This window comes from Punica granatum, chromosome 5, assembly GCF_007655135.1.
Source record: "Punica granatum isolate Tunisia-2019 chromosome 5, ASM765513v2, whole genome shotgun sequence".
Taxonomy (NCBI): domain Eukaryota; kingdom Viridiplantae; phylum Streptophyta; class Magnoliopsida; order Myrtales; family Lythraceae; genus Punica; species Punica granatum.
Genome location: NC_045131.1, coordinates 13834734 through 13906822, shown reverse-complemented (window position 1 = coordinate 13906822; position 72089 = coordinate 13834734). Strand labels below are relative to the sequence as shown.

Genomic DNA, 72089 nt, shown 5'->3' with positions numbered 1-72089 from the left:
ACGCATCACGTTGAGATGGATGGAGCCGCCTCTGCTGCAGTAGGTTTCCGGCTGTCGGCGTTCTGGAATCATATAGCAGCAGCCTTTGCAGTAGGTTCAGATTTGCCCATCTCCTACGTGCGGGGACCGTATCTGGGAAAAACAGCCATGGCAGAGCAAGGAAAGTGTCCCCGTGTATGGCAGACCAAATATAAGAAGGTAGGACTTCCAAATCCTAAGTTAGGAAAGATTTGTTCCTAAGTGGGTCAATTCCGCTTAAATTGAATTAGTTGGGAATTGTACCTTACAATTCCCGAAAAAAAAAATTCTATTTACATTCTTATAGTCTCATAAAAAGAAAATGCAATCTCTATTTTTAATAAATATACATGTTACCTTAATATTGCTAATGTGACAAATTATTTGACACCGTGTATGTACCCGGACATGGGCTTTTTTAAATATTTTTTACGTTAGAAAAAAGATAAAATAATCTTTAAACTAGGATAAATACACTCAACACCGTTGAAATTTTGCCCAATGATGTTCTACTTCGATCTTGACTAAAATAGACATCTCATTCCATTCTTAATAGATAAATTGATATTCCATCCCATTGACCATATTAACCTAACCTAATTGAAAAAAATAAATCTTTTGATCCTTAATATTTAGCTTATTTTTCAATTTTATCCTAATTTACCTTTTTGTTCAATATTGTCTTCAAGATTAACATAATTAATGCACGCTTGGTCTTAATGTAAACATCGTTCAATCTATTGACATGCAAATCTTTAATGAATAAAATATTTTATTAAAATTTAAAAAAATTAAAAGAAAAGAATAAAAGAAAAAAAAAACTCTAGTAGATACTCTGTTCAAGATCATCGATGACCATTAATATTTTCGATTACCCATGGTGGGAGTATTTACAATCGGCAAAGCTCCACCTGTAACATCGATATCTTAAATTAGGACATCTAAAATCTCAGTATTGATGATGGAGGCTTTGTCGGCGACCACACCACCACTCAAGGTTATAAATAGTGGAAATGGTCGTTCGTAACTTGGTGGGAGTGTTGGCAACATTCACTATGAAACATGAGTGTTTGGTAGTGGGTATGATCTCTCAATATCAAATGTAGCAGATCATGATATTGATATTGAGGAGTGAATGTCTTGCCATCAGACACCCTTGCTTTATAAGGTTCAGAGATTCAATGGTTGTTGACGAGTTGCTCTCTTTTCTTTTTTATTACAAAATATTTTTATTTATTCTTAAAAATATTGCACATTAATAAGTTTATTGAAAATCCAAATAGTAAGACCAAGTGACTACACTGTTTAATGTTAAAGGTAATAATAATTCAAAAGAAAAAAGAAAATGAATGAAAGTGAAAAGTAAATAAAGGTTGGTGGTCAAAAAATTTTATCTTATCAAGCCAACAAGGTCAATATCGTAATTGACAAAAAAAAATAGGGTAGAGTGTTTATTTTGATTATGAATTGGATGGAGTGTCATTATGCAAAATTTTAAGAGATGAAAGTGTATTTCACTCTTTAAATTAAGGAAAAAAAACTATCGGCGGAGGCCCTCTTGGGTTTTTTAGGACTTAGATATATGTTTAACATAATAATGTAACTGTAAATTATATGAAAAAGCCAAGTTTGATCAAAATTTTCAGTTTTGACTTCTTTTTTATAACAAAACATTATCAATTTCTATTTTGTTTCAGAAATGACATGTGGTCTAGCTCCATTAGAAGTTTTAACGCGGACTTAATGGATAACTCCTTGCGTTGCCCACCTCAAAAATTTCAGAAAAAAATAATATCAAGAAATATTCAAAAGATTACAAAATAAAAAATTTTAAAAACTAAAGAAAAATTCTAAAAAAATTTACAAAATTAAAGAAAAAATTCAGAAACAAAAAGAGAAAATTTTCTACAATGATTTAAAATTCGAAAAAAATGTAAAAATGATTTAAATAAATGTTTAAGCATATAGTTAATGCCGATCTCCCCTGAGCCGAGGTGGACCTGTTGCAGGATGCGGAGCTCGTGGGGGTGGCCGCTTCCAAAGCGTCGATATCAATCTATCCCAACTGAGGAATTGCAGGTCTGCCGGTCGAGTAGTCAAAGCAACTGTTCGCTCCTCCCTCAAGAGATCATATATGAGATATTACTGAGGCTCCCGGTGCAGTCGTTATGCCGATTCAGGTGCGTCTCCCCTCTGGGGCGTTCCATCATCTCTGATCCTCACTTCATCTCCTCCCACTTTGCTGGCTCCACTACTAGCCTGAAAATGCTGATATCTGTGAGAGCTCGACAAGGCCGGGGAGAGAGTTTTCTTCTCCGCTGACTATCCAAAAAACTAGGAGGACCTGTGCCAGGTTGCGCGATATTATGGCCGAATTACTACCACGGGTTCGGCGTACTATATATATTTCACGGTCTGTAGGTGGCTTGATCTGCATTGGAGGGAATCAGAATTGGTAACCCTAGCACTGGAGAGTGTATTACACTTCCAGCACCTCCGGACTATTTTAGCTTCTCTTTTTTAGGGTACAATCCCGTTGATAAGAAGCACAAGATTCTGAAATATAACTGTATGGAAAGCAGGCTAGACATTATAACTCTCAGCGAGGAGAAGGATAATTCTCAGTCTTGACGTTGATCAATTTCAAGGTGATAGTTTGTGTATTGAGGGGGGTCCTGTATTTTGTTCATGATTATGATGAGGAGGACTATTTTGTGGCATCCGATGTTAGGTCGGAGAATTTCCAGGCACCCTTGCCTGCAGAATGCAGATATGATAGTTATGTGGATTTGATGGAAGTCGGTGGCCGTGTTGCTTTAGTCGACTACAACACGACCGTGGAGGAGGGTTTTGATGGGGAAATTAGAGTTTGGATATTGAAGGATCTCTATGAGCAAGTTTGGAGCAGCAAAGTGGACATCCCGTCTCTTCTCTTGGATCATGAGACTCTTCTGTAAAGCCACGTTCTATTGGCGTCACTCACACAGGTGAATTGGTGTTTGCACAGTCGCTATAAACGGAACTGTTCCACTGTTATTTATACCACGTGGAAGATGCTACTTTGAGGAATATGAGGATTATATGAAAGTGTTATTGCACTGACTCGTAAATATGAAGGTCGTGTGACGGTTTGTTCTCATGTGGAAAGTCTACGATCTCTTGGAGACCTTCGTATCGTGTAGGTCAGTTTAGAAGCTTGGAGGTCTGGAGCAGATGAAAAAGAAGGGGAACGGACGACAACCTTCTTTGAATATGAAAAGTGAAGGCAGGAGCTCATGGGAATAATTGAGAGTGGTGCAGACGCTCTTCTGGGGACTGGGATATGAAATGGTTTGTTCTCAAGTATGCTTGTTCTTTCAGCTTCTTGATTTGTTCCTTTATTGATCTCCACTCTTTGTTGCAAGACAGATTTCTGTAAACGGATATTATCGAATGGCTTGACATTCCAAAGACAAATGAATGTTTTTTGGTGCATATTTTGATTTTATATTACGTATATGTATGTATGTATGTTAATCAAAACTAAAAGGAAATTACATCAAGCAAAAGCAGGGTAAGGTAGCTCCAACGGTGTTGTTGAAGAGCAGCGAAGCTAGGTTTATTAATTTGCTTGATGTTATGTTCTTAGTAGTAACGTTCCAAGATATCCAGAGCTAGGTCAGTTATTTAATTCGACAGGTCCAGTTCTTCTAATTACACATTAGCCTTGTTTGGATTGCAAGGTATGGAGGGTTATGTTGTTATCGTAATCTGCAATCCAAACATGCTATTAATGTCTATGTTTAATATTTTAATTTTTATTAGATTTCTAGATTTAAATGAGAAATAGAATATTAAGCAAAGGAATGATGAATTTTATCAGGACTTGAAAAATTATTGTAGAAAGTTGCTTCAATGGAAGAATTAGCTGCTGCAGGACTTTTTAGGAGGAACATCAAGGAAAAAAGTCCCCCAGAAGGGGGGGGGGGGGGGGGGGGGGGGGGGGGGGGGTGGGGTAGATGAACAATTTATAACTCTTTCTAATTATATTATAATAAATATACACAAGTTAAATACATTGCGGGACGTGGTGATCTGATGTTGGTGACCACTACCCTCAGCAATTTGCGGTAGGCCTTTCCTCTCTCTTCGACAATCTTCTTTTTCTTTTTCTCTCTTTTATTTTTCATTTCTAAAATTAAAGAACCCATTTTAAAAATAGGAAAAGATTTATACAATCATTCTAAGTGTAATATAGTGGCCTTATTAAGTGAAAAATAATTGTATGGTTCTGAAAAAAAAAAAAACTAAAGTTATGTCCTACTTGGTATTTTTTCTATAAAAATAATGAGTTAGTCAAAGTAAGTCAAATGGGGCTAAATATATATTAGGGTGACTATTATATTTCCAAATCTCAAGGGAATCATCTCATTTTATCCTAAAAAAATATAATTAGAGTTGTGGTGCGCAGGAACGAGAATCAAGAAAAGACAAATACGCATTTTATCCTACAAATATATAATTAGAGTTGCTGTGCGCAGGAACGAGAATTAAGAAAAGACAAATAAAAGGATGATAAATTATGAGTGAGCAAGCGCACCCAGTATGATTTGATTTTTCTTAAGAGAATTATTTGGAAATGAAAAAAGTTAAATAATGAGAGAATGTGTAATTTTGCTACATGACAATTTATATGAACTAACTTTTCAGAAGTTTGAATTAACATGCTCAGTAGGGGTGGCAATTTTTGATACGACACGGAGTTAAACGGGTATGGGTTGGGATTTTTTGATAATCGGGTTCAACGGGTTCAACCCGTTTAGACACGATTATTAAACGTGTCTAAACGGGTTGAACCCGTTCAACCCGATTATACACGATTAAACCTGTTTATTTAGACGTGTTCAATCGTGTTTTGTAATCGTGTAACCCATTTACCCATTTATCTAACTGAATTTACTAAACTATCCTTTGAGTCTAAGTCTAACCCTAATTTCGAAAGTCTAACCCTAATTTCGAAACTATCCTTCCTCCAGTGTCCAGAAGACTGCAGTCCTCCTCTTCCTCGGTTCCTCCCATCGGCCTCCATTGTAAACCCTAACTCCATTATTCTCTCAGATTTCTCGGAATCCCGTCGAGGCTTCGACGATGATCTGCTCAAGCTCAAGCTGTCAAAGAAACGGACCTCTTTTGAATCTCCCTCTCCGCCTTTCTCTTTTGTTTCTGGTAAGAATCCTACCCATTTTACGCTTCCTTGCCGATCTGCTCTGAAATGGACTCGTCTGCTCTGTTTTGCAATCGTTTTTGCCCGTTTAATCGATCTGTCTGCTCTGTTTTGCAACCGTTTCTGTCGTTTGATTGATCTGTCTGCTCTGTTTTGCAACTGTTTATGCTCGTTTCATCGATCTGTTGCCGACCCGATTGATCTCTATCTCTCTCGAGGCAGGGATCGATCTCTATGTGTGTACTCTGTTTTGGGCTGTTTCTATCACCCCCTTTCTCTTTCTGTTATCTTTAAGTGGAAGTTGCTGGAAAGACAATTTTTTTCCAGATGAAAACGTAATGGAATGATATGTAATGGAAAAAAGGAATTCAATGAAAACGTAATGCATTTATAGAATTGATTCAATAAGCAATGGAATGATTAATTCGTTGTAATTCAGGAAAAAAATGAAGACTAATAATGCATCTCACTCGGTTTTTTTAATCCTATTCTGATAGTTCGAAAAACAAGTCTCGACCTCTTCATGCTTTGAGGTTGCTGTGCTTGGGCTTCCATCATCGAGAGTAATTCCAGCTGCTCTGCTTGTTTGCTGAGGAATTTGGGGAGTAATTACAGAAGGAAAACTTTTGTTTTACAGAAGGAAAAGTTTTTGTTTGCTGAGTAATTCCAACTGCTCTTCTGTTCCACTTTTGTGATACTGTTTGTCCATGAAGAACCTACACCATGTTTCGCCAAGTGTTTGGCCTCTCTTCACTTTCTTTCTCTGTTATTATGCTAAGTCACACCTTCCTTTGCAATACTTGTGTGAATATTTTGAATTTTATTGCTGCAATGTGAAGAATGAATCTTCTATTTTTATAATCAGTGCAAGCATATGCGTTTTACCTGTTCTGACTATATGAATTCAGGTTGTCCGGTATGGAAGGTATCACCAATCTGTGTTTAAGTCTGAATGATTAAAGCACATTTCCAGTATGAGTTATTGGATAATTTTAGTCTGAGTTTCTCAGTTATTGGATAATTTTAGTCTGAGTTTCCCACTACCCAGCATGCTACGACTTGTTTGACTGCTTTGACTGCCTTTTAATTTATAAGTTCTTTTTTCCATTCGTGTTAATCAGTTTCTCATTGTCTGTTTTTTTAGGAATAATGACATCAGAAAATAATTTGGAGGTGAACTTGGAATCTTCTGAGAGGGAAAAACACATGGCCACGATAAACCAAGATGATGATGTTTTGGAGCTTGATGTAGACGACATCCAAGACACTGCTGTAAATGTGTTTTTGGGCATTGAACTAGAATGTTATTGACTGTTTTAGCATTGAACATGAATGTTAAAGATGTGTTTTTCATTTTTGGGCTTTCACTTTCGGCAATGACCAATGAGGTCGCCTCTGTTTTTCCTTCTCAGATAAACGTGTCCCGTGTCACGTTAACAGGTCGTGTAAACGGGTTGAACGGATAAACGGGTTGAACAGATAAACGGGTCGTGTTAACGTGTACGAGTAAACGGGTTGACGGATAAACGGGTCGTGTTAACGTGTACGAGTACACGGGTTCAACGGATACATGGGTAGGGCTGGCGTGTACTGGTAAACGGGTTGAACGGATAAACGGGTCGTGTTATCCGGTATCGGTTATAATCGTGTCGTGTATACGTATACCTATTATGACACGTTACGATAAACAGGTTTAATCGTGTCGTGTACGGGTTGACACGATATAAACGTGTCGTGTACGGGTTTGCAAAATCTGACCCGTTTAATAATCGTGTCGTGTGTGAGTTATGACTTTGATGACACAAACCCATTTAGATACGACACGTATAAACACGACACGACACGAATTGCCAGTTCTAATGTTCAGTGGGAAAAGATAATATTATTACTTAGCAGAAAGGCAACCGGATTCATTGTTCCAATTATCTTGATGATGAAGAAAGCTGACTGTATAAATTTATGGATGTCGTATTCTAATTTGCCTTTCCACAACATCCAATTGAATTGCACCACAATTTAGTCCATAAAAGTTTTCTCGTCCCAATTTCCAAGAAATCAATATACATGAATAGTCGTTCAATAGAGAATTATCCGATAATATTTCATTTCCTTTCGTAATGAGGATGTGGATGCAATCATTAGGATTATTAACGAATAAAAATAAGGAGGGAATGAAACAAAAATGATTTTATTTTGTGAGAATTAAGAATATCCTGCACTATTAAGTATAAATGATTTAGTTTATATGAGATGATCTTGTGAGTGGAGTGTATCTATACTATACTAGTGCGCCAGTCTTCTGAATCCTTTTGTTCTTTGCCATTTCCACATTTGAAAATTTTCGCTTTTCATCTTAAGGATATCTTTTATCTCACTTTCCGTTTCTAATATTGATTGTTTTATCAAAAAATATTAATAAAGATGATTACGCTGAGACTTTGACAGTCAATTTTCCATATAAACTACCAATTAATATTTACGCTCACTCGCGCTCCTGTATTCTTTTTTGGATAAATTGTACTGATAGTCCAAAAAGTTTTACAAATATTTCAATATGGTACAAAAATTTTTTTTTGCTACTTGATAGTACAAAATGTTTCAAAGTTATTTCAGTATAGTACAAACCGTCATCTCGCTATTGACGCTGTCAAGCCGTCCTTTACAAGACCTGTAAATTTTGCACCATCGTATAACTTACGTAAAACACTTTGTATTATTAAGTTACAACTTCAAAACATTTTGTACCATCATGTAACGTCTCACAAAAACCGGTTTTGCACAATTAGTGTCGGCTTGACGGCGTCAATGGTGAGATGACGGTTTGTACTATATTGAAACAACTTTGAAACATTTTGTATTATCAAGTAACAAAAAAACTTTTTGTACTATATTGAAACATTTGTAAAACTTTTTGGACCAACGATGTAATTTACCCTTTTTTTTCCCTTCACTCTCTTAGCCGCTCTCCCCTCTCCCCTTTTTCGTTGACATCTTCTTTATCACCGCCTCAATAGAGCCCGCTGGCAACCTGAAGGTGGAGGCCACCGGTGAAGCCCACGGCCGGTCACCCCTCTAATATAGGGTTTCATTATCTTTTTAACTTTTAGTTTTAAATTTTTTTTATTAAAATTATGTTGGGGTTCCTTGTCCAGCTTTTGTGTGCCGCGTGGCACTATTAAATACGACTTTAGCTTTAGTGGGCCGACCCCGCTCGACTGGATTAGTCAGGACCCAATTGGACTTTGCTTAAGTGGAACGAGCGTCGAACTGTTTAAACGAATCCCCGTTGGTAGTATGTACATAATTTTGATACTTAAACTTGCACAATATGTAAATTCACAAAAATAAAATTAAGGACAGTCCTACAAATCTACACAAACTCTTGAATTTGATTAACTTCATATCAATAACTTTTTTCTTATATTTCAGCAATGAGTTACCATGATTATCTTATCATCATCATCATCGTTACCACCTTGATATCTAGAATCCTAATGGACCTTGACCAATCCAATAGGTTCTACTTATGTTTGCCCATTAAAAGTAAAAATCTCACAATCGTGAATTTTTTTTTCATTCACGATACGTAATCCCAAAATCTTATTTAAATGAAACGAGTGGTAGATCATTTGAATCGACCCATATTGATGGATTGATTATCTATTTTGAGATAACAATAAAAGTTGACAAGTACTTTTCTTTCTCCAAAACTCCTGAACATTTTCGCCTTTAGAATCTTCCACATATGACCACATAATTGGGTAACTATCCCGATCAAATTATCTAATCCCATAGAGTTCTATTCATTAGGAACCAAATAAACGTTTACATTCCTGTATATCTCACAGAAATAATCTAAAGAGTCTAGATTAATCTCAAAATTTATTAAATATTCAACTTATCAACTAAATTGAATTTCTAATTTGCCGATCAGCAGAAACTTCATCTATTAATAACATTTTTTCCCAAAATATTGTATCAGATTGAATGGTCGTTCGATCCTTTCACTTATCAAGTAACACTCTCATGTCTACCAAAAAAAAAAAAAGTCTCATGTATGTGGTCATAAAGAAGGAATAATATAATGTAACCCCACTAGGGGAAATAAAAGAAGTGTTCATAGATTGTCACAAATTCACAATATTTCTGCATGCTGATAGGACAAAGATGAGTATTACAGTGAAATAATCAATAATGTGTAGGATGCACGTTTGATATTCTTTCAGCATGCCGCGTCGGCAAAGACGAGGTTCGAAATTGTTACATATGTTCAGTCAGCGTGACGAATCTATGGCCTGTAAATGAGTCACCGCTCGTCAATTGATTGGAATGGCAATGATAGCATGTTGGGATTTAGAATGGCAATGATCGCGTGTGGAAGTTAATTAATTCAAGCTCAACCATTACTACGTCAAAGAGAGAGTCACAGATCCAAGATAATAAAAATTGACAAAAGATCACCTAAAAAAACTCAAAAAAAATACTAGTCTAAATAATAAAAAATTTAATTATTAATATTTTTCTTTCATTGTACTAGATCGATCAGCCTCCATCATAACTGAAAAAAATAATAAAAAATTGACAAAATGCAAATAACCTAAAATGAGACTAAGAATTGTGGAAATTAATATAAACTCAAATTTTTAAATCTCAATTGAGTCCATGAAAAGTGTCTTGATAGCTCTACGATACAACAACCATGTTTGATGAGTTATTTATTAATTTTTTTGGCGTGCACCTTAGTATCCGTGAGGTCCAATATGTTCCGACTAATCTTGCTCGGATCGGATTTGGCCAAATAAGGAATAAAACTCTATAAATAATGGATTTTCTCTATTCACATAGCTCTAACATGAGACTTTATTTAAGGGGGAAAAGTATCGAATCGCTTGAAATCAATTCAAGTTCGTCACTCTTTGGCTTTTACGCAGGTTGAGGGTCATATGGATGGAGATTGCACAAATTTGGTTGTTAGAATGTCCATACAAATTCTCCACAAAGGATTATATCGCCAGTGTTGGGTATTCTGATAAAGCTAATTAAGATAACATACGTGTATAGCACTCTGTCTCCCATTACCATCGCCTTGCTCATCATCCACTCTCGTTTGACCAATATTAATTGGTCTCACTTAATTCTTTTTCTTTGTCCACTTAGGTCGAAGAGTCTCGAATGATCCTATCTTACACGATTAATATAAGTGGTTGAGAACTCGCCCATGATTGTAAAAACAAAGTTGTTGTGTTGGATGGCATCCTGAGTCGGAGCAATCGCGCACCACTACAACAAAATAGTTTGTTAGCAATTGAATGATCAATTTCAATTACTAAAAAGTAGTTTTTAATAACTAAAATATTTTTCCAACTGTATATATATTTAGTTGTCAAATCCGTTAGCTACTTAACTGTAGCAATTGATACATAACCAAATTATCATAGTTGTTGTAGGTTTTACAAACTACATTTTACTATTTAACAACTAATAGTTTAGTTGTTAAAGAGTTTATTAGTAGCTAAATAAACTCTTCTAACAACTAAACTTTTCATTTTATCAAAGAGTAAAATGTAGTCAGTTAAGACCTATAACAACTATAATGACTTGGTTGCATATCAGTTGCTAAGTTCAGTAGTTAAAAGACTTGACAACTAAATATATATATGGTTAAAAAATATTTTAGTTGTTAAATATTACTGTTTAGCAACTAAAATTGTTTGCTTAGTTGCTAATAAATTACTTTTTTTTGTAGTGCGCGCACATGTTGATGCACCCGATCCCGTTAATTAGCGGTGGATTGCTGGGCCAGAAAATTAAAGAAAGTGCACTAACTCATCGCATTTTTAATTAACAGGAGATGACTCAAATATAGAAGAATTCATTTATCGGTCTCAAATTTGAATTATACTACGTATAGGAAGTACTTATTTTAACGGATACGTACATTACCACTCACAGACCTTCACATTTTATCATTACAATCGATGACCACATCATCGAAGATAATTATAGATTTCATTGGTTTGACGGTCCACATATTAATGAAGTTCAGGAAGAATGGACGATTATTTGACTGAATACTAGTTGAACTTTGCAAGGACGTGGTGTGAAGTGTGCATGAGCCACCATTGTAAATCTATAAAAGTCTCAAACAATACCGTCCTACAAACATGGCTACTCACCGATATCTAGTGGAATCATACCGGAAATGCTTTTCTTTCCCATCCGGAATGCAAGCTATATACATTCTGCTGTCCTGCCAACCAGATGCAACCTCGTGGCTAAAGGAGTTGGCGATTGATTGGAGTCTATATTTAGAATGAAGAAGGTCCTACGTCAGTTATTGAGTGAAATTAAGACAGAAACCATTCCAAGAGCTGGTCCAGCTTAAGCCGGTGATGATGCATCTTTATTTTTATGTGTGAGCTCGAACTTCGATCACGGTTTCAAAAAGTTCATGCTGATGCGACATTGTACCCTGGGTTCATATATAATTTTATGAGCGTTAGCTTGGATTGTAATAGAAAATAGAAAATTTTATTATTCTTGGTCTCCTAATTTGTATCAACTAGCCATTTCCTACTCCAAAGATACTACCGCCTATACTTGAATCACCCGATCTTTCATCGTGTATCCGCCAAGGAATTCATAGGAGTCCAATCAGAGTGAAACCTTGAATTATAACCATTTTCACGAAGGTAGATGAAACTTCAACAGCTACATCAAACGCCCTAAGAAATGTTCATTTTAGTTGGTTCTAGAGGAACAATGACTTTAACTTCAGCTGAAATACATATTCTTTTGCATATGAGTTTATTTATGTTATAATATATAGTCCATTTAACTAGGAATTTCTTATATTAACAAAGAGCATAATTAAGTACAAGGACAATCGAGCATAATAATAATCAAATTAATAAGGAAAATAATATTAAAAATAAAAGAAAATTTCTCTCAAGATTATTGGTAAAAGGCTGTGGTTAATATCTCAATAAGTTGAAGAAGATGGAATTTTTTTTTACGAAAACAATAAAATTGGAAAAAAAAAATAATTCGGAGGAGGCAAAGAAACCAACGTGTTTTCCGGTCTTTTGCATTTTTACATTTTGATGACAAAAGAAATGAGGGCTTGAATACAAAAAAAAAAAAAAAGAAGGGCAGCATAACCCATTTTTCTTTCTTTTGTATGATTTTTTTTTAAAAAATAGCTTAATAAAACAAGATACGTATATGGAAAAGTATCTTTTTTAATAAAATAAATTATTAAAAACTAAAGAAAGCTGCGAGAGTATGAAAACCTCTTGTATTCTTCCTCCCAACGCTCAAAAAACTGTAAGTTAATTTATGGTATTTCAATACATATATTACTTTCTTACTTCATTGATTAGACTTTAGGTGTTCTCAATAGATATATTGAAAATAATAGGCGTCAGTTTAGGGTTCATCACGGGGTAGAATATCTACAATTTGCTTTTCATGCTTTAGATGATTGATCTTGAGCGCTGAATCTTAGCCTCCAATGCAACCCAAGTTCATAATTAGTCACTGGACAGTCTTTAGAATTCACCCCCAAACGTGGACGATATCAGGCTACATTCATGGGACAGTGTCCTTTTCCTATGGATGGATTTCCTGGACACTGGACAGTGATTGTTTCATGTTTTCTTTTGTCTATTGTCTATTTGTTGAGATATGTTGTCCCATACGAAAAATCGAGAAAAAAATCACAAACTTATATAAGACTTGAGTAAAAAATCTATCAACTTAAATTTTTGGGCCCAAGTGAAAATTTGTATATGGTATCAGTGTCGGTTACGCTTTTGCGCACATGTGCGGGCTCACACAACGCTAGATTCGGTTTCGAGGTAGCCAAGAGTGCTTCTCATGTTAGTCAGGCCCGAGAGTGGCCTGGTCCAATTTTGATGTAGTTAAAGGTGCACTTCTAGTTAGACCCGAGTATGAAGCTCGATGCTAGTTTGGTGTTTGTCCCTCTCACCCGAGCACATAAGAGGATGTCCGGATTGTGATTAGTTGTTGAGAGTGAGTGTTTAAGGGCACAACGCATGTGCTGGACCACACGCTGTTCCGTGATGACGGATGTCGAGATATGTTATTCCACACAAAAAAATTGAGAAAGAAACCACAAGCGTATATGAGACTTGGGTCCATCAATCTATCAATTTAAGTTTTTGGAATGCAGATGGGTTCAAGTTCGTATAGGCCCAGTGAAAATTTGTACACTATCTCTATTTAATATTTAAGATAAGGTTAATTACTTAAAAAAGTAAGACTTTTGCACTTTTTCCTTGGTGATTAACCCTCAGATAAACTTGAGATCTGCACGATATGTCCATTCCAGACTTAAAAGAAATGGAGTCAATAACTAAATCAAAGAGTGTTGATATGTTGGTGAAAAGGAGATGGACGAAAGAAATGTGAGATAAGAAAGAGATTGATTAAAGACATTTTGACTCTATCCACCGCAAGATAAGAAAGAGATTGATTGAAGACAATTGGACTCTATCCTCCGCAAACTAATCTTTCGGCAGTTGAACATGCAGGGGCCGAGCAAGAAATTATGTTCGGGGAGGATATTAGGAATTATAACAAAATTTTGAGGGCCAAAGTAAAAAATATTAAACTATTTATGAGGGCATTTATTTTTTTAGGTGGAAAGTTTTTATGTTTGATAAATTTATACAAACATTTATTTGAAATTGCAAATCTTAAGGACAGGCAATTGTTCCCCGGAGCTTCATCACTAGCTCCGTTCCTGCTGGCAGGGGCAATGGCTATGGCTGCGGTTGATCATGGCTGGGGCGTCCCGACAAGGATTCTTCTTCTTTATCTTATTTCCTTTTTACGTTATGATTTTGTATAAAAACAGTGACATATAATTTTTTTACATTATATTATAATTATAAGAGAGGTTTATGATATCAATAAATAAGACAAAAAAAAGAATAGTAAAGGTCAATTTTGGCCTTCACGTTTAAACATTTTTTGTAGTATATATTAGCCCCAAACTTATTTTTGGACTAATTGTAGTCCCCAATCTTCCCTAGTTCGTCTAATTTTTGTCCTATTATTATTTTTTAATAATGAATGCTGAGGTAGTATTTTAATTAAATAAAAAAATAAATTTCAAAACATTAAAAATATACTTAAAAGTTATAAAAGTGGAAAAAAAACTCAAATTGAAATGGAAAAGGGAGGGCACTGGAAGGGGGCCTCTCTGACTGCCACCCTTACCCCTCTAAGGTTGCCGATGGCATGTACATTAGTCAATTACCTCAGCAAGGGAAGTTTGGATACAAATGAGACACCCGCCTCTCTTAATCGAGAGATCCCGATTTGGTCCAAGCTGGAACTGCCCATTAGGGGAAGAAGGGACTTCACAGGCGGCAACCCCTCCCCTCTGAGGACGTTGATGGCCTATATGCTCATTGACGTCCTCAAAGGGGGAGGAAGAGCCACCAACGAGGCCCCACTCCTTCCCTAATGATCTAGAGATCCCAACTCTGACCAAATTGGATCTCCTAATTAAGGGGCTTTTACTGGCTGCAAACCTCCCCTCTGAGGTCATCATAAAGCGCACACGTCGGCGACCTCAAAGCCAGGGATGCCCACTGACAAGGCACCCTCTATCCCCCTCCATTTTCCCTTTTGGTTTGCGATTTTTTAGCTTTTAAATATTTTTAATATTTAATCAATTAACTTTTATTTAAACTTTGAATTATCACTGAAAACACTGAATTATCACTAAACTTAATATCCTTGTTAAGAGTTAATAATAAGAGTCAATCCCACATCGGAAAATGGAAAAAAAAATCCTTGGTTTTATAAGAGATTACTATCACGATTCGACAACTTAAATTTTTATGTAGAAAATGGGCCAATCGTTTATAAATTCAATAAAAATTATACATGATATCAGAGGGGATTCCGTGTCCCTGTGGTCTCACATCACACCAAGTCCAAGTTCGAAACAGGCAAATTGCATCTCATGTTAGAAAGGCCCGAGTATGGAAGTGGAGCCCGGCTCAAAGTAGTTCAAGCAGAAGTCGAGAGTTAAAGATACGATCAGTCCCCCATGGGTGAAAAGAAATCCTTGAGTTGATAAGAGATTGAGTGACACAGGTCAAGTCCAATTTCGAAACAGGCAAATTGCATCTCATGTTAGAAAGGTCCGAGTATGGAAGTGGAAGCCTGGCTCGTAGTAGTTCAAGCAGAAGTCAAGAGTTAAAGATACGATCAGTCCCCCATGGGCGAAAAGAAATCCTTGAGTTAATAAGGGATTGAGTATCATAACCCGTCAGATTAAATTTTTGGATTGAAAATGGCTCCAATTGCTTATAGGAGATTGAGTATTAAGATTTTATTTTCTCATACGATATATTGATACAATTTTATCCCAATTTACACCACCTGATATTCGAAAGTCCAATGAGCCGCCCCTGACTAATTGATGTTCAAGATGAGTTGGATCGCTACGGAGTATATTCATAATATTTGGATTCGAAATCTTATTAATCACAATATTCGGATTCGAAACCTTATTCAATGGTAAGAGGTGCCGAACCATCCATGTTTGTTATTGATACAGACAACATTTTCCTGGGTGAGAAGCGGCTACTTTCCTCTGTTCGATCATATCAAAGAAAAATGTTCTTTAAATATTAATTAGTTTAATATTCCTCCATCTAGTCATTGAGAGGAAAAGAATCAGTTGAGGACTTTCAAAGACGACGTGAAGCATCGGAACATATCCGTTTTATGCAGAAGTTCCCCATGATACACCCTTTATGAGTACGCAGTCATCGTATGGGATCAATGAATTATTCAAGATAAAATTAAATAATAATTTTTATGCCTAGAGAAGGGATAGTACGTTTCGGCACGTTAATGCTTTCGTAATAAACAATATGTTGATGATTATGAGCTAATGCCGCGTATGATGTCGATCTTGTAGTTATTTCCCGAAAATGAAAATTCCCAGGTGGATTGTATGTAAATTAAACTTGTATTATATAAATATAGATATATTCCATGCGTGTATAACGTATTGACATTTAACAAGTAGATAAATTAATATTTTAGGTGACTAATAGATAATGAATTTCAATACATACGCAAAGGAGAACAACTTATATTGTGTATTGAAATCAAGAGCAATTATAGCAAATATTCGAGAAGTTAAAGACTCCGTTTGTTGTAATTTGATTAATACTTTTTCACGTCACGTGATGAATTACGTAGAATTTCTCAACGTAAAGAAGATAGACCATATGTGCCGGGAATTGCTTATATATATATATATATATATATATATAGAAGAGAGACCATATATGTCGGGAATAATAACAAATATTTAGTTTTTGAAGCTTAGCCAATAATTACGCAAATGTTAGCTACGCGTCTGCTGAAAAACCAGACTGATGCATACTCCATACAATTCCTCAATCCTCATCTTGATTGGTGATTAAAAAATACACGTCAGATCATTATATTAGATTAATTCGTTTGCATTTATCACTTAATTGTTACTCAATAACAGATTATTAATCAGTACAAATACACCTTTTTCGATTACAAATATCTTATACTAATTAAAATCTAATAAAAGTGTACGACTAGCCGTCTGTACAAATATCTTATACTAATTAAGCTTACATATATAAATATATATGTATAGTATACAGAGCGTAATAAAATGATTGACTTTGCCATGTAAAAAACGTGACTCGGCTTATGAACTACATCTATACTATTAGTATAGATTTTTTGTGTCACATTTTATTTTTTAAAATACTCATGATACATTTTTTCTAATTAATTATAATTATTATATTTAAAAATTTTAATAATTTCATCAAATAACTTTCAAGTACACTTATTCACTTTCCTCTCTATCGCTAACTCTCTATTTTTAGTAATCTTGGGGCCAACAGCCCGATCATAGTCTATTTTTCTCGCCCAGCTCCCCTCTTATTTTCCTTTTTTTTTCCTAATAATTTCTCTCTCTTTTGTTTTTTTTTTTTTTTTGCGCTTAGCGCAGTTGAATTTGTCTAGTGTTGATATATGGGAAAGAGCTGAAAGCAACTTCGTACGCTCTACCTCTACACCCACATGCCACATCCAACTCTAGCCAATAATTACCTCGACAAACTGTTTTCTTTTCTTTGTTCTTTTTAATGATAGTTTTCGATGACTTCTAGCCTATATAGAGATAATTACAAGAGAAAAATTAGTTAATTATAAAACTACGAGAAGTTTCAGTAATGAAAATAATTTCAAAAGCGCTTAATTTTAATTATGATCGTACCAAACCCGGTCTTCTCCTCGTATCCCTTTGCCGAGGGAGGGAGTATATCGACATCTGAAATAAGCCACTTGATCCCTTTTTTATTTTTATTTATCCTTTTTCTTTGGTTGGGATATTATCTTATATGTCGTATATATATATATATATATATATTTTTTTTTTAATACTTGTCATTGTCTGTGTCGCATGTAGTTGTATCACTTGCCATGTCTAGTAGACGGACACATGGAGCAGCACGAGACACGTGAGTGAGGAACAAAAAGAGAGACGAATGAACTGATGAAAAGATAACAAATATAAAATGAAATAGAATCCACCATTAGTTTCATGTATTGGAGAACGAGATATTTCAGGAAGTTGCAACCGCATTAATATTAATTATGTTTGCTTATTAATTAAATTACTTTTTAATATGTTAAATTTTATTTAATTATCAATGTAAAATGTAAAATTTAATATTAATAATCATTTTTAAATGAAAAGATACTTATTTTTGTAATAATTAAACAAATTATTTTTAAATTAATATTAATTATTTGGATTTATTGCATCATATACCATAACGTTGACGGATATTCTTAAATCTATCCCATAGTCATTTTTTTGCCACATGTATTACAATGTTACTATTTTTGTTTCGCCAACTATCTTCTGGGACTAAATGGTGACATCAAATTAGCAACGTTGGGATACTTAAGGCAAAAAATCGACGTTGGAATAGATATAATAATATCTGTAAACGTTAGGTTTTACGGTGCAATATACCATAATTATTTTAATATATGAAATTTTAATTTAATAAAAAATATTTAAATAAGTATTTTATTTAACTACATAAATAATAATTTTTGAGTAGAAATACTTTTATATTTAATTAATTTTTATTTATTCTAAAAAATATTTATAATTATCTAATTTTTGCAAATTCCTATTTTAAATATGTAATAACGTCAGCCAACGGTGGTGGGGCAATCCACGAAAACTCTTCCTTTAAGAGATTACCACTCCACTGGTAATCCACATCCGCACCCATCCTCTACGCAACCGCGAATTGTCGCTTGAATGCCAATGTAGATTACAAAAGCAACGCGGATTCCAGTGAGACCATGCAACCGAACTAGGTAACGTGTGGACGCAAGTAATTTAAATGTCAGATTACCAGTAATTCGGAATAGATTACCTCACTCCAAGTTACTTTCCCATAAGCAAACAACTCCAAATTACTTTCCCATACGCAAACGACAATGAGACAACTTAAGATGATGCAGAATAGTGACGTACCTCATCACATCCTGATAATCAAGAAGTTTAAATTTTATATTTTGTGGAAGGTATTTATATATTTTATTAATTATTATTATAATTTATATTTCATTATATTACGTGATTAGCTCGACGAGGGGCATGAGTATAATTTCAGGGCCCCCTTTCCCCCTATAAATTTGGAAGCCGATGTCCAGGTTGGTTCGTTCATCTTCTCTTCTTCAACTACACCTGTTCTCCGACAAAGCGATACATCAGAGATAGAGCCAGAGCAAGAGCATTGTCACTCTTAAAAGCCCCTTCTCCCTCTTTCTCTCCGGCATATCCGTTCAAGCCTTGAAGGGCAAACACCCCGGGCCTCAACCGATGGGACTCGGCACCTTAGACACTGCCTCGCCGTCCTTCATGGCTGATTTCCTGAAGCAATGCGGCGGCTGCGCCGTCATCGACGGAGGCTTCGCCACCGAGCTCGAGCGCCACGGTGCTAACCTCAACGATCCCCTCTGGAGCGCCAAATGCATCGTCACCTCTCCCCAGCTCGTCCGAAGGGTATTCTTCTCTCCCCCACATCCTTCCCTGCTGTTCTTTGTTTTTTTTTTTTTAATTATTCTTTTAAAAAAAATTGGGTCGTGTTTCAAATTAATACTCTCTGGTCGTTTAGCTGTTGCTTCACTTTATACTAATCACTGGGCACTGTGTGCTGGTGTTCCGGCTTGCCCTGTCGTCACTGAACCCACAGCTCCAATTATTCTGCTAGATTAAATGATCTTGTGCGGAGGTTTCTTTTAATTGCATCCTGTTAACTTTAGCTTAGTCTTGCCCTTCTGCCATAGAATTTCATCGTGTTCGACGATCAGTGGTTGGAATTCAGTGGCGTCGGAAAAGGGTCGAAAGTCGTTCCTCCGAGAGTGAGCGGTTGAGCTCGAAAAATCGATCTTTTCTCGTGGCTTTTATGTCATTCCATCTATAGCTGTCCTTATCGCTGGATACTGTGTTATGAAGAAGGTCCGATGCTGGAGTTGACAGCATTTTTGGGTAGTTGGCATTTTGCAAGAACCAGCCAAAGACTGAAAGCGACAACACAAGACCCAACAAAACATAGATAATAGCAAACATAACAAAAAAGACAAAAATATTAATAATATACTCTGCTTCTTCTTGCATGCCAGATGTTGCAGTGTGTTTTGTATGCAACATTCCCGGGTGTAGCTTAATATGATTGTATTGAATATTAGAGCAGAGGAAAGGTTTCCACTTTGATGTCAATAAGCCAATTGATCATATCGTTTATAGGAGAACTAAACTTGTGACGGGAGGCCCATCATCTCAAAGTTCTGGCTTAGTAGAGAAGTGTATGAACGGTTTGATTGGTGTAGGGCCATAGTTTAGCTCCCTACAGTATGCAGTTGGCCTTAGCTTTTTCCTCTTTTTTTTTGGTCTTCTCCTTGAGATCTCATGGACGCTTATCTCTTCCTACTTTCATGCGTTCTTTTGAGGGGCAGATATGTATTGATGTATAATACTATGGTGGAGGGGAGAGATGGTTAATAGGCTCTGTGGAATCATGTGGTCTTATGCTCTATGTCCGCACTCAGTGTTTATTCAATTATATGATATATATGTAACACTTAATGGGAAACTCTTCCCCAGAGTGACGTGGGATGACGAGTGTCTGTTGAACTTATCCTCTTGTTTATGGATTCTTTTGGAACTTCATTGGTACCTGTCCTTTTTCATGCAAAGAAATATTATTTATACAAAATCTGATGCACTTATTTACTTTTATAAGCGGTTGAAGAATCTTATATATTATTCTTCAGGTTGTTGTCCCTTTCCTGCCACAATATCAGTGTGACAATTGAATAATCCTAAAGATAACATTTATGAAAGACAGAGTAAAAATTTCAAATTGCCTCGTGTAGTTGGAAGTAGGATCCGTGATCCCTACAAAAGTTTATGGAGCTGCTGGCTTTATTCAGTCTTGACTTTCATTGGGAATATAGAATATCGAGAATCAGAATAAATTCCTATGCTTTGTAATGTATGGTCAGTTAACTGCAAAGTGGATATGTTTTATTTATGGATTATTAATATTTATGAGAACTTGTAACATTCTGGTGAAGCAGATTACGTGTTATATCTGATGAAGTACACCTTATTTGTTGAGAATGTTTCTGATGAAGCAGATTAAACGGTTTTGGAATTGAAGTTTATCTTTGGAGAAAATAATATACCTGTGTTTTGTTCTTTTCCTTTCACTTATTTTGGATGTTGAAAGAACTGATGGGAGTGCCCATCCAGAATTACATGTATGAAAAACATGCAACGGTAGGCAAATTTTTTTATGAAATGTGAATTATATGTAAGGCTTTAAGGTGCACATAGAATTGCTAGAATTTTCATGAACTCGGTCACAGATGTACCATAATATTGAATCATTGGTTTGCTCAAACATTGCAGGTACACTTGGATTACCTCGATGCAGGAGCTAATATAATAATAACTGCATCATATCAGGTAAGATTGTCTGTCTCTACCTGTAATATGATCTGCAAAAACATAACAGCTGACAGTGTTGTTTTGTTTATGAGACAGGCCACAATTCAGGGATTTGAGGCCAAGGGCCTGTCTAGAGAAGAATCTGAAGCTTTGCTTCGGAAAAGTGTTGAGATTGCACTGGAGGCCAAGGAGATTTATAGGGAGAAATGTATCAAAGATTCCATGGATTTCGCTGAAAACGAGAGATTATCTAGATGTCCTATCTTAGTTGCTGCGTCCATTGGAAGTTATGGAGCTTATTTGGCGGATGGTTCCGAATATAGGTACCCCAAGCCTACAAGGTCACATAGTGAAGTTTATTCGATTATGAAATGCTGAGCTAATGTGATGGTTTTCTGTTCTTTGTACTCTCCTTGATTCTGACAACAGTGGGAACTATGGGGATGCCGTTTCTTTGGAAACATTGAAGGAATTTCATCGGAGAAGGCTGCAGATTCTGGCTGATGCTGGACCTGATCTACTTGCATTTGAAACTATTCCAAATAAGTTAGAAGCTCAGGTATAACTGAACCTGTCATTTAGCTTGTGAACTATTGGCTTATGGTTGCACTATGTGGGATTTATTAAAATGGTAGCAGAATCAACTTATGTTTTTGATATGACCTTCTGTTTAGATGTACAATATAGTGGTTTAATTACCGAAATTGAGATTATGAGCAGCATTTAGAATAAATGAACCATTACTATGCTGCTAAAAGAAAGTATCAGCTTATTTTCTTTGCGGACATCCTGTTGCCTATTTTTTATAATTTAGGGACATCATTCTGATTCTTTATTCTATGGTGTCGAATTACAGGCTTATGCTGAGCTTCTTGAGGAAGAAAATATAAAGGTCCCGGCATGGTTCTCATTCAATTCCAAGGATGGAATCAACGTGGTTAGTGGCGACCCAATATCTGAATGTGCATTGGTTGCGGAATCATACAGGCAAGTTGTAGCTGTGGGTATAAACTGTACCCCTCCTCGTTACATTCATGGACTGATCTCTTCAATTCGAAAGGTATGGTCCTCAAAACTTGCCCTATGAAAACCCATCTCTTAATGATAAGAAAAGTTTCACGGTAGGGCTTTATGCAGAAAACTAATGAAATAGAGCGTATGTTCAAAAACAGAATATAATTTACTATTTCAGTAGGACTTTTCTATTTAACAGATCAATTGCTTATTATGCATTTTGGAGAGAAGCTTAGAGGATCCAGTTGGCCTCGTTAATTTATGAAAACTAAACTGACCTGTGCCCTTCACTAAAATAAGAGCAACTTTTGGAAATAATTCTTTAGCAGATAACTGGTACTTCTGGTCTTTCAAAAAAAAAAATTGTTCATACGAGAAAAGATGGAATGAGAAAACCACCTTCTTTGCTGCCTTTGGCCTTCATTTTATTGAAGTTGTTGATACCCATCTGCCCGCTTTTGCACTGAGTCAGATATTTCTAGAATGACTGATAGCTGATGTTACACATTTGCAGAAGATGAAGCCGCATATGCAATTTGTGTGTCTATTGTTACCAACTGCCTCTTTTACAGTAATACCTCCTTATAAATTTCCCCTTATAAATCTTTCAGGTTACGTCCAAACCGGTGCTCATATACCCAAACAGTGGTGAGACCTATGACCCTGAGCGGAAAGAGTGGGTGGTAAGTTTATCGGCTTAAGTTGAAATTCTTTACGTGCTTTTGCTTCGCACTCATCTCTAATCCGAAATCAGGCTATCCTCTTTTGGGCATTAATCAATCTTACCTATGACCAATCTATGGTCAGAAAGATTATGCCTGAAAAACTCAGTTCAATAATGGGGGACTGAAGACGGTTTGCCCAACTTAATATTCCAGTTTTTCTCGGTCTAACCTAGCCTTTAACATAGCCTTTCATTGCACTCTCCAATTGTGTCAAAGGGCATTTCACGGTCTATTACTGACTGGTGCTAAATGCAATGTGATTGGAACTAAAAGAGGTTGACTGACTTATCGTTTCTTCTTGTGGCTGCAGCCCACGACTGGGACGGCGGACGAGGATTTCATCTCGTATGTGGGGAAGTGGCGGGAGGCAGGGGCGTCGCTCTTTGGAGGTTGTTGCCGGACTACGCCAAACACCATAAGGGCAATATCAAGGGCTCTCTCCCAAAAATCATCAGCTCCGACTGCTACTCTCAGCTCCAAGACTGCTGTAACCAACATGTAGTAGTAACGAGTGATCTGTTGTATCGCAGTGTTTGCGGCTCTATTATCCTCGTTCTCTGATCTTTCGATAAATGAAATTTTGCTTCAAGTGCATGCCAACTCTGTTCTTCTCCCATCCTCTTTCATCAGCTTCTACAGGAACTTCTATGTCAGGACTCATAAGAAAAACAAAGAAAAGGATACTAACATTAAAAGAAATAATTATATAATCTCTAATATTTAAGTTTAATTTAATTTTTTACTTGGATTGAGCAAAATGGTGGCAATGATAAAGGAGGTTATTGGGGAGGATAGGGATTTTGTTTGGAGTTCCTCAATTTTAAAGTATTAATTTGTGATCCCCTCCCCTCCGTTTCTGTCATTTCAAACAAATGGTAAAAATTACCAAATTGTTTGTATAAATTAGACTACTCTCATGAGAATTTTCCGTTTGATCAATGAGAACGTTCTATATACTATATACGTCTTTTGAAGAACTACTTGCTAGGGTTGTATAAGCGATGCTATATGAAGAAGGAGAAAAAGGAGTGGAAAAAATTGTGTAAGTATTATCATATTTCACTTCTCTATTATTAAGATATGAGTCACATGATAGAACAAATTGTGCATGCTTTACTTTCGTTGTTATTGAAGAGCGTTTTTAAATTTTAATTGACAAATCAAATTAAAAGATAAAAATGTAAATATCCGTACAACGGGCGTGTTAAATGGTTAAGTTTATGTACAATATATAATTGTTGAAGCGATCACTGGAAACATTACATGACCTATTTGCCCAAATCAGTACTTTCACTCACCTGCTCTTCGGCCTGTGAATTTAAACATTAATTCGACTACTAACAGTTATAACATAATTTGTTTTAGCAAATTTATAAAAATCACTACCTGGTACCTATATGTATATATATATATATATATAAGCTGAGATAACTCTTCTGAAGGTGCAAAGTAGGACGGAACCTTTCTCAATTGCGTGACATTTTTATTGATCACTAATAAAACTAAGACAAATGAGAGAAAATTATGGTGCCATGACATAGAAGCGCGTAAGTCCAGAAATCAACTATGTAACTCAAGAGTCTAATATCAAAAAATAATTTTAAGACATTTGTCTTCAATTAACAATCACTTGGTATACTCGAAAGTTAAAAAGATTTTTTGTTTTTTTTCGGGTAAATTGCACTGGTGGTCCAAAAAGTTTTACAAATGTTTCAATACGGTACAAAAAGTTTTTTTTACTACTTGATGGTACAAAATATTTCAAAGTTGTTTCAGTATAGTACAAACCGTTATCTCGCCATTGACGCCGTCAAGCCAATGCTAATGGTGCAAAACCGGTTTTTGTGAAACGTTACATGATGGTGCAAAATGTTTTGAAGTTGTAGTGTAATAGTACAAAATGTTTTACGTAAGTTACACGATGGTGCAAAATTTACAGATCTTGTAAAGGACGGCTTAACGGCGTCAATGGCGAGATGACGGTTTGTACTATACTGAAACAATTTTGAAACATTTTGTACCATCAAGTAGCAAAAAAATCTTTTTGTACCATATTAAAATATTTACAATTTATCCTTTTTTTTGTCTGAAAAAGTATTAAACACGTCGTACCGACCATTATCTTTTCATCTTTTATTTCCTTTCTCTAAAACCAAGTTTAACGGAAATGCTATAGAAGATGAAGAGGAGAATGCAGTTATGAACAACATTTGTCGAGATCTTGTACGAGCTTTGATCGCTCTGCTCGAATGATAAAAAATTGATGATCACTTTACTAGTGGTGACAACCAACTACTTTTACCCGTCGACAATGGTAATATCAGTGAGGTCGCCGAAACCAGTTGCACCAAAAGTAAATTGTCACAACATGACAACGTTATGCCCACTAATCTCCACTTTTATTACATACCTCTATCGGCGTGTATGCTTTCCTCCTTATAATTTTTTATTTTGTAAAGAAACTAATGAAGAATAGATAGAAAACATAAGAAAAATGAAAAATTAACGGGAAAATGAAAACCTCAACGGAAAATATACAGTTGCTTATAAACAAAATAATTTTGAAAACATATCGTTTATTTTTAACAATTTTTATTTTTGTTTGTATTTAAGAAAGAAAGTAATATACGTATATATAGAATTTTTTAATTAACCCTTATATTATTAGAATAAAAGTATTGACTAACCCGGCCATATAGGAGCCCGTCGACTAGTGTAATCTAAAAACTAAAATGCCATGTACGGTATATTTAGGGTAAATTGTACTGGTGGTCCAAAATGTTTTACAAATATTTCATTATGGTCCAAAAAGTTTTTTTTCGCTACATGATGGTACAAAATGTTTCAAAGTTATTTCATGATGGTACAAACCGTCAACTCGAACTTGACGTCGTTAAGCCGACGCTGACGTGGCTACTACGTATCACCTCCTTGCTGACGTGGTCGAAAAATTTAAAATAATTCTAAAATATTTAAAATTTTAAAACTTTTAAAAATAATTTTAAATTTTAAAAACTTTTAAAAATAATTTTAAACTTTTAATTTAAAATTTAAAATAATTTTAATATTAAATTTTAAAATTTTTATAAAATTATTTTAAAAAATTAAAAAAAATTTTAAATTTTAAATTTTTTAAAAATAAAATTTTCAAAATTTTAAAATAATTTTTATTTTTTTCTAAATTTTTACTCTTTTTTTGTATTTTTTTTAATTATTTTTTGGGGGTATTTATCTAAAATGACCCATGGTTTGTCCGTTTTGTCAAATCTAGCCCATGTTTTTTTTTTATCAAATCTATCTCATGGTTTACTTTTTGCATCAAATCTATCCCGGCTTTATCTTTTCCGTCGACATCTAACGGCCGTACTGACGTGGCAAGTGTGGCCCACTATCTCTCCACGTGCCACGTCAGCACGACCGTTAGATGTTGACGGAAAAGATAATGCCGGGATAGATTTGATGCAAAAAGTAAACCATGAGATAGATTTGATAAAAAAAAACATGGGATAGATTTGACAAAACGGACAAACCATGGGTCATTTTAGATAAAAACCCCTTATTTTTTGTATTTTTTTGGACTTTTTAAAATTTTATTTTCTCTTAAATGACGTGGCGCACTATGATTGGTTCCACGTAATAAAAGTGACACATAGGACGCGCCACGTCAGCAAAATGTTAACGGCGTTAGGGCTAATTGACGGTTTGTACCATCATGAAACAATTTTGAAACATTTTGTACCATCATGTAGCGAAAAAAACTTTTTGGACCTTAATAAAACATTTGTAAAACATTTTGGACCACCAGTGCAATTTACCCGTATATTTAAGGGGTGTGTGCGCAAATTTACAACATTAGCCTTCGATTTATTGAGCATATTCGTCAGCAAATTAATCTACCAATTATATGTTTGTTTGAAATCCAGAAATATAAGTGAAAAATCAAATTCAGATTCTTTCATATGACGATATATTATTTGTTGGCAGACAAAGTCTACAACAAGACTTTCATGTTTGTTTAATCTAATTAAATACTTAAATTAAATTTTCAGCACTTAATTTTGTTTTTGTTTTTTTTTTTCTGGTAATAGGATTTAACTTGTTTGATAAATCAAAGTGAGGTTGACTTTTTAAGTTAGAAAACCCCTTAGTGAGCTAGCAATTTTTTGCTTGAAACCTACTCATTTTTTTTTGCTTAATTGCTCAGTCAGCCAATTTACAGTGGTATCCCTCAAATTTTTTTTCAAATTTGCAGACCAGGCTCATTTCGCTCGACACCATTGGAACACTAGAGAGAGAGAGAGTATAGTGCACGACTGGGGGGAAGAGGGCGATGGAGGCTCCAATCTCAGCCACCACTGTCTCGAACAAGGTCACTGGTGACCCCTGAGACAACCAATGACCTTGTCTGGGGCGGTGGTGCACGGAATCGGGCCCCCCACCGCCCCTCTCCCTCTCCGACGAATTCTGTCAATCTTCCTTTTTCCATCCGCTCTTATTTTTGTTCCTTTTATGCATTTTATAGCTCTGCAATGTATTTAACTTGAGATTATTTATCATAATCAGATAGAGTTATATTTTAATTGTTCATCCAATTTTTTTGGCCTGGTCCTTTTTTTCTTGATGTTCCTCCTAAAAGGTCCTGCAGCATCTAATTCTTACATTAAGGTAACAAATCAAGAAGGTGAGAGAACGAGCGTCCTTGAGATCCCCAAAAGAGCGTACTGCTTTCTATTATTTCCATGATAGATTTGACAAAATAGACGTTTTGGTCCCTGAAACATGCTGCTCATGGCAAGTTCATCCCCGAAAGATTTTCTCTGTACTAATTGGTTCGACCGTTTGAAACGTTTGGACCAATTGGTCCTTCTGTTGGAAAAAACGTTGGTCCCTGGGCAGAAGACCTCTTAGATGCCGTGAGCTTGGTCGCCCTTCTTCTCCTCTTCTCTTCTCGGTTTCCCGCTCGAAATTCCCCCAATTCTTCTCTTCTCTTCTCGGTTTCCTTGCCTTCTTCCGATTCAGTGGAGAAATTGCCCCAGCCGGCCGTGAGATTTCTTCCGAGAAGGCCGATTGTTCTCAAGATTTCTTTCGATTCAATTTCTTCTCAAGATTTCTTCCGAATCAACCGGCCGTGAGAAGCCCAATTGTTGCACATGGGGAGCAGGTTAGTTCAAATCCCTCTAAGAATCCCGATTGTTGCAATGTAATTTCAGCCGATTGTTTAGTTTAGGTGGTTTTGGTTTGTTTTTGAAATGTTCTGGGACAAAATTGATGAAGCATTGAAATGGAATGTAGGATGTAGGATGTTGTGACCTCTTCATCAAACATTGAAATGGAATGCTGCAAAGCCCCGACAATGTGAATGGGGAATAGATCATGGAGATTAGCTGCTCTGACTCCAAGTCGATAACTCGAAGATGGGAGAGTTGTTACTGATAGAATAAATTATTTTTAAGAATAATACTTGACTCTCTTTCACAGGAAACGACATAGATGTTCACATAAGAGTGAAATACAGAATACCTATCAACTTTGTTTCTAGAAAATCCTTTACCGTAAAAATGACCTCCACCCATTACAGCTGCTTTTCTTTCAAGTTCCCTCTTAATGATGAAGAGAATAGAGCAGAGAGTTCAGAATTTCTTTGTAAGGAAGACATGTAGCACATTTTTCAAAGTTGAGAAAGGATAAAAAGAATATCACAACCAAATACTAGTTCGATTAGGCATAGTTCCCAATCTACTATTTTCGGTTTTTCATCGTTAAAAACTATTGTTGCCTCAGTATTCAGGAGCAGGAAGAGAATTGAGAAATGGATCAGAATTGGTCGTCTAATGAAATAAATACCATAGACCCGAACTAGCAAACAATTAAGAATCACCTGGAAGTTAACTCTAGCAAAATCGATGTAGCCGCCATTGCTTTTACTGGTTACTGGACGACTATATTGTTTTGGGCTTACTTGATTAATGATTTTTTGTTTGGGCAGTTTTGGTTTGAGTTTTTTAATTTATTTACCTTACTTGATTAATTGAAAGTGCATTTTTTAATTTATTGAGTTTATGCTTTCTATTTGGTATTAGGTTTATATTTACTAATTGTTTGGTTTTATGAAGGAATGATTATGAGGTTGGTGAGGAGGATAATCTTGAAGGATATGATGTAAATAAGCAGGAGGATCGGTTTGAATATGAAGGTACTGAACATGTTGATTCAGGAGTTTATTGGGATGAAGAATGCATTTTGGTTAATGACGATGTTGAAGGTCATTTGGGTGAAGAAGAATAGCATCTTGGTGATCGATCATATTCTGAAAATGGGGAGGAAATAGTTGTTAGATTATCACCCACAATAGCGGATATGGTTATATCCAGTGACGAAGAGGAAGGCTATATTTCAAAAGAGTTAGTGGACAAGTGTATCTCTGATGATGACAATGGTGAAGAGGAGTTGAGAAAGTACCCTGAGTTTGATGAGAATGCCACATTTGGGGAGGTTCAATTACAGTTACATATGTTATTCACAAACTTAACTATATTCAAGAAAGCTGTGATAGATTATAACATAGCAATAGGAAGGGTGTTCAAGTTTGTGAAGAATGACAACGAAAGGGTTAGGGCAAAGTGTAGATCGAAAGGGTGGAAATGGAAGATCTTTTGTTCTTGGAGTAATGAGGTGAAAACTTTAAAAATAAAGAAGTTCGTGGGGCCACATACTTGTGCTAGGGGGTTCAAAAATAAGCAAGCTAGTAAGAAGTGGTTGGCTGCTCAACTTGTTGATGAATTAAGATCTTACCCGACAATGTCAGCACATGATGCTTTTGAGTGGTTTAAAAGATATAGAGATATTCATGTAGATGACTATTAGATATACAGAGCAATGTGAGTAGCCAGGAAAATTGTAGAGGGATCTGAGAGGTTGTAATATAAAAAATTGTGGACCTATTGTGAGGAACTTAGGAGGTGGAATCCTAATTCTACATTTGGTTTGACAGTACATAGACCTACTTTAGAGCTGCCACCAACATTTGATAGGCTGTACATTTGCTTTAATGCAAATGTTCAGGGGTTTAAAGAAGGATGCAGGCCCCTCATTGGGTTGGATGAGTGTTTTTTTAAAGAGGTATTATGGAGGACAATTACTATCTGCTGTTATTCAAGATGGCAATCAACATTTCTATGTGATTGCAGTAGCTGTTGTTGAGCAAGAAAGTAGGGATACATGGAGTTGGTTTTTGAGAAATTTGCTTGGGGATATTGGATAGTACAGTGACAATGGTTGAAACTTTATATCAAATCAGCAGAACTATCAATTAACTATTATTTTTTAATATTGACTAAAACTAGAATATTATTTGACAATAAAGATTCTTGTAGAGTTTGAAATTGTCTTTGGAGAAATTATGTCCTGGTGCTCCACATAGAAATTGTGTATTGCACATATGGAGGAACTTCTACAGCAAATTCAAGAACATGGAACTAACCAAGCAACTATGGAAATGTACAAGAAGTACCACAATGGTAGAGTTTGAACATAATATGATGATAATGAAGAGAATGAATGAGGATGCATGGGCATGGCTGAAAAGATTCAATCCTAACGCTTGGAGCAAAGCTGGGTTTAATGATTATCCTAAGAATGATAATCTACTAAATAATACTTGTGAGTAGTTTAACTTGAAGATTGTGAAGTTCAGAGGTAAGCCAATCATTACGATGCTTGAAGAGATTAGATGTTATTTGATGGGGAAGATGAATAAGCATAGATTGAGGGCAAATAGCTTTGTGGGTCCAATTTGTCCAGTAGCACAGAGTATGCTAGACAAGTCTAGAAAAGATAGTTCATATTGGACTCCTGAATGGGTTGGCGATGCAGAGGGTTACAAATTTCAAGTGTGAAAAATGCCCAAATGCAAGGTGGTAGATTTAGGTGTTGGAACTTGCAGTTGTAAAATGTGGCAGTTAACTGGGATATCATATGCACATGCTATTACTTGCATGGCTTATAATAATTTGGAACTCGAGAAGTATGTTCACTCATGGTATTCTACTGAACGACGGTGAGCTACATATGTTCCGTACATCGAACCAATTACTGGTGAAAGTGACTAGCACCGCACTGAACTGCCACCAATTGAACCACCAGCATTTAAAGGACCAGCTGGAAGGCCTAAGCAAAGGAGAAGGCAATCTGAGGGTGAGGCAAGCAACTCTGTCAACTCGTCCAAGACAACAAGAAAGTATGGTGAGATTCACTACTCTAGATGTGGAGAGGCTGAGCATAAAATTAGAAGATGTATGAATGAAGCCACTAATGATGCTCCAAATACGAGGGGAAATAGAAGAACAATCGAGGGCCTTAATGCATCTGATTCACAGGTTTGGCAATTGTTTATTATGTTAACTATAATAAATTTAATTGGTTGTGTCTTATAAATGCTATTTTGCTCTTTTGATAGGTTGAAGCCCCCGTAGACCCCTCAGTCCCCATTGTAAGGTCTCAAGGCTCTATCATCCTTGAGCCTAGCGTACCTGTTTCATTGGGATCCATTCGATCGGCTTCACATTCTTCTGCTCAGGTTGATTGAACTTACATTGAGTATTGCAATTTTGTTTTAATTAAGGGATGCCAACATATTGACTAATCTTGTTTTTACAGGTTCAACGAAGGACTTTTAGCTCAGGAATGGGGATACTAGCAAACCAAGGTCCTAATTGGAGGCCTCCAACACCATTTAATCCATCTCAAAGTCCAAGCACATTTCCATTCAGGTTCCCTACAGCAGTGATGGGTATAGACAATTGGAGTACTCATACTTATAGACCCCCTCCTATAAGGCTAAGAGGACTTGCACCAGCTTCAACATCTTCGGCTTCAACTTCTCATTCAAGCTCATTACAAGGATCAAACACCATTAGTCGAAGATCTTGAGGAGTTAGTAGACCTGATAGGCAGTTTGTATAGTTTTAATTGTAGTTTCACATAATTAGATGTCAACAAGACCAGCAATAGTGGTATGTTTGTGGTTATGTATTATGTTGAAAAAATGGTATTACATCGAGTATTCTATTGAAAAATGCATTATATTATGTATTCTGCTGAAAAAATGCATTATGTTATGTATTCTGTTGTAAAAATGCATTTTGTTATGTATTCTATTGTAAAAATGCATTCTACTATGTATTCTATTGAAAAAATGCATTCGATTATGTATTCTGTTAAATAAATGCATTCTGTTATGTATTTTGTTGATAAAATGTTTTCTGTTATGTATTCTGTTGATAAATGCATTATGTTTTCTATTATGTTGGAAAATGCAAATTGTTTTGTATTCTATTGAAAAAATGGTTTTCGTTTTGTATTCTGTTGAAAAATGCAAATTGTTTGGTATTCTGTTGAAAAAATGCAAATTGTTTTGTATTCTGTTGAAAAAATGGTTTTTGTTTTGTATTATGTTAAAAAGATGCATTTTGTTATGTATTCTGTTGAAAAAATGCATTATGTTTTGTATTATGTTGAAAAATGCAAATTGTTGGGTAATCTATTGAAAAAATGCTTTCTGTTATGTATTCTGTTGAAAAATGCAAATTGTTTGGTATTCTGTTGAAAAAATGCTTTCTGTTATGTATTCTGTTGAAAAATACAAATTGTTTTGTATTCTGTTGAAAAATGCATTTTCTTCTGTATTCTGTCGAAAAAATTCATAACAGGCAACAATAACAGAAGGCCACGCAGAATATGCAATAATAACAGCAGATCACGCAAAGTCAAACATTGTATTATATTAGCAATAACAGAGTCATCTCTATACAACACAAACTAAGACTAAAACAATGATGAAAACCAATACACCACATGCAATCTTAAGCATTTTGTTTTCATGTTCATACATTTGAATTTTCTTCTTCATCTTCTTCATGAGCATGTTATCTTCTCCATTTAAAGCTTGTTTCTTCGGCGATGTAAAAGAAGCTCCAGTCCGGGGTCTTGCAGTCTGCTGCATTTCAAGTTGCTCCTTATTATCAACCCATTCAAAGTATCCACATGTAAGATAACTTCTTTTCCATAAGGGACAAATAAGGAAACGCCTACCATAGCTTTGTTTCTTTGTAGATGTTTGTAATAGGAGCTTCCTTCCACACCCATAGAGATTGACTGATTCTTCAATTGGTGAATAAGCCGTGGATTTTTGGACATATTGGTTTGTCCCACTCCAATGGCTTCCCTCACCTCCCATATCTGTTGTGATTCCCCTCTCTGTTCTCTCTCTCTCTCTGCTTGTATTGTCTCTATTCAATGTCGCTTCCAAATGGGCTAATAATCTGAAAAAGCAAGACCATGAAATTAAACATACAAGTACATGTGCTGAGAATACAAGCACCAAGCACATGCACGGCAACAAACCAAGCAACCGCATGCAAGCATAATTCAGGTACCTAAACAGAGCACCAAGCAAATGCAGCGAAATTCATGTGCTACTAAGTCCATGTGATATCAAGTTCAGTAGCAAAAATCACAGCCTCAAGCACATGTGCTGAGAATACAAATACGTGATACCAAGTTTAGCAGCAAAATTCACAACCGCAAGCATATGTGCTAAGATTCACAGCCTCAAGCATATGAGAACTGTCCTAAACGTGATCCATTTCTCAATTCTCATCCTACTCCTGAATACAGAGACAATTCCGTGCTCCATACTAGACTTAGTTGCACCAAACCTAAGTACACTCACTCTTCAAGATTTCAAAGAACAGCTGCCATAAAAACAAGAGCAAATAGAAACACCACATTGAACTAGAATTGGGCAACCAAAATGTCGCGCAGGGATTTTCAGAACTGAGTTCATTGACTCAGAGAATTGGGCAACCAAATTGGGCAACCACATTGAACTGAGTTATCCCAAAACCTTACAAAGTATTAAAAAAATTATCGTAATTCTTTTAAATGCTTATCATCATGAGAGAAAGACATATTTTAAGTTGTAAAGACATAATTATTTTCATTGAATAGATTCCAACCCAATAGCTAGGTCTAGCGTACTTACAAGCTTTGTCAGATATGAAATGCGCATAAAACCATCATGTATTATGAAGCTCGGTGGTTTGTTTGTCTCCCTTGCAGGTGGACGTTCAGATCACATGACTTGGCACCTCGCTTTTCTGTAATGCCACCCCTAAAATCAAAGAGGGAAATCATTATTACCCCCATCATCTTCGACTCAGAGAATTGGGCAACCACATTGAAGGAAATAGCGAAAATTCCCTCGAAATTGAAAGCAGTGAGATTCGAGGACTCGCGACAGCAATCAACGGTTACTTTGAAGCCAAATCCGGAATAAAGCTGCAGCAAAGTGAGCAGAAGAGAAGAAGAAGGTTCCCGCACTCATCGATCACGGCTAGGGCTCGGACTCTCCGATAGCCATGCGATTTAGGTTTGATCGATTTGGGGCAATTTGGAGCTGATTAGGGCAACCACCAGCAACCACGATTTCAACTTCATAACAACCCTAAAACAAACCAAAACCACCCAAACTAAATAATCAAAAGGAATTACATTGCAACAATTGGGATTCTTAGAGGGATTTGAATTGACCTGCTCCCAATGTGCAACATTCGAGCTTCTCACGGCCGGCTGAATCGGAAGAAATCTTGAGAAGAAACTGAATCGGAAGAAATCTTGAGAACAATCGGCCTTCTCAAAAGAAATCTCACGGTCGGCTAGGGCAATTTCTCCACTGAATCGGAAGAAGGCAGGGAAACCGAGAAGAGAAGAGAAGAATTGGGAGAATTTCGAGCGGGAAACCGAGAAGAGAAGAGGAGAAGAAGTGGGCGACCAAGCTCACGGCGTCTAAGAGGTCTTCTGCCCAGGGACCAACGTTTTTTCCAACGGAAGGACCAATTGGTCCAAACGTTTCAAACGGTCGAACCACTAAGTATAGAGAAAATCTTTTGGGGATGAACTTGCCGTGAGCAGCATGTTTCAGGGACCAAAACGTCTATTTTGTCATAGAGACAAAATCCTGCCTTTAGTTTTCATATTCAAAGAAGATTGTCATCCATTCCCCCTTCTTTTTCATCCGCTCCGAACCGACAAGCTTCTGAACAAACTACATGGTTGGATACATAAAGGGGGGCACATCTTGCTAGTCGATACGGAGGTCTCCTAGCTATTGTACACTTTCCACATGAGAACAGACCAACACACGGCCATCATAATAACAAGCCAGTGCATTTACACGTTCATATAACCCACGTATCTCAATTTTCCTCAGAGTAGCATCCGTCACGTGGTATACATAACAGTGAAACGGTTCTATAGATAGCGGTTGTGCAAACACCAATTCACCTGCATGAGTGACGCCAACACAATCTGGCTTTACAGAAAGAGTCTCACCCAAGTGAAGAGACGGGATGTCCACTTTATGCCTCCAAACTTGCTTATGGAGATCCTCCAATATCCATACTCTAATTTCGCCAGCCAAAACCTTGCGATTGGTCGCCTCGGGGTCAGCTAAAGCAACTCGCCTACCTAATTCCATTAGCTCCGTATAATAATTATAACTGCATTCTGCAGGGAAGGGAATTGCCTGAAAATTTTCCGACCTAACATCGAATACCACGAGATAGTTATCATCATCATCTCCAGTGAGACCAACAAGAGACAGGATCCCCCTCAATACACAAACTTCTTCTCCACTGCATCCCTAGAGTTGGATTTCAGAACCTTGTGCTTCTTTTTTACGGGATCATACCGTAAAGGGAGTCAACGTAGCCTGGAGGTGTTGGAAGGGTAATACACTCTCCAGTGCTAGGGATTAGAAACTCGGATTCCCCCTACAGCACAAATGTAGGTCAAACCACCTACATACCGTGGAATAAGAAAATACGTCTTTAAAGGGATGGTTTGGTGGGGTTTGAAACCCCACCAATTAGGGGTGAAAGTGGTTCGGGTTGGGTCGGGAAACTGAAATTTAGGTTCGGGTCGGGTAAGGGAAACACCCACCCATAAGAACAAAAATTACCTAAATAACCCAACCACTAGGGGGTCGAGTTATTTGGGTTGGGACCCCGATTGACCCAAATTTATTATAAAAAAATAATAAAACGACTTAAAAGGGGAGATAAAGGAATCGGATATTTTTCTATTCACTCTATGAAAAGAATTGCGGGTAAAGTCTCTACATTTGAGACTGGAAGGCACGCAATGAGAGAGAGAAAGATGATGATGGAAGAAGAAGAAATGCAGAAGAGGAAGAGGACTGTGAATATTAACACAGAAAACGAACAAAGTTTCTTCTTTTTTCTATCTGAGGTAGGTTATGGCTCTTCAATGGTGAAACTGCTAGGAAAGTTTCTTTAATTTTCTTTTTAATTAGGTTTAATTTGGTTCCCCATTGGATTTGTCGGGTCAGTTCGGTGATTGAACCGAGAACCAATAAGAGGGGCTTGAACAGTCCAAATTTGAAAACGGGTTTCCGGGGTCGGGTTATGTTGGGTTGGGTCGGCTCTTGGGTTGATTCAGTTTACTTTTCACCCCTACCACCGACCCCTCCTCCTCTTTAAAAAAGCATATTGCCAACATGGAATTTGGAACGCCACCTTACCCCACCATTCAGTCACTGGGAGGGGCGGCCGCTTCCAAAGCGTCTATGTCAATCATCAATTCCAACTAAGGCTATGTTTATTTTGTGGGATTTGGAAGGGTAGGATGGGTGGGGCTCCAAATCCCATGTTTGGCGATGTGTTTTCTAAAGAAGGGGAGGGATTTTGTGGGGGTTTCAAACCCCACCAAACCCCTCTAAAGAATAAAATCTCATTTTCTCATTCCATCAAGAGGTGTTTTTTTTTCTTCTTCTAATTATAATGGCAAAAACATTTATACCCTTATTTTTTTTAAAGTCACAAGTCATATAAGGCTATTTTAGTCTTTTATGCAATATAACCTTCCCCACCCCATCTCTTACTAATGCTTTCCAAACATGAGATTTCAATTCTTCCCCTCCCCACCCCACCCCACTCCTTACTAATGCTATCAAAGCATGAAATTTGGAACCCTTCCCAATTCTATCCCACCCCATACCACCCAATCCCTTTAAACCCCACCCCTCCATACACCACAATCCAGAGGGTTTCAGATGGAATGGGAGAAAAGTAAAAAAGGAAGGGGTGGGCTGGTCTGAGGCTTGGGTTTGGGCCTGGAATGGAGCAACGATCATAATTCTTCTTCTTCTTCTTCTTTTTCCCTAAATCAAATCGACCTGAAGCTTCAAAAAATAGAATTGATCTGAGTCATGAGTGACTTGCTGAAACAACAAACTTATAATTATTTTTTGCAATCTTAATACATATTAAATTTTGATTGTAAGAACCAATATGATCAATATATATATATATATATATAAAGTTGTATCCACCCTATTAAATATGGGTAGACTCGTAAATTTATAATCAATTAGTATATTATATCAAAATTGAAAAATATTAATTATTATTGTAATTAAAGAAAAATATATCCAAAAAAATTAACAAATATAAAGTTGTATCACACCCTATTAAATAGGAGAATAACCGTAAATGTTTAATCAATTAATATGTCATATAGAAATTGAATAATATTAATTATTATTGTAATCAAAGAAAATTTATTCAAAAAATATTAAAGAAGAATTATTATCACTTATTGTTATTTTATAAACAATTACTATTTTATTGGTAAATACATATATATAAACAATTTTAGAGACGTTAAGAATTATTAAACTTTACTTAATTAATTTTAATAATCATTAATAGCCTTATAAAAGTTAAATTAAGTAAATCTCATCGAAGTGATTAGTCATTTCACAAAACTTAATATATATATATATATATATATATATGAAATATCAGTAAAGAAAAGACAATTACGAATACTTAATGTTAAAGTTTTATAGAATCTATGATTATTAATCTTTCATTAATAATAAACTAGCTAGGAATTTTTTTTGTGGGTTTTATAACTATTTTCTTATAAATTGAATAGAGAATTGAGATCATGTCGATTACATGGATTATTTGTTTATGAGCTCTTTAATTAATATTATCTAACTTGAGTATGACATTTATCTTATTAAAGTTTATATAGTATAAGAATAATTTTCCTATTTCTATATATTAATATAAACTGTAAATCAATATTAATAATTGTCTTAATATCTAATGTTTCATAATAATTTATTTTTACAAAATGCATTGATTCAATAATCTAGTTAACCACATATTGAATATACTATTCAATGTCATTTCCTTTTCAATTCTAATAATCGTTATATTAGAATATACATATATTTACAAAGGAGGTCTAAGACCTAATACAATAAAATAAAAATCCTAAATAACTGATAAAGGAGTACTGTTAGTCCTACTAGGTATCAAACTCGCGACCTCTAAGTCAACAGATGAGGACGTATATCACTACGCTACACCTTTCTTTTAAAAATCATAATCGTCATAATATTAACTGCAAAATTAAATGATGAAGGTGTGAGAGGTTAGCTACGTTTAGTTTGACAGTAACATTTAAAAATGAGATTTTGATTTTGAAAAGAACAAAATGGATTTAAAATGAGATTTTGATTTTGAAAAGGACAAAATGGAGTGATGGTGTTGTTGATTTATTATAATGGAGTTGTATTATAATGGAGTGGTATAGATGTTTATATATGGGGGTCCCCTATTTGACTTTTAATGAGTTATTTTGTTTGTTTGTGGATAAAATTAAGTTAAGTTATGATTTTAAAATTATAATTACAAACCGAACGAGCCAGCATCTATATCCATACTGACATATTAAGCCAGAGATGAGAGTGTTTTGTCTCACTTTCAGTTGACAAAAATACCCATACTTTCTACAATTCAATAAATAATGGCCATTGAATTAGAGCCAAAAAAGTAATTTTGAAAAATAACCACCAACTATCTCTCTCCAACGTCCCTACTTTCTCTCAATATGTTTCTCTCCCCATTATCAAACGACCGCATCCAAAAAAACTAGATAAATAAAAGAACGTGCCTTTCTTTTCTTTCTCCGCGAACGGGGGTTCTAATTTTTTATTTATCAAAAGTTATAATTTTTTTTGTGATAAAGGATCCGATGTAGTGATTGAGGTTAAAAACTTAGGAAATAAATGGATATAATAAATTGGAATGACGAGATTAATACCGAAACTTAACAAATTGAAGAATTTGCTTAAAAGTTACTTTTAATTGTATCGTGGATTACCTCTAGTACAATTATAAAGGCTAAGACAACACATCGGGGTGCACCATATAGGATTAAGAAGGCCTTTGGTTGCGTGACTTTTTGGATCAACACCAATTAAGGTCCTGTTTGGCAACGGAGTAAAACTCTGTTTAACTTAACTCTAAACTTTTTAAAATTTCAAAACGACCCAAAATTTATAAAATTTTTCAATTTTGCCCCACCCCTTCTCTCTCCTCCAGGTCACTATTCATCGTCTTCCTCCTCTTCATCCACTATTCATTCTGCGGGCCCTTCACCTCCTTCAACTAGAATGAACCCTTCTCGTCCACGCATCTGGGGCTCTGTTGAGATATTGAGATGAAGAGAGCGAAAGAGAGGTCGAACGGGAGGGATTGATGAACAGTGGAGGGGGAGGAGGAAGACGATGAATAGTGAACTAGACGAGAGAGAAGGAGGTGGGGCAAAATTAAAAATTTTAAAAAAATTTGGGTTGTTTTGAAATTTTAAAAAGTTTAGAATTGAGTTAAATAGAGTTTTACTCCATTGCCAAACAGGACCTAAGATATGACAACTGGTGCGATGTTGTGCTACCACCTCATTTCTAGATATCGAAAAGACTCACACTCTTAGAAGATCATAAATTATATTTATAATGTGTATTTATGATATGATGAATTTGATTATTGAGGCTTGATTGAGCTTCATATTCATAGGGAAATAACACAATTTTGAATTTTTATGTTATGTAATCAACCATCCAGAACAAATGTTATGAAGGTGGGCTCTCTTGGAACCATGAAGTTGCTCAGCTTCGTGTGGTAAGTGAATTATGTAAGTATTAGTGGGAGATGATTTTGTATGAAGAATATAAACCAAGATTTTTGTTTTGGACAATTGATCATCTTTATATTACTGGAAGAAGATACAGTGATACACTAAAGAAACATGGGACATATATAGTACATATTGTTGCTTTTAGTTAGTTTAATGCAATGAATTACATCACAGAGGTTCTTGAATTAAAGAGGACTACTATGGCTGTTGACACATTGAGATTGAGCATGGAGCTTATTTAACATCTCGAGGTGAGGGGCTGCATTCATCAAATGTTAAAGATGTGCATGAGAACAAAAAAAGATTCACTCTTAGAGAGGTTCTAATGAAAGAATTGTTATGTTATATATGTCGTTAGCTTTTTCAATGGTGATCATCAATCATTTGTTAATTATAACAGTAATTCTAATCCACGCATATACGCAGGTCTTTCGCCTAGCAATATATAATTTCTTTGTCTTGCAGCAACTCAACCACGTACTTTCATTTGATCGAACGTAAATGTCTTGTGCATTTGTAACTATTTAATGACAATTATTATATATCTAATAATTTAAATGACTATATTTAATTTGTTAGTTAATATTTCTAAATTAATAATTAATAATATTTAATTAAATTCAATTAATTACTTTAATTACAATTACTATTATTTTATATTTAATAACTTTTAATGACCATATTTAATATATTACTTAATATTTCTTGATTAGTAATTAATAATATTCAGTATATAGTAATATATCATGCATTCGTAACTGTTAAATTGTAATTATTATATATATTTGATGTTTTTAATGGCTATATTTTATGTTTAATGAATATATATATATATATATATATAATATGATTTCTTTGTCCATAAGTGAACTCCATCACGTACTCCTACTTGGCAGAATGGAAGCGCATCATGCATTTGTAACCGTCAAATCAAAATTATTATTATTACTAGCCTATCAGCCTTCGCGTTGCGCGGGATTTACTCTTAGCCATTTTGAAGAAATTTCTCTATTGTTAACTTATAATGATTTTTGTTCATCCTTATTTTTTTAATTATTTCTTAATTAAATTGTAACTTAAAAGTATACTATTTTACCTAGGGTGTTAAAATTGAATCATTTTCGAACAATTTTATAAAAAAATTGTCTATTTAAAATGACTTCTTGTAATGAAGTTTTGATTTAAAATTTTGAAAATTTCCAATATTTAATTTATAATATTATTTTTTCAAATCATGATTTTTTATACAATATATATATATATATATTTATTTAAGATTTTTGTCCCCAACAATTATCCCATTTGGTGAAAGTTAAGTAAACATTTGATGATGACGATGATGATATTGATGATGATGATGATAACATAATAGAAATAATAGAAATAGTATTCTTTTTACTGAAAATTATTATTATTATTATTATTCTTACTACTATTACTTTCATCTCTAGCATTTATCCCATCGGGTGAAAGTTATGAAAACATTTGATTTATAATAATTTTAATCATTAATATTTTTCTTTATAGTAATTATTGTTATTATTATTTTTATCCCAGTAAGTATCCCATTTGCTTCATGTGAATCTAGTGGAAGTTATTACTATTACTATTATTTTTGTCCCCACATATTATTATTATTATAATATGTAGATTTTATTATTCTTTTTGGACAAAAACAATAATGATGATGATGATTAGTAATAATATTTATTCTTTCTTGTGGGAGTTATGAAAGCTTTTGGATATACGAAGAGTCGGTGAATGAGAAGCTTCCATTAAAGCTTTTGGACAAATGACATGCAACCACAATCTCCTCAATAATTATATATTATATATCGATTTAGTGAAAGCTATTATTATTACAACTATTTTTGTTCATAGCAATTATCCCATTTGGTGTAAGTTGTGAAAACATTTGATTTATAATAATAATAATTAATATTATCATCTTTCTCTCAAGTTATTAAAACCTCGAAAACAGTTGATTTATAATAATTATAATAATTATTATTATTTTATCTTCAGTTATTAAAACATTTGATTTATAATAAGATTAATTATTACTATTTTTCTCAATTGCAATTATTGTCATCATTATTTTTGTCCCTCGCACTTATTCCACTTGCTTCCATGTGAATCTAATGAAAGCTATTATTATTACCATTATTTTTGTCCCCAATAATTATATATTATATATAGATTATTATTATTGTTGTTATTAGGGTTAGGGGTATTTACCTAAAATGGCTCATGGTTTGCCCGTTTTATCAAATCTATTATATGCTCTTTTTTTGTTAAATCTATCACATGGTTTACTTTTTGTATCAAATCTATCTCGGCGTTATTTTTTTCGTCGATATCTAACGGCCGTGCTGACGTGGCTCCGACGTGGCAAGTTTGCAATCCACTTCCGGCTCTCGGCCAAGTTCTAGTGTTGCAATGAATAAATAGATAGATTTGAGAAACTGATAACCATCGACGAGACATTGTCCGGTTTTGCTTCTGTTATTGCCATAGACCACATTGAACCGAAAATTGACATCATTCCGTATGCAATTATGTAATATGTAACAAATAAATAAACAAGAGAAACGTTTGGCCATTGTACGATCCTACTTAGGATCATAGGGGGTCGTGGGATCGAAGATCGCAGGATCGGATCGAGAATCATAGAATCATACCTATAATGAAAAAATATAAACAAAAATATGAATGTATACTTACTTATGAGTTTGTTATTTATAACTTTTACTCGCTATTCAAAAATCGATCACCATTCATCCGATTTCAATTTTCGAAAATTACCAATCACAAAAGAGTTAATAAAATTGCATAAATCAGAGTTACCAAAAAACAAATGACAGTTCACACAAATCACAGTATCATAAAAGAAATAACGAATCATTTTTAAAAACAAAAATTTTAAAAAAATCATATGTCATTTAAATCATCGTGTAGATCTTCTTCATCATTACCATCATATGTTCATCGAACAGGCTGAAATCTGTTAGAAATTAGTGTATACCCTAGAGGTAATCTATCATCAGTTCTGTAATATGACATGTATTTCATTATATTACGAGGCATTTATGTTATTGTGTAGATTGCGCTAAAATATGATTTTACACAATAATGTCCTTGGAATAGTAGGTTCAATAGGCATCAAGTGTGACTTGATTATGAGATCCTATAATTACCGAACATTATTCCTAAATGTCCCTAGTCAAAGTATTATCGTTAATTAGGATAACGATAATACGGTTAGACTAGTGTGGGTGTTGATTGATGACCAAGTCTCACAGGTCATGGATATGGAGATATCAAGTCACACCACATGTATACATTAAGAGTAATGTGTATTGGACTGACCCGCCATGAGATTGCTACATGGGTTGTTACGTGACTGTCATTAGCATATCTTAAAGTGACTATAGTGTAATAGTTCTTTGACTTGAGGTCACCATGAATTTCTACATGTAATGTCATATGCTTTGATACTGTCAAACGCCATCATAACAGGGTGGTTATAAAGACAGTTATTGGGTATATCACAGAGCATGGAGAGGAATGTGAGTGACTAAGATAGGATTTGTCCCTCCTACGAAACAGGAGCAATATCTCACGGCCACTTGGTGGTTAAGTCTAAAAGTGTATGCATACCCAAATGAGTCGATATACCGATATCGAACTCATTTGTTCTGATAGACTTACCTGGTAAACCAAGAAAGAGAGATATTGAGCTATACAAGGATGTCATCGACCATGCCTTGGGCTCAATAGAGATATAGAGGACAATTGATTATATTACACGGTAATATAGGTCACGAGGTTCATCGAGAAATTGACTTTCCAATTACTTGAGTAACAGTGATGCATTGCTAGATTTCGCTCACTGTTTGTAATATTGAAATAGAGATTTCGATATTACTGTCAACGTAATTGGGAACCTACAGGGTCACACACGACGACTAAATCGATGGGATATTTTGAAACAATAAATTCGTCTAATAGAGATTAGATGATTTATGGTGCGACTAATTAATCGGATATTTAATGAGATTAAATTTGTAGATTAATTAGACTCAATTTATTAGATTAAATTGACCAATCTGATGCACGATTAATACGGTGACACATTGGCCAATAGTTCAATGTCACCTAGACTTACACATGTCACTTGGAGCCTTGATTTTCCTTATCCCACATCGGTCATGGGAAAAGAATTTGCCTCCCCATTTGCTTATAAAAGCAGTAGAAGGGGATGGATTCAAGTATGTGTGTGTATGCTTTATATGTATATATGTGAGTATATATATATATAAAAATTTGAGTTGAATTGTTCAATTCAAATTAGGTCCGTTAGTCTGAAAAATTCGGGTATCGCATCGGTGTTTCTTTCGAGTGTTGGTCGCTAGCACCGCCGATATCGAAGATTCGTCGACAAAATCGGTGTGGATACCGGTAGAGGCGTCACGCGTGGGACGCTCGGTCGACAATTTTAAATATTCCAGGTACGCTTTTATTTACTCTTATTCTACTAGTAGGTCTTGGGATTAGTTTCACGGGTAGGAAATTTTGAATTTCTGTTCCTTTTCGCTTCCGTTGCGCCCCGTGAAACTAGCAAAATCTCGGCGGAAAATAAGGTTCGCTTGACCCAAAATTATTTTAGAGTCACCCAAAGATGCATGGGTAGGATCGATTTTACTTGTCCTCATATCATATGTCATTTAAATCATCATTGCCAGTCACATGGTTGGTGCAATATCGATTTTGCTTCTCCTTTCTGGACTTCTTGCTCATAAATGCCCTAAGCAGTTGTTCAAACTAGCTGAGTGGCTCGATCAGTGTGATGGCCCGAAAACTGAACTCTTCAGTAGGATAACCTTTTCAATTAAGCCTATTACATTTGCTTTATGATAGAATGAAACAGGATTTTAACTCACTCACAATAGGACGAGTATACCAAATATAGATGGAGAAGGGTTTTCTTTGCAGCAGTTGCATGGGTTCTAGCCATACGCAGTCGGGTATTTTCTTCATCTTTATTTCCTAACCCTTTTTAATAATACTTATCCCATCTCACCTGGGGCATTTAACATTTTGCAGTTGATGCCACCCCTTGGTAGATACAGAGCGATTGAACGTCACAATTTCTATGTGTACAGGTGGGTCACCTTATTGAATACTTGGCAGACATGCCAAGTTTTAATCCGTCTCTTGAATTGATAATCTGAATCCCCAATTCCGCCCATTCTGTCACGACTTGAAATAATAGTAGGACTACTACTCAAGAATACAAAAAAAAAAAAAAAAACTACTGTAAAGTAGAATAAATTTGTGGTGTACTCTCTAATCTGCTTGATGAAGTGAATGGCATGTCTAATATCTTGTGATATTTTGTAATGAGTTTAGAGATGTCCGTGCATCGTCCCCACAAAATTGGTCCAAATTCATCTGTAGGCTTTACTCTTCTTCCCCCCTCCTTTTTTTTTTGAAGTGTGACCTCGAGCTATTAGCTTATCAGTTCTCGCTTGAACATCAGTTTATCCTTGATCATGAAGTATTTTGAAAATGAAAAAAAAACAAAAAGAAAGGAATTCTGTTTTTAAATCACGATATCATAATAGAAATAAAGAATAAAATTAAAAATAAAAATAAAATCATATTTCATTTAAATCATCGTGGAGATCTTCATCATCATTGCAGTCATATGTCATCGAATGGGCCAAAATCTCGACTAGAAAATGGGGTTTGCTCGACCCTAAATTACTTTAAAATCACCCAAAGATGCATGGGCTAGAATCAGTTGGATCAAAACTATATGTTATCCTATGATCCAATTAGCTATTTTAGAAGTATCTTACCTTTTAGCTCTTTCGGTTGAGATCGACCAGATCGGGATAGGTGGCCGAGTGCAAGATCATGAGATAGCATTATCGCAAGCTATCTTGACAACCTTGTTGATAAGTCCTCTAACCATTGTTATATTGTATGTGCTAGCATTAGGATCATATCCTCTCTCTTCCATCTCATCAAACAATTGACAGGCTTCAGCCATATGACCAGCGTAGGAAAACCTATTAATCACTGTGTTGAAGGTCAGGACATCAGGTTGCACACCCTATCAAAAATTCCTTTTGCAGACTTGAGCTTCCCGGTTTTACACATGCCATCGATGAGGATATTGTAGATTGTGTTATCCGGCTCCAACTCATGCTTTTCCATACACTGAAATAGAGCCATTACCCGGTCTATTTCTTTCACTGGACACAAGCCTTCCAACATACCAGCAAAAGTGCAAAGCTTTGGTCGTTGCCTAGCAGCTTGCATCTTCTCGAGCAGCAGCTCTGCATCACCAAAATTCCGAACGCGACAAAGACCATTGATAAGAGCACTATATGTCATAACATTAGGAACCAAGCCTACCAACCATTTCTTGATATAGGTCCCACGCTTTGTTGACTCGTGGCTTTGCAGTACCCATCGATCAATGTACTATGAGTGACCACATTAGGAGGCAGCCCCTCTTAGCCATCAGACGAAATAATTCAATAGCATCATGCACGCGATTATTAAGGCATAAACCAAAGGTCAGTGAATTGTAGGTGACTATGTTACGAACTAGGCCTCTGCACTCCATATATCCAACAAAGCTTCTAGCTTCGTGATCAAACCCTTCCCTACATAATGCATCCACCAAAATGGTGAAGCTATTGACATCTAGCATTATTCCCCCATGCACCATCTCACCGAATAGCATCTTCACTTCCTCCCATGCCCCAAATTGCACCGAGTCCTAGTGAGAGAATTATAAGTGATGGCACCAGGGTGGATGCCTTCAATCGCCATTTGCTTCAAGAGGAGGTCGACTTCTCGCCACAGACCATGCCTAGACACAGTGAATCAGGGAGTTGTATGTGAATGTATTTGGTTTGACACCCCAATCACCCATCTTATATAAAAGAGCGGTTGCCTTCTTCCACCGAGCTGCACAAAAAAGACTGTGAATTAGGGAGTTGTAAATGACAATATCAGGTTGAATGCCTCTTTGAGTCACTCTGTTAAACAAGTTGAGATCGTCAGGTGGTACTTGTCCCTGCTTGAGATCCGCTTTGGGATTTCTTTGATTTAGTAGTTGATGTATATGTTGAGATTTTGAGCTAATAAAATTCAACACTTTTTCAAAAAAAGAGTACATTCACAATTTGGTCGCTAAAAGATACTTCGCTAGAGAAATTGGTCCCAGAAAGATATTAAGTGTACAAATTGATCTCGCCATCTGAAATGTTTGTACAAATCAATCATTCCATCCATATTTTCATCTAGTTCCTGATGTAAAATGATAACATGACATGTTATATGTTGATCTGGCCCCATAAGAGCCAAGCTAGCTATAAGGATCCCAAAAAACATCATTTTTGTTCTCAATTACTTTTAATTTTTTTTAAAAAAAGAACTACTAAATTTTTTGAAACTAGGGTTGGGGGAGAGGGGTAGGAGCAGATCAGAGGCCCCCCGACTAGCAACCTCGCCTAGGGAGATGCTGTTGAAAAGGGAGCCCGATTCGCTTCCAGGCCCCTCTCTCTCTCCCCACTGGTAGCTAGTAGAAAGAGAGAGAGAGAAAGAGAGGTAGATTTGCCCTTTCCCCTTTCTCTCTCTTCTAGTCCAAAAGAGAGAGGAGAGGGGTAGATGGAAGGCCCTCTCGATCGGCGAGCTCGCTTGCAGGGAAAGTCATCGGAAGGAGGAGCCTCGATTTGCCTCCCAACCCTTTCTCTCTCTACTTGTAACAAGTAGAGAGAAGTAAAGACAATCAGAGGAGGGGGAAGATCAGAGCATCCCCCGACCGACGACCTCGCCTCGAAGGGCCCTGCATCTACCCCTCTCTCTTTCTAATTGTAACTAGTCGTTTGTCTCTGTGAGAGGGGGCGGGGAGACAGATTAGGCCTCCCCTTCCGACAACCACCCTCATAGTTGCTAGTTGGGGGGCCGCCGATCTATCCCTTTCCACCTCTCTCTCCTCTACTAAGGGGAGGCAGATCGACCCCCATTTCCCAAAAAAAAAAGTTTATTTTAATTTTAAAAGGAATTGAGAAAAAAAATAACATCATTTTTTTTTATATTATTGTAGCCAACGTGGCTCTTAATGGGTCAAATAAGCAAATAATTTGCCATGTTATTATTTTCGGTCGGGAACTAGATGAAAATATGGATGGAAAGACTAAACTATATCAACGTTTCAAACAGCGAGATCAATTTGATATCTGCATCAATTTCTCTAGCGAAGTATTTTCAGGGACCAAATTGTGAATTTACTCGTAAAAGAATTAGAGGTGAGGACTGAAGAGCATGGTTGTAATATTTATTTCCATCTGGTTCAATGTTTTGTCCCTTTTTCCTAATTTGCCTAAAAACTGCATAAAGAATTGCAGCAGCCGCCATTTGAACGATGTGAAGGTCCTTAACTACATGCTCCTCGAAGAAGCTTTTCTTGCCATCGCTCTCATCACCAGCAGCCTATCCCATAGCTCCGCCGACGAAGTCTTAGGGCCGCCGCTTCCCCGCTTTCAGTGCTTGTCGTCTACAGCATCCCCATCTGCTTCGATCCCGACAACATCACAGCCACCGCCGCCGCCGCCACCACCTTCCACTTCACATCCACTGGAGTTGGGATTATTAGGATTGAGTGGCGGCGACTCCGACGGATTTGGGGCTTTCGCATCCTCTTCTGCGGCTGCTGCTGCCGCCTTTGATCTCTCTTCTCTCGCATCTTCAAACTTTGCGGACTTGGCTCGTCACTACAGACATTGCTACTGGGAGTTATCAAAACTCGTCTCAGGTCGGAATTGAGTTCTCACTCGACTCACTCATTCTTACTGTTCCCATTTCCATCCGAAAACTTCTTCATTCACGCTCTTATTGTCATTCCAACAATTTTGCTGGAAACACCAACAATTTTGGCCCCTGTTTTGTATGGTGTCTGCAACTTTGGATTTTTTCGGTTTAGGTCGGTATATTGGGAATTGAAGACTTACGCATCAATTGCACTTACGATTCTCTTCAATTTTAGCTTAGTTGTGCTTTCAAATCCCGTGGTTTTATGCTCAGTAAGTTCACACTTTGAGCAGAATATGCTTTTGTAATGTGCAAGTTTGGAACTTCTAGTTGGAGATACGTTATGAGCTATGTCTTTCTACTGATATACGATACCACTTTTGAGGTGAAACCCGAATGGCATGGCTAAACAACTATTGTCTCGAAGAAACCTATTGGATGTTATTCATAGGATATACTTCTCTGTTTGTAGTTTAGATCAGTGTTCGTATCTTATTTGTTGCTGTTGAGTGGTGCTAGAATTGTGCGTAAGTTCCGAGGTTTCCATTACACAAATGTGAATCTGATAATATGTATATATATATATATATATATATTGCCCTATTCAAGCATGCTAGTGGTTGCTACATCTGGAACTGGGTTTATCCTTGGTAGTGGGAGTGCTGTTGATGTTGCAGGACTTTGTTGCACTTGTGGTGGAACTATGATGGGCTGCAAACTCCTTAAATCTGGTTAGTTATTCAATTGTAACACTGTTCCAATCTAAATCGAGTTGTTTACCATCAACAATGTAGCAAAATCGATATCATGGTTTAGCAGAAACTCTTTTCTTCTTCTGCTGTGTTATGTTGTTATGGAGTTAGCTCCATAGGAGATTTGTGCCATTCGGTGGCTTTAAATTGAATTCACAAAATCCCAAAGAGAGGTGTTTTATGTGGAGCTGGTGGCTGGAAATTGATATAGCTTTAAATTGATTGTCTGATACCAGATAAGCTTTTGGAAAATTAGTAAATAGATCTTGTCAATGTCTTATTTCCAGAGATAGTCATTTTGCTTTTTGGAGCCACAGTGTATGTTTTACTTCGGTCTTGCTACGGAAGCATTTGGTGACATATATATATATATTTATTTATCTTTATATATATAGAAGGGGGCCATTGCTTTTGCGGCAGTAGATTAGGTAGTGATATTGATAAACACAGATGTCAATTTGTAGTTCCCAATATGGGCAAACCACGATTTGTTGATGGCTGAAGTTGATCTTCCAAATTAACATTATGTATTTTTACTTACAAAGTCCAATCTCTCAAAATGTTCCATGTCCCATGACTGGTTTAGATAGGCTCCAGTCCAGTACCATGCTGTATCACTTTTTTGGTTAATGAAAAGAAAACAGGAAAGAGATGTTATCGCTTCGTTTTCTCATTTCCAGAGATTCTCCTTTGATATCAGAGTTAGAAAAAGTACAATAAACGTGAGCTATATTTCGTAACTTACATTTCCTTTGGTTGCAGTAGGTGTTTGAGATAAATAATGATGCCAAAATGAAGAGAACAAGGCAAAGACCACTCCCCTCAGGGAGGATTTCTGCACATCATGCGATTGTGTGGGCATCCTCTGTCGGTATAGCTGGCACTGCTTTATTGGCATACAAGGTGAACAAATTACCACCTGTTCCAGCAATCTTTGAAATTATAGAAAAATTGAAGGAAAATCATGTTTACCAGGTCTAAATGAAAATTAGTGTGCTTGGACTTTCAGTTCTTTTCTAAATTTATACAGGCATTAGAAAACTACTTTTGTAGTTTAGTTTTTCCATTTCCATCTTTTATTTCAAACTGATTACCAAAAAAAGAAAAAAAAGAATCACTTTATCTAATTCTCTGTTTGGCATGTGACACAAGTATGAAGTAGTTTGCCTGGCCTGCGAGCCTGTCTCTCTTTGAAAGAGGGAGGGGGAGTTGTGGGAAAAAAGATAGAATTATCAGATAATCTAGCATGTAAATATATTTTGACTTTTTTTCTTTATAATATAGAGAATTGAAAATAGTAGAGGGGAAGATAAAAGAAACAAAAAATGAAGCTTCTTTGTTGAAGCAACACAGCCTCAGCTTTCTCTGCCTGCATTTGACATTTCTGTGCTGAACTGATTTTCTCGTGAGGTATGTAGTTATTAGTGATGCCAATTAGGATCTGATTTAATGTCTCTTCTACAAGGTTCTTGCAGGCTAATATTTGGGCAGCTGGGCTTGCAGCATCAAATCTTATTCTTTATGCATTTGTCTATACTCCATTGAAGCAGATTCACCCTGTAAACACATGGGTTGGGACCATAGTGGGTGCCATTCCACCACTGCTCGGGTACTCTCTTTTAGTCAAATTATTCTTGATTTATGTGCTTACTATATTGGCCGAACTTTCACTGGATTTGGAGGCTGTTATATTGTTTTTTTTGTGCTTTCATGTAAAGAGTACGAGAGTTTGTTGTCAAGTTGTGTTTCTTTCATGCTTGGCAACTAGTCCATATTGGGTTTTAGATGGGTTGCAGCTTTGGGTGAGATTTCTCTCAATGCAATGATTCTTCTGCTGCTCTCTACTTCTGGCAGATACCGCATTTTATGGCCCATGCCATTCCCGCAGATCTCGAGCCCGACCCCTGTAGCACATGCCTCTTATGCACCATTTCTATTCCTACCAGCTCCATCTTACGAAGCACCCCATTGACCTTGAGCCTCTCATCTTTGTGGTAACTTGGCGTTTTCTTCATTTGGCCAAGAGCATGCTATGAAATGTTTGGATTCCTTAAGCTTAGCGGCACTCGGCTTCTGATTTCGTTTCAGTTATGGAGGCAAATGGAGTCAGATTGGAGATATGTAAGGGTCATCTGACTGACTGCTTGCGCAAAAAAAAAAAATATTTGCGTGGTGGTCTCGGATGATCTCGTATCGCAAGCGTGACTAAGGCTTTTGAGTACAATAGAATAGCTTGTTGATATCAGGCAACATCGTGTGCCAGAAATTTTTTGCTGCTCGCGATGCTTAGCCGGAAAAGGCTGAGTTTACAAGCCTTTTCCTGCTCTTGGCCAAGTTCTAGTACATAAATAGATTTGATAGAACTGATAGCCATGGATGCGGCATTGTCCAATTTGCTTCTGTTTTTGTCAAAGACCACATTGAACCGAAAATTAGCATCAGTCCAGATGTATGTATAGACACATACATTTATGCTTATGCTTACTAGTATAAAAATCACGTACTATGCCCGTGAAAATAATATCATTCCATACCATTATGTATTACATAATAAATGAATAATAATAATAATTACTGAAAAAAAGTTCGTACAAAATTCATATTTTACATTTTTGTACATTTTTTGTAATTTGAATTTTACATGAACTGCGTAATATTTTGGTCCTCGTCACTTGATCTATGTCAAAGAAAACTCTGCCCCCGTGGTTTACTTTTATATATACTTTGTTCTCCCACCCCAAGCTCGACCATCCCTTGTCATATAGATTCCACGTCTATGACCAGTATCAAATCGAATGCACCCATCGAACAGCCTGTTACAAACAAAAAAATTTCATCAGGACTCGAGCCCAATATAAAACGTTAACTTAATTACATCTCCAATTGCGTGGAGGGATCGTAAGAGATATGTGAATTAGAAGGGTCGAGCCATAGATATCGAAGTGAAAGGGACGCATCCCCGCTGGCAATCAAAACCTTCAATAACTACCCCTAAGGCCCATTGCTTTAAAGAGTGTGGGGGCGATGGACATTTCTTCGAAAGCCCTCTCACTAATATTTATCATAAATGGATAAGGGCATGCATTAAACTAGCTGATATGTACATACATATACATATATATATGTACATACATATTGGTTCATGGATCCGATTGGAATCAAATATTAATATAGAAGCAATTGTTCTAATTAGACTTGGAACATATATCTAAGTCACCTAACAAGATAATTTGCACATCTATATATGTATAAATCATGGATAAATATGCATATATAACTTCTAGATTGTTTCATAGGACTGGATGTCAAATGACTCCATGACCTCTCTCTCTGTTTTGCATAAAATAATTTTATGTATACTTGCATATGACATCCGCTCCAGGGAATTAAGTTTTGAGAAAACGAAGAATTAAATTGGTGAACTGAAATCGATAAAATATTTGGTCAAGGTTATGATCTACCGTAATTAACATCGAGTTAAGGATTTGTTAAGAGCGCTAATAGGGGTTTCCGATATACTGAATAGAAGGGTAAATCACGTGGCCCTTCTGAGAGAAAGCGGGCAAGACAAATGTTTAATTATCTACGTATACAGGAATAGAATTTGAGCAAAAAAATTGATTAGAAGTGTTACTAATAGTTTGTAATATGTATTCTTATGTTTTTAATAAACTAGAAGTGTTTGGGATGTATTATTCTTCCTTGAATTGAGAAAAGGAGAAAATCAATATAAAATAAGAAAAAATTGAAGAAAAACTCGTCCAAATTTTCATATTAAATATGATTAAGATAGTGGATTTATATCTATATAGTAATATTAACTACCCTCAATAATAACTATTGTTCATAAACATAATTCTAAAAATAATAAATAAGTATGTAAATATTAGAAAAAATTCAATTGAGCAGACATATTAGTATTAGAAGCCACATCGGAAAAGAAGAGTTTCAAAAATACCATTATAAAATGTACAAAATAAAATTTATTTATATGAACTAAATACATGTGATAATGCACTAATTATATTTAAATTTTTTTCTAAAACAATAAAGAATCTATTGAACAAATGTGAAAATAGATGTTACAATAAGTGATACTTGAAAATAATTGATTAAACATATATATAAACTATCAGAACATACTATCTACATAGATTTACAATATACAGAATATATATTTTTTGGATAATTACAATATATATAATATAATATAACATAACATAGAATAAAATAAAATAAACTATATAATTTTACATGTGAAAATAATGAGTTTGAATAGCAATGATTCCAAAAGTGTGTAAAACACGAAACTTGTATCCCTGATATATCTCCATATTATATTGATAGTTAAATAAATATATTCGGCATATTAAATAAAATAGTTAGTTACCCATACACAGAATTTTCAAAAAAATTAATACAAGAGACTAATTTCATGAAATTAGGGTCACATGAAAATTTAATAACTTAAAATAAGGATATAATAAAGCATCATTAAACAATTATAAATCAAGTTTGTATACTTACATTTATTATCTGAGTGAATCTGCATAATTATTGTTAATGATTAATAATGCTGCATTTGGTTTCAATGTATGATTTTAAAATCAGATTTTGATTTTGAAAAAGAGTGGTATAAATAAGACTCACCCTTTAACTTTGTATGACTTATTTTGTTTTGTTGTGGAAAAAAGTGGTATAAATGGGGCTCACTCTTTGACTTTGTATGAGTTATTTTGTTTTGTTGTGAGTAGAATTAGGTTAAAGTTATGATTTTAAAATCACATTTGCAAACCAAACAAGTCATAAATATTTGATGCACTTTAAATAAGAGAATTAGTAGCAAAACTCTCACTAAACTATATAAAATTTGTCTAATATAAGGATTATTATTTGAAAATTAGTTATTGCTAAAAATTCTAAAAATGGTGAATAATCTATATATTATGTAATTTAGACTTCTCCCACAAGAGTTTATGAGTAGATTCTGCTCGGGCGACAAGAAACTTCACGTATGTGTATTGGAGCAACGAAGAATTTCTATGTAAGCGTATTGAAAACCTTCTTTACATTTTTACTCGATTTTATTAAATGATTACAAGGAGTCAAGGAGATAAGTTACCAAATTTCTAAGCTTAATGGAAACCTTCAATAAATTAATGAATTATTTAAGAAATTAATTTTGAGGCCTCTATTCCACCCAAGGTATTTCACGCATCCCTGACATCTTCCATACACACGTACACACACATATATATAAATTTTGACAAACTATCTTTACGAAAACTACCTATATTTTTCGTAACACATTTTATCTCAAAAGTACTCGATTGTGTTTTCTTTTAGATTTAAATATTAATTTTTACAAATCCATTTAAAATTATATTACTCAAAAATTAAAAATATAAACGTTCGCAAAACGCGCTGGCTACGTGACTAGTTATTATTAAAGAGAATATGTGCGTTCTAGTAATAATGCAAAATATCCACATACTAATTACAAATTTATCTCTTGTGGGATTCGAGAAGTCATGATAAATGGTCCCTTGCCTAGGGATATTAGACCAGCACTACTCTCGTAGATTTCCAAATTGTTCAGCTCTCTATCAAGTACGTACTGTCGACAATGCTCTCTCTAGCTATATTATGCATTGTCAATAGGTTGATAAATTCAGTACTTAAGATTAATCGCTTAATTAATTATTATAGGAATAAAGAATATCATTATAGGAATAAAGAATATCAAGAAGCATGCCCATGCTACACACGGATTGCCGTAATTTTTTTCTCTAATACTCTAAAATTTTGAAATATAATTATTTTATAATTTTATAATATATATATATATGTATGTAGATTGTTTGCTATGATTTATTAATCAAAATAATTCAAAATAGAAAAGAAGAATTTGTAAAATGAGAGATGGAAAAGGGAGATTCGGAGATTGGGAGTTGAATAACCGTGAGAGAAGATAGAGGAGAGAAAGAAAGAAAGGAGAAATAGAGAAAGAAGGAGAGAACTGTGAGAGTGGGGGTTATTTGAGAGTTAAAAGTGATATATATGAATTTACTAATTTGTAAGGATGGGAATTTGATGCAGTGATACAAGTCGCCGTCCGGAACCAACTGGTTTCAGATTTAATTCTTGTCAATGAGATTTTCGTACCTCTTTATTTAGCTTTGCTATTTCTATTATTATATTAGGTCATAGATTTCTCTTTTTACCGAAATTTTACTAATTTGTCATTTGTTGTTTCTTAATTGAATGGCTGGTAATTATTTATGTTACTTCAGTACGGGCATTTTAGGAAACTGATATTACCCCAACTTCTACCCTATTCCCTTTTTTTTTTGGTGTAAATCATAATATCTGAAAATTCCATTGGCTCCCGATTAATTCAGACGAGCCGAGTCGGCTCACTAAAAAATAAAATTTTTCCAGTATGGATTTTTTACATTCACAAAAATTCAAACTCGAGATCTTGTTTAAACGGAACAAGCGTCGAATCGCTAAAACCAATTCATGTTGATAATTCAGATGCATGGACATCAATTGTTTTTCTCTAGCTACGTACATGACGTACATACGATCATTCCTTCTTTTTTTTTCAATCATAAAAGGAATCCATACCCCGTAGACGTGGTATACAATAATAAGAAAAGACATCGATCGATCCTTTCATCTCGTTTTCCATTCATATTGTCCTTCATGGACTTAATAATTAAATAAATGCGATCGACCTCTGGAACTTCCCAAATGGAAGACAAGACACAGAAGTGGACAACAGCCTCATGATTAAATGGTTGGCCAATATGGAAGGTGGACACAATAACTCTTAGGAATTGAGGAGGACAAACGGCTGCCACATATATACGACACTTGCCAAATTAATTGCTTGATTGGTCAGTAGTTATTTAAACTGTTCCACTCATTTTGGCTTAATATTAGTTCTCACTGTCCAAATGCTATGAATATATATGTGGGCGATGGATTATACTATAGCTAGCAGGAACATATTGTACAAATTAGCATGAATGTACATTACAACATTAGTTTTTTAGTGCCCAACAATGGATTGGTTCACATAGAGTAAAACCTCTTCCATTAAATAAGGCGATGACTTTAAATATTGTGAATACAAAAAATTAATGACTGAGAGAATTTTACGCTTTAGTAGGCCGATTTGGCTTAAAAAAGTCGCGACCTATAAAAAATAAATTATGTAGTGGTCACAAGGGTAGCAACAAACCCTTTAGATGGCAACAAAATGCTCATTGTATGCTAAGAGAAAGTCTTATATGTAATGGATATACTACGTGTCAATGTTACAAAACAATTGAATTTCCCAATTCCTCTTTATTTTTAGTAATATTATAAAAAAATTATTGTTGACAAAAATAAATTTTTTATGCGTCTACATGTCTGATGACACTGTATTTGATATATTCATTACCCATTATACATTCTCGTGTGTTACAATCATATAACATGTTTAGAAATAAAATTTCAACTCATCTACTGCTGAACGTAGATTTTAATCAAAGTACGACGCGTTGTGCTGTGAAATTCATAAAATTGGTCTATTTTCGATTTCAGTGGATATTGGATTAGATAATGCAATAAAAATTGGATATTTTCATTTTTTTTTACTTTTACTTTGAAAATTCCATTTTGAAAAATAAAAATTGATATTTTTTGGGTAATTTAAAAATTGATTTTTTTTGGGTGAACAAAATTGATATTTTATTTACCTATTGTTTAACGTTTTCCCGATATATAGTTTGCAAGATGCTTAATTTGTGCATTGTACGAGAGCTTTGCTTCAGAATATTTAAATTATGTACCAATTATGCAATGAAAAAAGGAAACCACAAAATTTAGGAATTGTTTTTCCGTACATATTAGGACCGACGATGCTGAGATATGGACCCTCATAGACATTCCCATGCGCTCGTAGGGATTGAGTCACCAAACTGAAATTGATTGCCACTTATTATAGAGGAGCTAATTTGGCAGGCTCACCTGCGGAATGGTTCTTTTTTTTTTAAATAGGTAAAATGCAATAACCTCAATAGCTTAGAAAATAAATAAATATATACATACTAATTTCCCTTATTTTAAAATTTTTAATATCTCAAATTGAAGAAAATATTTTAAAATTTTGAAGGGCTTTATATGAGTATATTTCGTAACATGATGACCTTATTCCGTAAAATATAAATGTATAATCTAAAGAAAAAGAGCAAAAGTTTATGGATCGAATTAGTATTTTTCTCAAAAATAAAGGTCTGGATAAAATAGTTATGGGAAATAAGTGCCTTTTTTTTTCAATAACAAATTATGCTAACTATCATATGATCATTTCCCCAAATTTCATGGAAGGTCATCCTATTTTACCCATAAATTAGTCCTATAAGAATATGTTCACATGTATACTATGTGTATGTACATATCTGTTCATATGTTATTCTACAAACTGTGCTGAATTTTTCTTAAATTTAATAATGCTGGAAATCAAGAGAAAATCCTCATCTTTACCAACTAATTATACATTCTAAATCAAATTCTTTAGCTAACTCATTAATTATATTCATGCTCAACAAGGTGGTCCTTCCCAACATTCCATTGCTCCAGACACATTAAGAACTTGATAGCCCTCGATATTTGACCCATTTTTCGATAGAAGGAACAATATGGTTGTTATCATTTATCAATCAATCAGCAGACGTGAGTAGACCAGGAACTAAAGTTGCAAGAGAAAAATCACACCCCTCATGTCGTCTCAATAATTAAAACTATATAAAAAAAAGGAAAATATGGATCCCTCTAAAAAGTTGAATTATAACTTATAAGTGTATGAGAGAGAAGGAATTTCTATAATAAATTAATTACAAGGGAGCTTGCAACTTCAACTAGTTCATCATGCCTATGTTTTTGCTAAATTATAATAATTACAAACTTTTCACCATAACTCCCTCTCCCCAAATTTCGAGGTGGTTCAATTGCCTTCATTAGTTGGGACATTTTGATGTGCATGATTATATCTTCCACACAAAAAAGCCAAGATCCATAAACCCAATTTCTTTGAGATGTCACTTTCATGGTGCTATCTATTCATAACCCTCTATATGCTCATGGGTTAATAGGCATATCTGTTCTATCTACCAAATTGTTTTTTTCTTTTTGGCATATATATAATATTAAGAAACTTTATTGAAGAGTATAGGATCATATTCTTGCATTCATCATAAAGAACGAAATCGCCTTGTAATCTAGTTCTCGGTACTGTGAAAGTACAGTTTCTAATGATAAGCTCACTAGACACATTTTTGTGGTTTCGATAGGGGAGAAGTTTGTGCCAATTTGCTTTTAATCATTCGTATTTTTCTCTGCAGCATTTAACGGTAGCGCAATATTCTTCTCATGATAGTTTCCTCGAGATATTATTCCGTTTGCTTCGACAATTGATACAAGGAAGACTAATGCCTATATCCATATATGGTGGCCCTCAAACAAAAGATAGGCCAGCATTCTTGCAAGAAAGGTCTACATCCGAAGAATACCATTACATCTTGGAAAGAGATGTGACAATGGACTATGAAGATACCTTTGTTGGCTATGGTTGATTAGCAAAGATGATGACATGTGAAAGAGAGGAGTGTATGTGTGTGTGTGTGAATGTAAAAAGAAAAAGATGGAATTGGGGAGGGGCCTATTAAGACCCAAAAAGCAAGAAAGAATGAGAGAATCTAACAATAATAATAATTTCAATGCAATCCCCTTTTGAATGCCTCGTAACTCACCTAAGGTTCACAAGATAGAGGGAGAGAGGGAGGGAGGCCAATATGGGAATAAAAAAGTATAGAACAAAGTAATAAAAGTGCAAAGTAAGCAAATCAAATCTTCCTTGAATTCTATGTGTTGTGTTCTTTTGACCCCAAAAATCTTCAAATCTTGTATGGGTGTGTGACCCATTGGTGTCCAAAGACTGTCCTCCCTCTCTTCATTCGCTTTGATCACGAATTTTGATTGTGGACTAGATTTTTCTTTTCACAATAGCCAGTTACAAACGGCTGAACAACGACTACTTTAATATTGAGTGATTATTCGAGATTTAGTCCTTTTGTTTTGTAACACAACTAGAAAAAAAATATATGCACGTTTAATATTGATGGTAAGATTATATCTTGAATCCATTCAAATAATATCAAATTTGAAAGTATTTTATCTTTATTGAATATATTTATGTTGGACTATTCATAACATGATCTTTATCAATAGACGTGTGTATAATCCAAATTATTATATATATAAAACTATATTTATTAAGAATAAATAAAATAATATTGAATGAATTGAAATTATTTTGGAAAATAGATAGAAACTTAAGGAAAATGGAAATATATGGCATTTGAATTAAAATTGATCATGCTTGCGCAAGCAATTGAAATTATAGAACTTGTCGAACAAAATATTATATAAATTATTTTGGCATGCTAATAGTGTTTATGATAAATTTTTTAAAACAATTATGTAAAAGCTTTTGAAAAGATATATAGAAATATTAAAATAACCGCTAATTTTTGGTCGCATATCAAGTAAAGGGGAATTCCAAGGCAAAGAAACCCTATAACTCTCTCTTAGCTTAAAGTATGTAGCTTTTATTTTACAAGAGAAATATGTGAACTTAACACAATGAAATAAAAATTTTAATAGCTAATAAAGGTGCAATAATAGTTTTATTAATTATCGAACTTAAAATATCTTGATTATCAGACGAAAACGTGTATCACTGCTATATTCTCTTTCGATAAAGTATGTAGAATTTGTCATAAGCTCTCCATTGACAAATCATACATTTACTCGATTTTTTCGTTGCGATTCAAGTTGAGGAATAAGTTTATCTATTTTATAGCTTCATATTGCATTTTGTTTGAGCAAATGCTCCAAATTGTATTTTTCCTCTATATATAGCCGTTGAATGAATTTCTTTTGGGATCTGAATTTGAAAAGGTTGGTAATTTCAGCTTTCCGTTTATTCTCTCTTCCTTCTTCTTTTTTCTCCTTTTGTACTTCATAGAAGTTTATTATGAAAATCAGGACAGAGCTTAGATTTGCTACATTGAGTAGCTTAATATATATGAAAGCTTTTCGAATTTGTAAGAAAGGCTAGATTGGCTTTGCATTTAACTCAAAAATTTTCATTTTTGGTGTGTCTATTATAAAATCTGTAAATAGACTTGACAACAATTTGCCAACTCCCCAATAGGCCAACGGTACATAGGGGGCAAAAGGATAGAGAAACAAAACCGAAACCCTATTGAAAGTGCAAATATGTCCCCACATGGTGCTTTTTCTTATGTACAATTTTCATTATGAATGTGAAAAAATTAAATAAAATACGAAAAATTGCTTAAACGAATTTTTCAGTTTTAAAATATCTTCATCCTTTCACCAATATATATGTGTCTGCGTGTGTATATATATGTGTCTGCGTGTGTATATATATTCATCCTTTGGATCATATGTTCGTTCGGCCATATGAAACGCCTAACGCCTACATGTTTGATACTACGTTTCCAATTTCAAATCAATGGGTTTTATAGAAATTAATGCAGAAAGGTGGATGTTCATTGCTTATTGATTGATTTCTTTGTTTCTGTTACAAGGAAAGATCATAAACTAGCACCAAGGAGTTAGGAGGAGTTGGGAGGTATGAACTGAAGTGAAGGCAAGGGGATTGGAACGGGTAAGGGATAGAGATATATTCTAATGAGAATTGAATTTAGATTTAGAATCTTACTATTTAACAATTTGAGAAAAAATGTTATCATACTGAATATTTTTTATTTTTTTCATATATCGATTATGATATTACATTTGTAAGCATAGTTATCGAGCTAGGCTCTGCAATTTTTCTTGAGCTCGAATCAAGAATATGTAAACTCAATTTCTCACCCTCGAATTCTTTTCGAAATACTCGAGTAAAATCAATCATCAACTGATCATTTATATGCATAAACCACATGAAATAAATGAAGTGAGAAGAAACCGGAAGCTTCTTTTCTTAGTGCTCTTTGTCTACTATCCCTCTTTCATCATCATGTTCCTATTGACTCCCAAAACAGTTATCCTTCCAAGGATGCCCATTGTATTGAAACTGATGACCATTACAAGTCATGGTCCCCACCTCTCACTCGGTCTTTGATGCAAGGTATTCACTTTAAAGTTGCTTGGAATGATTTAATGAATGCCCACTTTTGCTCCCTTTTATTTGGCTAATTTCCATGAAGACCCACATTTAGATGAAGAAAAACACCAAACAAATTCAAAAGTAAATTAGTATTATTTTTTTCCCCCAAAATTGAGAAGGCACGCATGACCCACCCACTTAATCAAAGTAACAGATAATGCATATATGTGCATATATATATAAAATATTTTTTTTCATAGTATATCATTTTACACTATATCATATATTATATGATACAATATGCATTATATATAGATAGGTGGGGGTTTGTATATACAAATAACCCCGATTTGAGCCCAGTGGAGATCTACTCATTCTTCATTGTTTAGAAAGAGTAGTGCTCTGAGGAATTATGATGGACGCATATTCAATACGGAAATTAATCAAGCTAGCAATAGAATTTGCATGGAAACGGATCTTTTTCGTCTAATTTAAATGATTTTGGAGTATATTCATCATTAAAGAGATATGGATTTTTCCACCCCAAAAAAGAAAAAAAAAAGATATGGATTTGTGTTTTATTTTCTTTGGGTACTACGTCCTATCCAAAACCTTTATTTACGGTTAGTGTGATTGGCGTATGAAGGACAGCCACAATCTATGTATATCTACTCATCATAACAACGAAAAAAAATCTTGCTCATTATATAATTCAAAAATTTGAATTCAAGAGTAGTCTTGTGATTATATATGATTCTGTCAATTAATATGCATTCTCGGACATATATCTTGGAGTATGCGTCCATAGACAAGTATAATGATATATACAAATATTTATATATCTAAGATAAAAATGGACAATTTGTTTATCAGGTATATCAAGCACATTTTAGAATTCATTTAACTTTTTTTTTTTTACCCAACAAGAGGTCTGCGCGAGATGCTAATAGAATTAGCTATTCAGCTTTATGTTTTTTTTTTTTTAGTTTAAATCTTGTTGGTAGGTCATGGGAAGTAATTTCGTTGCATGTACTAGAGTTAGCGTAGATTAATTGCCTCCTCAGATTGATGCAGCGGAATGAGTGTGATAGATAAGGATTATTTGGCGATAATTCTTAACACATCCAAAAGAGCCATGATAGACGAAATAACTCTTGAATCTATATCAAAGAAATATTGTTCGTCGTACCTTTGAGCAGCCATAAGTGAGGATCTTTGGGTTCAAAACTCCTTAGAGCCACCAGAGCGCATTTGACGTGATTACCGCTCCGTGCGTCGCCGGAGATTCACAGAACCCCGGAGATTAGTCGGGCGAAATCTGGACACCGGGGTTAGAAAAAAAAAAGTGAGGATCTTTGGATTTCGAGTCATTATTCATTCAATGGGTGAGGATCCAATGGTTTTTACTCGGGGAATCTTTTGGCATAACTTGAAGTTTTATTGATGAATCATCGTAGTTCCAGTATGAATATGGGGTTTCAATCGATTCGTAGAGTCTTAACAACAGAGTTCCTATTAATAATAAAGACAACAATAGTAAAGCTAAGTTACTCACAAAAAAAGAAAATCAAAGAAAAAGAATTCAAGAGGCTTGTAACAATCAACTAAGAGTTCGTTTAGGAGTGTGGTGGGAGATTCTATAATAACTTTTCCTTATAATTTTAAGCAGATTTGGTATTTGGTGAGAGTTTTTGAAATCACGGTTTGGATCAAAATTGTGGTTGCAAATGTAATTTTCTCATGCAGGTTAACGGGTGCTTATGAAATATGCTTCTACTTATTTTATTTCAAGTATTAATAATTATCTTTTTTTTTATTTTCAACAGTTTTAAATTAGTTTTTTTCAAACACCTTAAATTATTTTAAAATCAACACTTATTTTTCAGCAATTTTATTTCAGTATTTCTCGATCAGCAACAGTACTCCCAAACCAAGTCCGAGCCGAATTGATATTTTGCATTATAACCACAAAAAAGATAGGCCTACAAAGCTTAAATAGAAAACTCACATGACTAATAAAAGGAAACTAGAATTCTAAGAATACCAATATGACTAAGAAAACAAACCAACTAAAATAGAAAATGCAACAGTAGACTAATTAGGAAGAAGGTAATTGGAAATCTTGACAATAAAAGGAAATCCCAGCTTGGCTTCAAGATGAAACTTAAGCAATGACATGGCGCGAAAATACTGTGTCTAAGCATTGTCTTGCTGCTTTGGAACTGTCTATCACTGCGATGGCACCGAGATTTCGATATTGAGGCGCCCATCTTGATGCTATAGCACGAGTTGTTGGTGATGCTGCATCGCTGTTGTCTTGTCTCGGTCTTCCAATGATCCCGATGCTCCATAAGCCTATCCGTTGTCTGCTTTGCATTATTACAGTAAAAAAAAAATCGAATCAAGACATTTCATATTCCTTCTCCAAATCACTGGCATCCTTACTTGATTAACCCAAACTATACTTGATTCAATTCAGGTTACTTGAATGGTAGACGGTTCATAAATCCTTTGCGTCATTCTCCTTCGCTTGTGAAAAGCTCGACCTCGTGCACTCGAGGCGTTGTAGATGTCAACCTGAATATGTTGTCTACTTGCTCCTGCTCTTGGATCTTCAATAGAAATCAATCAGATTTCCAAATGTGCCAAAGTCGACATTGGTGGTATTTTCGGGATCTCCTCTTCTAAAGATAATTCCTTCGCGTTCAAAATATACAATTCTTCTGATTATGAAATTGTCTCTACCTTGGCCTCGATTTCTTTTTCCTTGTTAGAACCATTGATGCTGATAAGCTCACGAACCAGAACTTGATAAGAAAGAAGGGTGGATGGTAGAACCAACAAAACTCACCCGATAAGATGACTCGCCACGAATAAGAAAAGTCGGGTTGATTCGCCACGCTCAAGGATGAATGATAAGAATTGGGGTTTTCGCCACTAAACAAAGGACTTGTTTAGATAAGAAAAATAGAGGAAACGCTCTAGGGAATTTCATTCAAATATTCATCAAATTCGTCTATGTGTTCCTCTCTTATAATAAGGTGCATATTTATATAGAGGGAAGACACCCCCCATTGACTCTAAAATAAGAAACTGATATCTAATCTCACATTGAGCAAGTGAAGAAGCAGATTGAGAAGAAGAACGCAGCATATGCTCAGGGCGCGAACAAAGGAAGAAAGCCAGTTCATTTCAATCCAGGTGATCTTGTTTGGATTCACTTTCGTAAGGAGAGGTTTCCAAGTAAGAGAAAGAATAAGCTGATGCCGCGGGCTGAGGGTCTATTTCTTGTCAAGGATAAGGTTAACGACAATGCCTACAAGATTGAGTTGCCCGATGATTATAATGTTTCAGCAACCTTCAATGTGAGGGACCTAACTCCGTATTTTGAAGATGAAGAAGATATGGATTTGAGGGCAAATCCTTCTGAACCGGGAGGGGATGATGTGCCCAAGAATGCAGTCCAAGACGAGGCCAGATCTAGTTCGGGTCCTATCACTCGTTCCATGGCCTATATATGCCTATGCCAGTACCGGACCAGCCATGGATTGATCTGAGTATGAATTTCGTACTTGGCTTACCAAGGACTCAGAGGGGCAAAGACTCGATTCTGGTAGTGGTTGATCGCTTCTCTAAGATGGCTCATTTCATTCCATGTCACAAGTCCGATGATGCTACCCATGTTGCTGATTTGTTCTTCAAAGAAGTGGTGAGGATGCATGGTATTCCTATGAGTATTGTGTCTGATCGGGACCCTAAGTTCCTAAGTTACTTTTGGAAGACCTTATGGGCGAAGCTTGGAACTAAATTGCTATTTAGTACGGCATGTCATCTGCAAACTGATGGTCAAACAGAAATGGTAAATCGTATTCTCTCCTCTTTGATTTGAGCTGCTGTGAGTAAAAACTTGAAAAGTTGGGATACTTGCCTTACACTGGTTGAATTCTCTTATAATCGGAGCATCCATAGCACTACTAGGAAGACTCCTTTCGAAGTGGTTTATGGCTTCAATCCTATTACACCCCTTGATTTGGCACCCTTACCAACCAGTTCAAGATTGTGTTTCGATGGCAAGAAACAGGCTGAGCAGATCAAAGCTTTGCATGAAACAACTCTTGAAGGTCAGATTTTTTCCTTTGGGATACGAAGAACGCCTCTATGAATCTAAAGACGGTTGCATGAAGTCTATCTATCCTCTTAAACATGGAAAAACAAATGTTTTTCCTATGACGATTGTTGATGTTGAGGAAAAAGTACAACTTGAAGAAGCTTCAATGAAGGGTGACAAATTTAAAGAAGAAAAAAGTGGAGTCCAAGAATGAAGCAGCTCAAGCGTCACAAGATAATAATGTTCTGGTCGAGAAGGATTTAGCGATTGAGAAGATTTTTCGGGAGGAATTAATTTCAAACTTTGAAGAGAAAGTCCAAGCTGAACTGTTTTTAGACCCAGGCCAAGTGGAACTTCAGGAAGTAATTGCTATTAAAGATTCGTCGATGGTATTTCATCCAATCGAGGCAAAATTTGCCAAAGCATATACGACTCCACCGAGGAAGCAACAGTTCAGGCAACGAGTTGGCTGGCGTGGAAAAACAAAGCAGTCAATTTATGAAGAATTACAGGAAAGAGTTCTCAAAGAAAAGATGTTGTTGAAGAGGCAAGTTAAGAAGCGGCGAAACGCACAAATCAAGACCAGGAGAAAATCGACGAAGACTCGAGGTTGAGACACGCATTCTAGAAGATTCCAGAACAATAATTTAGCTTAATTAGATATTAAGTTTCCTATATTGCTATAATATAATTTCTCTTAATTAGATATTATTTCCTATATTAGCTTGAGTCAGTAATCTTAAGTTTTATATTTTAGATTGCTTCCTTATTATATTTTAGGAAAGTAATCTGGAGAATATTAGATGTCAATTTCCTATTCTAGAGTCAAGAGGGGTGTCTTCCCTCTATATAAATATGCACCTATTGTAAGAGGAGGAAACAAAGACGAATTTGATGAATATTTGAATGAAATTGCCTAGAGCATTTCCTCTATTTTTCTTATCTAAACAAGTCCTTTGTTTTGTGGCGAAAACCCCGATTCTTATCATTCATCCTTGAGCGTGGCGAATCAACCCGACTTTTTTTACTCGTGGCGAGTCATCTTATCGAGTGAGTTTTGTTGGTTCTACCCTCCACCCTTCTTTCTTATCAAGTTCTGGTTCGTGAGCTTATTATTTGGTATCAAATGATAAGCTCACGAACCAGAACTTGATAAGAAAGAAGGGTGGAGAGTAGAACCAACAAAACTCACTCGATAAGATGACTCGCCGCAAGTAAAAAAAGTCAGGTTGATTCATGTGTCTCCACGTAAATACCAGATTCCTTCCATCTTGAAGACGATTATTTTCCAATTTCTCCCACCAAGTAGACGTTTTGCCCCTTAACCGATAAACAACTCTAACAACTCGACTTCCATCATCGGGGATGCCGTAGTAGTCGAAGAATCGGTCCACATCTGAAATCCACGCCAAGTATTCCTCAGCGCTCATGCTTCCGTTGAAAGTCGGAATTCTCTTTGGGGGATAATCCTTCTGCACCTATTGGTGTCTTCTTATTCCACCGGAACTCTCGAAGGCTTGGGTCACTCGCTCGAGCCGTGCAATGAACTCCTCTTGCGTCTGCTGGAAAGTGAGAGGCAAGTCTTGGTCGAAAGTAAACCCTCTTGGAACTCGTTCAGGGTTGCTTTTCGCCATAATCTTTGCATATTTATCAAAAATCCACTCAAACACACGTGTTTCACTCGGCCAACAATGATAGAACATTCGCTTTGATACCAAATGATAAGCTCACGAACCAGAACTTGATAAGAAAGAAGGGTGGAGAGTAGAACCAACAAAACTCACTCGATAAGATGACTCGTCACGAGTAAGAAAAGTCGGGTTGATTCGCCACGCTCAAGGATGAACGATAAGAATCAGGGTTTTCACCACTAAACAAAGGATTTGTTTATAAGAAAAATAGAGGAAACGCTCTAGGCAATTTCATTCAAATATTCATCAAATTCGTCTCTGTTTCCTCCTCTTACAATAGGTGCATATTTATATAGAGAGAAGACACCCCTCTTGACTTTAGAATAGGAAACTGATATCTAATATTCTCCAGATTACTTTCCTAAAATATAATAAGGAAACAATCTAAAATAGGAAACTTAAGATTACTGACTTAAGCTAATATATGAAATAATATCTAATTAAGAGAAATTATATTATAGCAATATAGGAAATTTAATATCTAATTAATTTAAATTATTGTTCTTGAGTCTTCTAGAATGCGCGTCTGGTCTCGAAAATTCGAATACATGTTGGGCTGCAATCTGAAGCACATTAGATCGGTAGAAGAAGTGACAAGTTGGTACCTGGAAAAAATATAGGTTTTGACGACCTTGTGTCAAGGGAAACGGCCTCCAGAGCAAAACTCACTGCGTTTGGCTGTGAAATGACGAGATTTAAGACAAATTTCATCGTTTATGGCCTCAAACATGCATTTTATTGTTATTAAGGTGTTTTTACAATTTTAGGAAAAGTTTATATTTTTCATGAAATTTAGGTGTTTTAATTTTATTTAAGCTTTGTACAACCCTAGGGTTGAAAATAGTTGTTTTTTTGGATTATCAATAAAGTTTCGGAGCTACCGTGCTCTTTCGCCCATTCTCGGATTTGTTTTGAGTTAGATGCATATTTCTTGGTATTCGTAGAATCAACAGGTTATAGAAGGTTGTTGTCTGGTATTCGTGCGCGAATCAACAGATCGTAATTAGCTCCGCTGCGTTAACCATCAATCTCTTGGTATATTGCTCATCGATCGGTCCAAAGACTTCCGTTTTCTTACTATTATTCTTCTCGAGGACTTTCTCAATTTGCTCCTTCTTGCAGTCGATTGGCGTCAGTCTCTTGTTGTCCTTCTAAGAGACTTCCCTTTTTGGAACATCGTTCTCCTTGGGGACTTCCTCTTCCATCGCCGAGTCAATATTCGCCCAGTCACTAGGATTTGTCTTTTTTTTTTTGCTTGGTGAAGTTGATATAAATACTCCTCGTATTCTATGGAAAAAAACTTTGACTTTAGTAATCGCTTCATACGCTTCCATGTAAGAATTAGATCTTTCCCACTTTGAAGACATTCTTGTTGCAGTTTTTCCTACCATGTAAAAGATCTTCCACTCCATAAACTCTTCATTGTGGATAGTTCCATGGATAGTAGGGATTCTTTTTGGACGATAATATCCCGGATCCCAGGCGCATTTTCTCTTTTTAAAATAGCGCACAATGAGTCTGTGTGCTCTCGCTTCATGCGGTTCATCGTCAACTTGGAACTTATGATTGGCTGGAATGCGTCCAACGACATGCGACTCATGAGGAACATCTCAATATGTTCTACCTCCGTCCTTTTCATGCCAATTGTTATCGTAGATGGTGGCCTATGCTAAATTTCAAAAACATGTCTTCTGTTTGGTCAGCCGTGAGCTTCCTCTTCACTGACGTGGATCCTCCCTTCTTCCTTGTTCTTGTTGGCTCCAAGAGTTAGGGCATCAAGCCTTTGAATGACACTGTTGGAGCGACTCTCCAATCAATCGAACCGCTGATCTACTTGTTGTCTCTCTCCCCCTACTATCATCCCTCGATCTCTCGACCTAGAAGTCTCAGTCATACGATCGTCGTCACTAGAACTGCCACTTCTCCCATCCGAGCGGTTAGCCAGGCGACACCAATTGAAGCGGCGGGATGAGCGTGATAAACATTGATTATTTGGCGATAATCCTTAGCACATCCAAAAGGGCCTTGATAGTTGAGAAAACTCTTGACTCTATATCAAAGAGATATTATATTCATCGTGTATTTTTACGGCCATAGGCTTATAAGGCTTAAATAGAAAACTAAGGCCACTAATAAAAGGAAAGTAGAATCCTAAAAATACCAATATGACTATGAAAATAAACCGATTAAAATAGGAAATGTAATGGTAGACTAATTAGGAAAAAGGTAATAGGAAATCTTGACAATAAAAGGAAATGCTTCTAGAGAAAACATAAGCGGTGCCATGACGCGGAAATACAATGCCTAAGTACCGTCCTTGCTGCTTCGGAGCTGTCCATCGGTGCAATCGCACTGAGGTTTTGGGGTTGAGGTGCCGGATATGCTGGCTATCTTTGATGCTATAGCACGAGTTGTTGGTGTTGTTGCATCGCCGCCGTCTTGTCTTGGTCTTCCAACGATCTCAACACTCCATAAACCCATCCGTTGTTTGCTTTGCATCATTACACTCAAAAGAACCGAATCAAGACATCACATCTTCCCTTTCCAAATCACTAGAATCTTTACTCGATTAACCCAAACTATACTTACTTAAATTCAGGTTACTTGAATAGTAGATGGTTCATAAATCCTCCACGTCACAGATCAAGCACACAAATACAATAAACTTCCTTCTTTTTTTTTCGGTGATCGATAAACTGCGTTTCAAACTCGAGAAAGCCTGATACTTACACTTTTTGGGTAAAAACCTGATGTTTACACTTTTTAAATATTCCTAAGCCACTTATAGATCAATTAGTACCATACTGATCATAATAATTCATGTATTATATCTTTCTTTTTTCCGTGCCTTCGGGGTGGGTGGGTGTGCGGTGGGGGAAGATACAATAGTATCTAACCCTTTAACACATTAAAATTCTTTTTATCCAATTTGGGCAACGGGTATTTTAAATCCGTCGGTTTTCAACCCGCTATATGTTGCTCATCAAACTTTTTTATGGGCAACTTCTTTAGCTCATCACGATTTATGTCGACTTATGCGTTTCCTTTTTCCCTAAATAATCTGTTTGATATATATATATATATATATATATATATATTATAGCCAGGCAATTTCCGAAATCATCATTAGCTCAGTCTTCCACTGGACAGATTAGATGGCACATGATCCACTTGTCGTAGGACGAGAATATCACTAGAAAATGACAGAGATTTGTAGAGAGTAAAAATCTCATACGGAAAAACTAAGAAGAATCCAATGGGTTTATAAGAGATTGAGTATCACAATTATTAGCTCGAGCTTTGGGTTGGAGATGGGTCCAATCGCTTATAGGCCCGAAAGATATTTTATATGGTATCAGAGCGGGTTATACTTCCGCATGCCTACGCGCGTATGCGCATGGACTCACACCACGCCAGGCCCAGTATGTCCGAGTGCAGCCAAGAGTGCGCCTCGTGTTAGTGTCTCCCCTCGCCCGAGCACGGAAGATGAGCCCGGCTCGAGATCAATTGTTAAGGGCAGGTATTTAAGGGCACGTGACACGTGTATGCAGAAATAGACCACACATTACACGTGAGGGCGGGTGTTGAGGAGTAAAATGGGATAAATCCCACATCGGAAAAGAAAAGGAAAATCCATGGGTTAATATATGGCTTAGGTACCACCACTTATCAGCTTGAGTTTTTAAGTGGATATGGGCCCGAGCCCATATAACGCCAATGGAAATTTAATAAGATTTAATCGAGATAACTCTTGCGAAGTAAACAATATCCCAATGACCAACATAATCACCAAATTTTATGTTCTCTCTGACCTAAACTATATTGCTACAACAATCATATCAATCCTTCTCAGTGACGAAACTAAGGGCCGGCCTTTAAGCAAAAGAATTGTGTAAAATAAAAATAAATTCACATAATCATAGACGGTATAGTGTAGTGACGCACGCTCCAACTTGACAACCAAAAGGTTGCAAGTTAGATACCCAGTAGGAATACTCATGTTCATCTATTAGTCTTCTTTATAACCGGAAAAAGAATAAGTTCACATAACATCTATATAAGAGCAGAAACCTTAGGTAAGGAAAAAACTAATCCAAGTTTTTGTATTGATACAAAAGATGTATATGTATCCCAAATTATTTTTCAAAAATATTCTAAATAACAGGTGATGATATTTTAACCTCGTAATCTCCATATTCTTATCCACAGCAAACACCAAAAGATGCAAACTAGTATGTGCTAGTCCAAGTTTCATCTTAGACAGCCCATAATTATTAATCACACTGTGGGGTGACAGAGTGCTGTTGATAATATAATTAGCAGTGTTTTAATCATAATTTTCGGTTTCCATTGATGGGATTCTGAGGCTGTAAAGGGCAGCTCCATTTGGAAGATAAAA

General features: G+C 35.5%; 3 protein-coding genes across 3 annotated transcripts; all 3 read left to right on the top strand.

Moving 5' to 3' along the window:
- Nucleotides 1-18989: 18989 nt before the first annotated feature.
- On the top strand, nucleotides 18990-23641 carry LOC116208634 (homocysteine S-methyltransferase 2-like). Its single transcript, XM_031542167.1, has 7 exons — nucleotides 18990-19352; nucleotides 21264-21320; nucleotides 21399-21625; nucleotides 21732-21861; nucleotides 22159-22362; nucleotides 22928-22999; nucleotides 23352-23641. Exons 1-7 carry the CDS (start codon nucleotides 19170-19172, stop codon nucleotides 23541-23543), a joined length of 1065 nt encoding a protein of 354 aa, XP_031398027.1. The 5' UTR covers nucleotides 18990-19169; the 3' UTR covers nucleotides 23544-23641.
- A 24786-nt stretch (nucleotides 23642-48427) lies between these two features.
- On the top strand, nucleotides 48428-52170 carry LOC116209593 (protoheme IX farnesyltransferase, mitochondrial-like). The gene is made up of 6 exons (XM_031543281.1): nucleotides 48428-48444; nucleotides 48536-48950; nucleotides 49624-49677; nucleotides 50461-50601; nucleotides 51164-51307; nucleotides 51553-52170. Exons 2-4 carry the CDS (start codon nucleotides 48581-48583, stop codon nucleotides 50469-50471), a joined length of 435 nt encoding a protein of 144 aa, XP_031399141.1. The 5' UTR covers nucleotides 48428-48444; nucleotides 48536-48580; the 3' UTR covers nucleotides 50472-50601; nucleotides 51164-51307; nucleotides 51553-52170.
- On the top strand, nucleotides 50491-51670 carry LOC116208996 (protoheme IX farnesyltransferase, mitochondrial-like). Its single transcript, XM_031542571.1, has 3 exons — nucleotides 50491-50673; nucleotides 51174-51307; nucleotides 51484-51670. The coding sequence occupies exons 1-3, from the start codon at nucleotides 50491-50493 to the stop codon at nucleotides 51668-51670; spliced, it is 504 nt and encodes a 167-aa protein (XP_031398431.1).
- Nucleotides 52171-72089: the final 19919 nt, after the last annotated feature.

Coding starts and splice junctions, on each gene's coding strand:
- LOC116208634 (XM_031542167.1), top strand. CDS start 19,170: ATGGGACTCGGCACCTTAGACACTGCCTCGCCGTCCTTCATGGCTGAT. Junction 21,626..21,731: donor GCGGATGGTTCCGAATATAG/GTACCCCAAGCC, acceptor TTCTGACAACAG/TGGGAACTATGGGGATGCCG. Junction 21,862..22,158: donor CAAATAAGTTAGAAGCTCAG/GTATAACTGAAC, acceptor GTCGAATTACAG/GCTTATGCTGAGCTTCTTGA.
- LOC116209593 (XM_031543281.1), top strand. CDS start 48,581: ATGCTCCTCGAAGAAGCTTTTCTTGCCATCGCTCTCATCACCAGCAGC. Junction 48,951..49,623: donor GTTATCAAAACTCGTCTCAG/GTCGGAATTGAG, acceptor TTGATGTTGCAG/GACTTTGTTGCACTTGTGGT.
- LOC116208996 (XM_031542571.1), top strand. CDS start 50,491: ATGAAGAGAACAAGGCAAAGACCACTCCCCTCAGGGAGGATTTCTGCA. Junction 50,674..51,173: donor AGGAAAATCATGTTTACCAG/GTCTAAATGAAA, acceptor AGGTTCTTGCAG/GCTAATATTTGGGCAGCTGG. Junction 51,308..51,483: donor GCCATTCCACCACTGCTCGG/GTACTCTCTTTT, acceptor ATTGGGTTTTAG/ATGGGTTGCAGCTTTGGGTG.